General features: G+C 46.9%; 2 protein-coding genes and 1 pseudogene across 4 annotated transcripts; 2 read left to right on the top strand and 1 right to left on the bottom strand.

Annotated features, from left to right (window-relative positions):
• Positions 1-10,477: 10,477 nt before the first annotated feature.
• On the top strand, positions 10,478-28,032 carry ZNF275 (zinc finger protein 275). Of its 3 annotated transcripts, none has more exons than XM_065915779.1 (5): positions 10,478-10,595; positions 20,855-20,962; positions 21,661-21,748; positions 22,044-23,196; positions 24,932-28,032. In XM_065915779.1, exons 4-5 carry the CDS (start codon positions 22,070-22,072, stop codon positions 24,936-24,938), a joined length of 1,134 nt encoding a protein of 377 aa, XP_065771851.1. In that variant the 5' UTR covers positions 10,478-10,595; positions 20,855-20,962; positions 21,661-21,748; positions 22,044-22,069; the 3' UTR covers positions 24,939-28,032. The 3 variants fall into 3 exon arrangements, with proteins under 3 accessions (XP_065771851.1, XP_065771850.1, XP_065771853.1); XM_065915778.1 differs by having other exon boundaries at positions 21,664-21,748; XM_065915781.1 differs by having other exon boundaries at positions 21,664-21,748; positions 22,044-28,032.
• A 32,820-nt stretch (positions 28,033-60,852) lies between these two features.
• PNMA6E (PNMA family member 6E) lies at positions 60,853-63,573 on the bottom strand. Its single transcript, XM_065916914.1, has 3 exons — positions 63,424-63,573; positions 63,120-63,125; positions 60,853-61,920 (listed from the first exon to the last, which is right to left on the bottom strand). Exons 1-3 carry the CDS (start codon positions 63,571-63,573, stop codon positions 60,853-60,855), a joined length of 1,224 nt encoding a protein of 407 aa, XP_065772986.1.
• A 6,895-nt stretch (positions 63,574-70,468) lies between these two features.
• LOC136153978 (large ribosomal subunit protein eL34-like) lies at positions 70,469-70,807 on the top strand (annotated as a pseudogene).
• The last annotated feature ends 689 nt before the right edge of the window (positions 70,808-71,496 follow it).

Consider the following 71,496-nt stretch of genomic DNA (forward strand, 5'->3'; position numbering starts at 1 on the left):
TGCCTTGTGGGAGTGCCAAGGAAGGCACTGTGATGAGCAGCACACAGAACCACAGTGTGGTGGGCATACAGCAAGGGGATCACCCTGTTACAAGGCCCAGGTGGGCGTGCACTAGGACACCTGGATCTGGCCTCAGGGACAGGGTCAGGATCCAGTCCTCAGCATCACAATGTGTACTGGGACAGAGCCCCAGGTCACATGGTTCTCAGTGGTAATCTGGGCCGGCTGGCAGCTCTGATGGAGAGAAATTGGCCCCCATCATACATATTCTGGCATAGGGAAGCAATCTGCTTAGGGGCTAGTCTTCCATCTTTGTGATGGAGACCAGGTGCTAGGGCATAGAGAGATATGGCTTTCTATTGTGCGAATGGGAGCCATGAGTTTGAGCCCAGGTGGGTAGCTGGGGAAGAAACAGGGCACCTGAGGTACTATCGGGCCAAGTGCTCATGGTAAAGATTCCCAACCAAGCCCAGGGACAGTAGGCTCAGAATCTGGAGACAGCCCCACTCCAGCTCAAGGAGGAGGATGGACTCTGGAGCAGGATGGTGGCCTTGAGGAGGGCTCCACCTCCAAATGGGGGAAATCTGATAGCAGAGTCAGCTTCCTGTGCAGGGCCAGGCCCTGGCCAGGGAGGAATGTCAGGTACACAACTCTGGGGGCCCCCGGCAGCCAGGAGATGTGGGTCCCTCTGCCAGGCCTGGGGAAGTGTCTCCAGATCGTCTGCTTTTGAACCTTTCCTACTGGCCCTAGGCAAATGAGCCAGTGGGTACTGGGATCGGGGGGAGGGTGTGGGGGAGGGTGGGCCCTGGAGTGGGAAGGGGTGGTCCCCCTGAACAGGCAAAGGAAAAAGGAGAGCCAGTGTGGGGAAAGTGCACGTTCCTCTTTTCAAATTCTCCCCCAACCAGGGAAAGACTGGGAGGGAGTGGCCCCCATGGAGCTGCCAGGGATCCTAGAGCCTTGTGTCCTACCTGCTGACCCTGCCCTCCCCCCACATCTAACCCACTTATTCCTGGGAGCTCCCCAAGGTTCCTGGGGACCCAACCAGCCACAGTCCCTGCCCTCAAGTCTCTGTCACTCAGCTCTCATCAGTCCCCTCCTTCCCACTGGTTCCTGGGAGTGAATTGAGGTGTCTCTGCACCACGGTGGGGGGCTCAGAGAAGAACACACGCACATCTCCAGAAGACCAAGCAGAACTTGGCCTAAATCTGCACTGGGGAAGCACATGCTGAGCTGAGGACCCAGGACCACAGTGGGGGACTCAGACCTGCTGAGCCTATTGACCCGAGGAGAACCCTGGGGGGATCATCTCCACAGCCCAATCCTCATTTCCAGGCTCCTCTGAGATGGGCTCGAGCCCCTCCTTGGAGGGTTCCTCAGCCTCCTGGTCTCCTGCCTCAGGGAGACCCTCTGGCTCCCAGCCAGGACTTCCTGGGACCACCAGGGAAGCCCTATGTGTCCAGGCAATGGTGGGACCCAAGGAACTCTGTACCTCCTGCCTAACTTGCAGTCCCTTTCTCTGCAGCTTCTAATTCATGTTCACCTTATTCCTCACCTAGGGCTCCTATCGCACCTGACCCCTCAGCCACTGCTCCTCCTTGGGGCTGTGTAGAGAAATTGGGCCTATCCTGTGACTCAGCATCAGGGACCTGGTGCAGGCAGACAACATCCCATGCCCCCCCCTTACCTTCTGCCTCACCTGGGGCTCCTGTGACTTCACTTCACCTTCAGTCCCCACTGCCCATTGAGGAAGAGATCCAGCCCCTGTCCAGGGTGCCCGTGGTAATTCTGGGGTTGGGTCGCCTGCCCACTTTTTCAAATTCTGGGGGTGCTGCCTGTGGGATGTGAAGCACACTCCAGAGGCTACCTTGGAGCCCTGGTCGGAGCCTCAGGGATGCACAGTCCAGGGATGTCCCAGGCCCTCTGTGCTTAGGCCACCCACCGTGTGCTTCCCAGTGCCCCAGGAGAGCCCAGGTGAATGAGGGACAAAGGCCTTTGGGTCTCTGTGCAGGGCCAATGGCTGGATCAGGAGAGCATTTGATGTGTCAGTCAGTGTTGCTGCCAAGGAACCTGCTTAGGGAGGGTTTGAGGTGGCAGGACTTGGAGCCTCCAAAAGCAACAGGCACACCCATTGGCCCTCCAGCAGCAAAGTGGCCTCCATCAGTAACTGTCCCAAATGTGAGGGATGGGGTGCTAGAAAGAGAACCCTAATAACAGGCCCCACCCTGCACTCATATTCTGCCCTCAAGAAGCCTGGAGTTTCTTAAACAGACACAAATTGGCTGTTTCTAAGCCAGAAGCACCATTTCACCTTACACTTGAAAGCCTGCCCTCAGTCACCCAAGGCGGTCGCTGCATTAGAAATGTGTGGGCTTCGGGTTCAGTTCAGTTCAGTTCAGTCACTCAGTCATGTCCAACTCTTTGCAGCCCCATGGACTGCAGCTTGCCAAGCCTACTTGTCCATCACCAACTCCCAGAGTTTACTCAAACTCATGTCCATTGAGTTGGTGATGCCATCCAACCATCTCATCCTCTATCGTCCCCTACTCTTCTCACCTTCAATCTTTCCTAGCATCAGGGTTTTTTCAGCTCTTCACATCAGGTGGTCAAAGTATTGGAGTTTCAGCTTCAACGTCAGTCCTTCTGATGAACACCTAGGACTGCTTTCCTTTAGGATGGACTGCTTGGATCTCCTTGCAGTTCAAGGGACTCTCAAGAGTCTTCTCCAACACCACAGTTCAAAAGCATCAATTCCCTCCAACTAATAAAAAAAATAAAAAATAAAATAAAATAAAAATTTAAAAAAGCATCAATTCTTCTGCACTCAGCTTTCTTTATAGTCCAACTCTCACATCCATACATGACCACTGCAAAAATCATAGCCTTGACTAGATGGACCTTTGTTGGCAAAGTAATATCTCTGCTTTTTAATATGCTATCTAAGTTGGTCAAAACTTTCCTTCCAAGGAGTAAACGTCTTTTAATTTCATGTCTGCAGTCACCATCTGCAGTGATTTTGGAGCCCAGAAAAATAAAGTCTGACACTGTTTCCACTGTTTCCCCATCCATTTGCCATGAAGTGATGGGACCGGATGCCATGATCTTAGTTTTCTGAATGTTGAGCTTTAAGCCAACTTTTCCACTCTCCTCTTTCACTTTCATCAAGAGGCTCTTTAGTTCTTCTTCACTGTCTCCCATGAGGGTGGTGTCATCTGTGTATCTGAGGTTATTGATATTTCTCCCGGCAATCTTGATTCCAGCTTGTGCTTCTTTCAGCCCAGCATTTCTCATGATGTACTCTGCATATAAGTTAAATAAGCAGGGTGACAATATACAGGCTTGACGTACTCCTTTTCCTATTTGGAACCAGTCTGTTGTTGCATGTCCGGTTCTAACTGTTGCTTCCTGACTTGCATACAGGTTTCTCAAGAGGCAGGTCAGGTGGTCTGGTATACCCACCTCTTGAAGAATTTTCCACAGTTTATTGTGATCCACACAGTTAAAGGCTTTGGCATAGTCAGTAAAGCAGAAATAGATGTTTTCCTGGAACTCTCTTGCTTTTGCAATGATCCAGCAGATGTTGGCAATTTGATCTCTGGTTCCTCTGCCTTTTCTAAAACCAGCTTGAACATCTCGAAATTCATAGTTCACATATTACTGAAGCCTGGCTCGGAGAATTTTAAGCATCACTTTATTAGCATGTGAGATGAGTGCAATTGTGCGGTAGTTTGAGCATTTTGGGGGATTGGAATGAAAACTGAACTTTTTCAGTCCTGTGGCCACTGTTGAGTTTTCCAAATGTGCTGGCATATTGAATGCAGCACTTTCACAGCATCATCTTTTAGGATTTGAAATAGCTCAACTGGAATTCCATCACCACCACTAGCTTTGTTTGTAGTGATGCTTCCTAAGGCCCACTTGACTTCACATTCCAGGATGTCTGGCTCTAGGTGAGTGATCACACATTCGTGATTATCTGGGCTGTGAAGATCTTTTTTGTACAGTTCTTCTGTGTATTCTTACCACCTCTTCTTAATATCTTCTGCTTCTGTTATGTCCCTACCATTTCTCTCCTTTATTGAGCCCATCTTTGCATGAAATATTCCCTTGGTATCTCTAATTTTCTTGAAGAGATCTCTAGTCTTTCCCATTCTATTGTTTTCCTCTATTTCTCCGCATTGATTGCTGAGGATGGCTTTCTTATCTCTCCTTGCTATTCTTTGGAACTCTGCATTCAAATGGGTGTATCTTTCCTTTTCTCTTTTGCTTTTCACTTCCCTTCTTTTCACAGCTATTTGTAGGGCCTCCTCAGACAGCCATTTTGCTTTTTTGCATTTCTTTTTCTTGGGGATGGTCTTGATTCCTGTCTCCTGTGCAATATCACGAACCTCCATCCACAGTTCATCAGGCACTCTGTCTATCAGATCTAGTCCCTTAAATCTATTTCTCACTTCCATTGTATAGTCATAAGGGATTTGGTTTAGGTCATACCTGCATGGTCTAGTGTTTTCTCCACTTTCTTCAATTTCAGTCTGAATTTGGCAATAAGGAGTTCATGATCTGAGCCACAGTCAGCTCCCGGTCTTATTTTTGCTGACTGTATAGAACTTCTCCATCTTTGGCTGCAAAGAATATAATCAATCTGATTTTGGTATTGACCATCTGGTGATGTCCATGTGTAGAGTCTTCTCTTGTGTTGTTGGAAGAGGGTGTTTGCTATGACCAGTGCATTCTCTTGACAGAACTCTTTTAGCCTTTGCCCTGCTTCATTCCATACTCCAAGGCCAAATTTGCCTGTTACTCCAGCTGTTTCCTGGCTTCCTATTTTTGCATTCCAGTCCCCTATAATGAAAAGGACATCTTTTTTGGGTGTTAGTTCTAGAAGGTCTTGTAGGTTTTCATAGAACTGTTCAACCTCAGTTTCTTCATTGTTACTGGTAGGGGCATATACTTGGATTACCGTGATATTGAGTGGTTTGCTTTGGAAACGAACAGAGATCATTCTGTCATTTTTGAGACTTCATCCAAGTACTGCATTTTGGACTCTTTCATTGACTATGATGGCTACTCCATTTCTTCTAAGGGATTCCTGAGCACAGTAGTAGATATAATGGTTATCTGAGTTAAATTCACCCATTCCAGTCCATCTTAGTTCGCTGATTCCTAGAATGTCGATGTTCACTCTTGTCATCTCCTGTTTGACCACTTCCAATTTGCCTTGATTCATGGACCTAACATTCCAGGTTCCTATGCAATATTGCTCTTTACCACATCGAACCTTGCTTCTATCACCAGTCTCATCCACAACTGGGTGTTGTTTTTGCTTTGGCTACATCCCTTCATTCTTTCTGGTGTTATTTCTCCACTGATCTCCAGTAGCATATTGTGCACCTACTGACCTGGGGAGTTCATCTTTCAGTGTCCTATCTTTTTGCCTTTTCATACTGTTCATGGGGTTCTCAAGGCAAGAATACTGAAGTGGTTTGTCATTTCCTTCTCCAGTGGATCACATTCTGTCAGACCTCTCCACCATGACCCGTCCATCTTGGGTGGCCTCACATGGCATGGTTTAGTTTCATTGAATTAGACAAGACTGTGGTCCGTGTAATCAGATTGGCTAGTTGTCTGATTGTGGTTTCAGTCTGTCTGCCCTCTGATACCCTCTCTCAGTGCCTACTGTCTTACTTGGGTTTCTCTTACCTTGGATGTGGGGTATCTCTTCACTGCTGCTCCAGCAAAGCGCAGCCACTGCTCCTTACCTTGGACATGGGTACCATTTATTATACAGTTCCATTTACATAAAACTCTAGAAAATGCAAACTACCTTACAGTGACAGAAAGCAGATCAGTGGTTGCTTAGGACAAGAGGAGCAAGAGAAAAGCAAAGAGGACTACAAAGGGACATGAGGAATCTTTAAGTGTAATAGATAACTTTATTACCTTGATTGTAGTGATGGTTTCATGAGTGTATATGTGTGTGTGTGTGTGTGTGTGTGTGTGTGTGTGTCAAACCTTATCAGATAGTGCAGTTTGAACATTTCCAGGTTATTGTTTGCCAAATATACCTCAAAGGGGCTGTTTAAAAAAAAAACCTACAAGTAAGTAATAAAGAGACAAACTACCCATAAATGTGAGCAAGTTATTGAACAGACTCTTTACAAAGGAAGATACAGAAGTGGCCAGTAAGCACATAAAAACATCACACACAACATGATTAGTCATCAAGGAGATGATAATTAGAATCACAATGAATTACCACTTCACACCCACCTAAATGGCTAAAAATAAAGGCTGACAACCCCAAATGCAGAGGAGGATTGAAAAGGAATTCTCATACATATCTGGTGGGAACATAAATTGTTCAACCACTTCAGAGAATATTCTGGCAGTTTCTTATAAAACAATTCTCCTTTGTGGCACTTCCCTTTCTAGGTAGTTATCCAACTAAATGAAAGCATATGTTTACACAAGGTCGTACACAAGTGTTCACGGTAGCTTTATTTATACCACTCCAAAATGGAAACAGCTCAGATCATAAAGTGGTGAATGAATAAAAATCAACTCAAATATATTCAAACAATGGGATACTGTTGTTGTTCAGTCACTAAGTCATGTCTGACACTTAGTGACCCCATGGATTGCGGCACGCCAGGCTCCCCTGAATTTCACTATCTCCTGGAATTTGCTCAGATTCATGTTCACTGAGTTGGTGATGCCATCCAACCATCTCATCCTTCCCCTTCTCCTCTGCTCTCAGTCTTTCCCAGGACCAAGGTCTTTTCCAATGAATTGGCTCTTCGCATCAGGTGGCCAAAGCATTGGAGCTTCACCATCAGTCCTTCCAATGAATATTCAGGGTTGATTTCATTTAAGATTGACTGGCTTGTATTCCTTGCTGCCAAGGGACTCTGAAGAGTCTTCTCCGGCACCACAATTCAAAGACATCAATTCATTGGTGCTCAGCCTTCTTTATGGTCCGACTCTCACATCTGTACATGACTACTGGAAAAACCATAGCTTTGACTATGTGGACCTTTGTCTGCAAAGTGACACCTCTGCTTTTTAATAGGCTGTCTAGGTTTGTAATAGCTTTCCTTCCAAGGAGAAAGCATCTTTTTATTTCATGGCTGCAGTCAACATCCACAGTGATTTTGGAGCCTAAGAAAATAAAACATGCCCCTGCTGCCGCTTTTCCCCCTTTTATTTGCCATGAAGTGATGGGACTAGATGCCATGATCTTAGTTTTTTGAATGTTGAGTTTCAAGTCAGCTTTTTCACTCTGCTCTTTCACCATCATCAAGAGGCTCTTTAGTTCCTCTCCACTCTCTACCATTTGAGTGGTATCATCTGCATACCTGAGGTTGTTGATATTTCTCAATTTTGATTCCAGCTTGTGATTCATCCAGCCTGGCATTTCACAAGATGGAATACTACTCAGTAATTAAAGGAAAGAAGAAGCACTTTAAACAGCATAAATAAATCATCATACTGAATGAAGGAAACCAGACACTGTTGGCTCAGATGGTAAAGAATCTGCCTGCAATGCAAGAGACCTGAGTTCAATTCCTGGGTTGGGAAGATCCCCTGGAGAAGGGAATGGCTACCCACTCCAGTATTCTTGCCTGGAGAATTCCATGAACAGAAGAGCCTGGTGGGCTACAGTCCATGGAGTCACAAAGAGGCAAACACGACAAACACAAAATATTACATACCATGTGATTCCATTTATATGAAGTTCTCAAATTGGTGAAAGTATTCTAGATGGAAAAAATTTAGAACAGCAGTTGCCCCTATGTTGAATTGTGGTGGAAACTGATGGTGAATGAAGTGCTTCCCAGGTGGCTCAGTGGTAAAGAATTGGCCTGCCAATGCAGAAGACACAGGAGACGTGGATTTGGTCCGTGGGTCGGCAAGATCCCCTGGAGGAAGAAATGGCAACCCACTCCAGTATTCTTGCCTGGAAAATCCCATGGGCAGAGCAACCTGATGGGTATACTGTCCGTGGGGTCCCACAGAGTCAGACATGACTTAGCAACTGATCACACACACACACTGACTGGGAATGGGCACAAAGGAAATTTCTGGGATGTTGATAATGTTCAGTATCCTGACAAGAGTTTGGAGTATGTTTGTCAAAACTCAATGCATGTGGTACTTAACATTTGGGTATTTCACTGTATGTAAACTTTACCTCCAAAAAACAGAAAATAGCAGTAAACAGGTATGCTAGGTAATGCTAGGTAGAGACTCTTGAGGAAAGTGGAAGAGGAGAGTGAAAAAGTTGGCTTAAAGCTCAACATTCAGAAAACTAAGATCATGGCATCCGGTCCCATCACTTCATGGCAAATAGATGGGGAAACAGTGGAAACAGTGGCTGACTTTATTTTTCTGGGCTCCAAAATCACTGCAGATGGTGATTGAAGCCATGAAATTAAAAAATGTGTACTCCTTGGAAGGAAAGTTATGACCAACTTAGCATGTTAAAAAGCAGAGATATCACTTTGCCAACAAAGGTCCATCTAGTCAAGGCTATGTTTTTTGCAGTGGTCATTATGTATGGATGTGAGAGTTGGACTATAAAGAAAGCTGAGTGCAGAAGAATTGATGCTTTTGAACTGTGGTATTGGAGAAGATTCTTGAGAGTCCCTTGGACTGCAAGGAGATCCAACCAGTCCATCCTAAAGGAGATCAGTCCTGGGTGTTCGTTGGAAGGACTGATGTTGGAGCTGAAACTCCAATACTTTGGCCACCTGATGCGAAGAGCTGACTCATTTGAAAAGACCCTGATGCTGGGAAAGTTTGAGGGCAGGAGGAAAAGGGGACGACAGAGGATGAGATGGTTGGATGGCATCACCGACTCATTGGACATGGGTTTGGGTAGACTCTGGCAGTTGGTGATGGACAGGGAGGTCTGGCATGCTGCAGTTCATGGGGTCGCAAAGAGTCAGACATGACTGAGCGATTGAACTGAGGTGATGCTATGCAGTAAACAGGTATGCTAGGTAATGCTATGTAGCTCTAGGTACTGCTATGCAGACTGGAGTGTTAAGGGGTGAAGTGTGCTTGTATGTCTGCAACTTTCTTTGAAATGGATTGGTAATATAAGGATGACCATGCAATCAAGCAAGTTTGGCATAATGCTAATTGTACAATATTGGTGGTTGGTACGTGGGTACACATCTTTCAATTGATCTGTATGTTGCAAAGCTTTCATAATAAAATGTGGATGGTAAATAAGAAAGGCAGCATGTAGTAAATAAAATTGTTAGAAGAATATTTAAGAAGTTGGTTATAATCATTATCATTAATAAAATAAATGTATATTAATAAAAAATGAAAAGTTAGACTGTGTCCTTCAAAGTCAGTTTCAGTGACCAGCTTCATCCTTTCAGTGTGGCTCTTTTTCCCTTGGCTTACTCCAGCATTTTTCTTTTGATACTAGAATATGCCTAATTGGTTCCTATCACAGGGAATTTGCACTTGCTGTTCCTTTTGATGCTCTTCCTATCAACAACCTTCACACTGAGTTCTTCTTGTAATTCAAGTCTCATATCAACCATAGCCTCACTGAAGTTTCCCTCCCACCACTCCCAAACACCACCCTAAATGATGTTCTTCACAGTTCTTACTCTTATGAATTGTTTGTTGACCCTTGTTTATTATTGTTATATGACCTTTATGAAACAGGAATCTTCAAAAAAAGCAGGGATGGGCTTAGAACACTGCAGAGCACTGCAGCTTCTCAGATCTTTGTTGACTGGCAGATATTCATCTGGAAGCAGCTGTCAGTACTTGCAGCAACCCCGATCCAAGAATCCTGTTCTTTTCATAATATGACCTGCTATTTTGAAATTTACTCAAATGTGTTTCCCTTCCATCTTTACTCGAGCACATGTGCACGCACGTACACACACACACACACACACACACACACACACACATTCACAGGAGCCCTTGGGAGCCGAATGCACGCCCCCTGAGAGCAAGGATGTAGCCTGGTTTTGCTCACAGCCGTATTCTCAGTATCTGGCACTGCTAGGGCTCACAAAACCTTGCATGAATGATTGAGGCACTTAAATCCCTCCAGTGGAGGCTGGCTTTGCTCTGCCTCGCCCTCCCTTCTCATCCCCCCCACCCACCCATATTCCCGTTCTAAAGGCGCCCAAGAGGGAGGGGTCCTGTCCATTTCTTCGTTCCCTCCTTCGTAGGCTTGTCAGTTCATTCGCTAGTTTACTCATTCATTCATTCATTAGTACTCTCATTCCACGCCTCCTGCCTCCACCGAAGCTTCTGGCCTGCACTCGCGGCTCCCCCAGGGTCGGGCCTGACCCTCCCCAAACCCGGGCTTAGCCACACCCCCTTCCCGTCCCGCCCCCTCTCCGGGCCAATCGAGACTGGCGGGCCGGGCGGGGCCGGAGTCGGGGCGGGGCCTTGCTCTCTCACTACCCACGGCGGCGCCCGCGGCTCCGGAAACGCGCCGCTGGGCTGCTGGGCTCAGCAGTGCGCTAGCTGCTCCGTGGCGCTTCCTGCCACGCGGGGCCTGGGCCTCGCCTGCGCTGTTCCGCCAAGAGCTGCGCGTCGCCCGCCGCCGGGCTAGGGTGAGCGTGCGGGCCATAAGAGGATGTGCGCGGGGCCCGGGAGGGTGCGCGAGGCCAGGATGAGCGTGCGGGCCGCTAGAGGATGTGCTGGGGACCGCGGATGAATGTGCGGGGCCCGCGGATGAATGTGCGGGGCTCGGGTGATCATTTGGGCCGCGGGAGGATGTGCAGGGGGCGGCCCAGGAGAGTGTGCAGAACTGGGGTGAGTGTTCCAGAAAGTGTGCGGGAGGAGGGGGGCAGAAGGCGGCCAAACCTTGTTGAAGAGGAGCGTTTGTGTTCCCGCTGGAAGCTGCTCTGCCCTGGGGCCAGCTGGAGAGGGGGACAGGTCCGAGATGGCGGGCAAGAGGAGGCCGAAGGCCTTACCGCGGCGGGCAGGGGGCGATGGTCAGGGGTGGGAATCGCTGGACGTGCCGAGGCCTACGCTGCTTTGGGAGTGACACTAGGGAATGGGAACTGGCCACTATGGAAAGAGGGGTATCTCCCGCCCCAAGCGCAGAAAAGGCCGACTGGAAGAGGGCGTTGTGTGGGGGAGTGTGTGTTAAAGGGCTTTTCCCCCGTCTGGGGGAGGGGCTGAACAGCAGCCAGAGACGCTGTACTGGGGACGGTTCCTGCTGTACTGGGGACGGTTCCTGCAGGCGGAGTCCCTCTTTTCCTTTTAGGAAGGGATCGAGCCTCGGCTTGGCAGGGAGGGTGAGGGGGTAGCCTAGAGCCCAAGGGCTGTGAGGAAGGGGGAGGGGCAGCCCTTGCTGGTGAATACGAGCCCAAGGCCCTGGATCTGAACAGAGCTTTTTCTGTCGCCCTTCTCGGGCTACATCTCCCTCTCAAGTGCCCACCACCAAACTCCTTTGCTGCCTCCTCTAGTCTATATTTGGTTGATTAATTACATGTCTTTTTCCATCCTCCCCCCCAACACAGGCCTGCAGCAAAAAAGCCCATGGTCCCTTTCACCCCCCCACACACACTGGCCCTCTTCCCAGAAGTCCCACCCTGTTCCAGTTGACACCCTCCAGCCAGCGTTGGCCCAGCCAGGGGCCATCAGCCCCCTCTAGTCTCCTTGGTCAGTGAAATATTTCCTCTTCAACCTCAGACCTGACATTTTTCTTTTACCAAAGGATTTCAGATGGGCTTGCTAGAACAGCACCCCCTCTAGGTACTAATGCTGCCTCACCCAATCCCCCATCCTCCCTCCCCCACTGGGCCTTTAAGTCAAAGCAGCTTGCACAGTACCTGGCGCAGTCCAATCCATTCTCTCAAAAATGTCTTAGGATCTGCATTTAGAATTCTATTGAACACTGATTTTCAGCCTTCTTTGGGTGAGAAACCCCTTAGAAAATCACTAGAAAGTGTGAATTCCCTGCGCAGAGATCTGACAGTCATCAGAGAGTGGCATCCCATTCAAGAGGCTCATGGGCCAGAAACCTGTCTGCTGAGCACTGGAGGTGAGGAAGCCTCCAGATTCTAGATGGGCCCAGTGTTAACAAGGCACAACTCTGCATCCCAGTATCCTGAGTGCTGGTTGAAAATGCAGATTTCTCATCCCCACCTACACCTGCTACTCTGCTCCTTGAGTTGTTAGCACACCCCAAGCCAGGGGTCTAACACACCCGTCTACTCTGGCCCTAATTTGCCTGGACTCCACAACTGGCCCAGAGCCCCTTGGTATTTGCACAACATCCCTCATCCCCATTTAGAATCATTCATATCCAGGACAGTGTAACTTAAATGAAGCTATACTTCAAATTTATTTTCATTTTCAGTAAGATAGCATGCATCTTCTTGGGGAAATGGGAACATAAACCTTCCCTCAATTAAGTACAACAAACACTACAAAATCCCCTTCTGGTCTACCTTCTGGCTTTTTATAGAAGGCAAAGAAAATGGAAACCTAAACAGAGAGAGGCAGGTGCCCAAGCAGAGTGAGAGAGGAAAACTGGAGAAGACAGAGACAGATGCCTCCCACCCACGCACACAGAAAAAAGCACACACAGACGCAAACATCCCGAGAAACAGACTTTCCCGGTGAGACACCCTCTCTACTGGCCCTTTAGAATTCAATTCTAGTAGCAGTGCATGTGCACAGTACAGGGTGAGCCCAAATGGGCATTGTAGCCACATCCTGGCTGGATGAGTTGAGAGCTCAGGCCCTGGCATCCCAGAATTGCCTGACTCAGGTGGATTGGTATCTCAACAGTGTATTCAGTCTCACAGCCTGTCCTTTGAACACTTGTGACCCAAAAAGACATGTTCCCAGAAGTTGTCCCCAAGTTCTGTCCTCCCAAATTATTTTAGTCCAACAGGTAGGACTTTACCTGCCTGAGTAATCACTCAGAATTGTTCTGAGACACGATGCCATCTCTGTATGTCTCTTTTGGGTAAGGCTGGATGTTTATAGACCAGATCTGCTAGCCTTAAAGCTGGCCATGCTGTTAGAAGACCTCATGGGGATGCAAGGTGGTGATAAGTATTGTTTTGGTTCTGGAAGCTCTTATATTTTTATATATGCCAGTGCTGTTGGACCATCTTTGTCCAGATATAGTTCTCTTGATCTGAGCAACACAACTTAAGGGACAACAGATATCCAGTAAGGAGAATTGGGAATCCAGGTGATTAATAGGATGATTTAGGATTAGGGTTAGATATGGGAGAGGGAGCTGAAGCCTCCTATCTGAATTAGATGATAGAAAGTGCAGTCTCTTGTTTGATCTATAAAGATTCCCTCCAGGGCATTTTTGCTCTGGCCCAGAACGGAAATGAACACCGTGAGCCACCTGTTATCTTCTAGGGTCTGGGGACATTCTTCTTCGGTCCTTATCTAGATGTTTCAGGGAGACCAGGTGCTTCTGGCACCCCTTCAAAGTTTCTGGAAGCTGCCAGTTCTAGTTTGCGTGGCTTTGCCCCCTCTCCCCTGCTCCCATCGCCCAGGGAAGACTGGCGCCTGCTGAGGAGGTAACCTGGCTACTTGTGCCATGAAATCAGTCTACTGCTGATCTCTTAGGCTCAGAAGTGACCTTTCCTAGTAACCAGACACCCTTAGTAGGGGTCCCAAGCTCCAAGGTGACCAGAAGACATTGAAGTATTCCCTGCTTTTGTGACAAATGTTGGCTTTTGGCTACATTAAATTCAGCTGTTAATTTCTGTTCTTTCAAATCAGGGTGAAATGATTGTTTTGGTTTTCAGTGTTTCTGATTGGATACCGAAAATTGGATTTAAATAAGTTGGTTAAAATTTACATTGCCATCTAAAGCACATATCAGGAACCTTTATTCACTCACATGAACTCTCAGGTTTTAGGAAGCATGATGTTTCAGAAATGTGTCTGTGAAGCAGCTGCAGAGTCTGTGGCACTTGGCTAGCTCCAGAATGGAATCCACAGTCAACCTAATAAAGTCTTTATTCTCTGGGAGCATAGAGTTGTTAGACTACACTAAAGATCCTGCTTAAAGAAGAAAGATAATATTGTTTATATTAAGAGGCCAAGATTTGTTTTCCCACAGTCTTTCTACCGACTTCTCTTTGCTGGTTGGGCAAAGGAGTGCACTTAAAAGATTTGGGTATGCTTGTCCATGGTGAGTGAAAGTGCCTCACGTTCAAGGTCAGGATCTCCCTGTGTATCCATCGAGTACACGACAATGGTTTTCATATTGTGCCTGGAATCGATTTGACCTTGATCTCCCAAGGTCCACCTTTGGAAGGCAGTAGACACCTGTGTGTGTCACTTTTGTCATGGAGCCCAGCTTCTTTTCCAGATTAGTTCCACCATTTTAAAGTGGAGTGATTGGGTGACATGGCTTCTGAATTATCAGATTGTTTTCAGGATTGATGATGATTTTATTTTTAACTGCAGTGGATCATTTTTAAGTGATCTTCCTTTGTGTCTCGTAAAGGTTTTCCCCAATATACCTGATTCATTATGCAGAGTTTATCTTCCTTTTGTGAAAGTAGGGCTCACTTTTCCCCTCCCATTTTTATGGACACCTTTGAATTTGCCTCTGTCTGTCACGGTCTCCATGTGTCCATAGTCTTTTGTCACTGTGGGTGGTGATCTGAAGTGCAGTTGGGTTAAATCCCCTGGGAAAGCCTGGTACAGGAAGGGCCAGTCCTGTTGCTACACTGGAGAAGATAATTAGCAATTCACTTGGGGGCTGTGTCTCCAGGACTTCATGCCAATTAAGTGAAAACACTTTGGTAGGATCCGCTCAATTAAATGGGAACTTTTCAGGAGGACCTGCTCAATTAAGCATGGGTGGCTTGGAAAAACCGTGAGTGAGAGAATGACGTATCTGTTGTGCATGGGACTGAAAGCAAGTCCCCTAAACCCATAAATACCATTAGGCTTCAATGACACAGTAGCCTGGCCTTTGGATAAGGCCCAGTGTTAGGTATTACTTTGTGGCATATTACTTCCCTCTCTTCTCTGGTGTGGCTCAAGATGCCTCAAATCTTAGGCAATTTAGTTCACCCCTCAGATCTGTTTCTTCCTTCTCGGTAAAATGGAAGCAGTCGCTCAGTCGCTCCAACTCTTTGCACATTTAAAGGAAAAGTATCTACATGCTCAGTCACTTCAGTCATGTCCGATTCTTTGTGACCCCATGGACTGTAGCCCGCCAGGCTCCTCTGTCCATGGGATTCTCCAGGCAAGAATACTGGAGTGGGTTGCCCTTTCCTCCTCCAGGGAAATCTTCCCAACCCAGGGATTGAACCTGCGTCTCATGCATTGACAGGCACATTCTTTATCAGTGCACCACCAGGGAAGCCTGTGAAGGGAGAAGCACAGTGCCAAATGCATAGTACGTGCTCTGTTAATGAAAGTTATGTAACTCACCCCTCCCCCACAGGATGTCACATGTCCACTGAGCACTAAGAACTGCTGCCCCCTGAATGCTGGGGATTCAGGGGTGGCCAAGAAAGAGAAGGGCCCTATCCTGTGAGAGGTGACATTTTCCCCAGGGAGAATCAGGTAAAAACAAGCAATTTCAGAGGGTAAGTTTTAGGTAGTGAAACGTATTATAAGTAAACCAGGATGGAGCTAGAGAGTGAAGACATTTGGAGGAGGTGGCAATTGAGTGAGGCCCGAATTCTTCGAAGGAGCCACCTGAGGCAGGTTCACAGGCTCTCAGGATTATTGCCTTGGTGTATTTAGGACGGGATGAAAGCTGAGCGTCTGGAAGGACTGACTGAGACATATGGGTCTGGTGGGCTCAGCCAGGGCCTTGGAGTGGGTTAAGGCCTTAGGTCTCTGGCCTGAGGGCAGTGAGGTGAGGCTCATAACAGACCATCTTGCTCAGAAGGTGAAGGTGAGATGTTCTCCTCTTCATTCCATTTGGCAACAAAACCTCAATGTCAATCAGAAGTCAGTTTTTTAGAATGAACTGTGTAAATAATCGATGACCAGTTCATTTTGTATTGGAAGCCAAAGTCAAACCAGGTATCAGATGTATACCAGGAAGAAGGAAGCCCTGCCCAGGGGACAGCGGGTTACAGAAGGCTTGGCTGCTGGGCACCTAGGGCTTCCCTCACACACTAGGGAGTCACTTAAAGATGGAAGTAGAGTTTCTGTGGACTTTGGGGTCAAAGGAGGCTTTCCCTTACACCTGTCATATTGCTTATAGCTTGGGGGAATGATTCCAGGAATTCACAATCCCATGGACCTGCCTCTAAGCTTTCTGGGACTGCCCATGCATTTCTGCCAGCCCTCCTCTGTTGTGGCTTGCCTGTGTGGGCACCTCAGGACATTACCCAGCTTCAAGGACTATTCCCTCTTGTCTTCCTGGCCTCGGCCCTGTCTTCTAGCATGCTGAGCATCTTTCTTACCCAAAGTCTACTGAAATATTTTAAAATTGTTGTTCCTTTCTGGTTACTTTAAAGAAATGCAGCTTGGTTACTAAACATTCATTACAGAAACAGAAAGCTAAAGACCTTTCTAGACCTGGACTCTACCCCAGGGTGGTGCACATTGCAGTCTAGATGTGCTCATTAGCTGTGAGTCACTCTCAGTTTATTCCTTTTTTTCATTAAAATGCAAATATATACTGTTCTTTCCCCTTCCTCTACAATCTGTGATTTTTTAATAAACAGTTACTGTCTGCCTATAATCTTATTTGAAGGAGGATTCAAATTTTTGTAATCTGCTGTGTATCATGCTGTATTGGCCACCTGTTGGTTTTTTTTTCCTTTTCATATACTTATTTATCTTTTGTCCTATGTCTTTTTTTTTCTTGTCCCTTACAACCTATTGATTTTATGCTTGAGCTCACCAGTTTTCTTCCTACTCTGAGTTCTAGGATTCTTCAGGAAGGTCTCTCTCTTGTTTTTATGACATTGGGATTACTGACACTCTTCCTGTTGGTTATACTGTATTGTTTTCCATCCTTTTACTTTTAACCTATCTCTCTCTTTACATTTAAAGTCTTTAACTTTAAAATTTCTTGTAGACAGCACATAATTGAGTTTTAAAAAAATATACAATCTGATAATCTCTGCAAATTAACTGGTGTGTTTAGTCCATTTATATTTAACTTAACTATCCATATGGTTGTGTTTACATTTGCCTCTTGCTGTTTGTTTCTGCTTGCCCTAACTCTTCATTTTCATTTGTTTTTTTAACCTACTTTTGGATTATTTGTTTAGAATTGTATTCTGTCTCCACTGTTGCCATGCATCAGAGGCTTGGAGGGTTTCCTAAAGCACACAGTCTTATATTTTATTTCTATATATGTTATAAACCCCAATTGTTGGTTTTGTTTAGTTGCTAAGTTGTGTCCAACTCTTTTGCAACCCCATAGATTTAGCCCACCAGGCTCCTCTGTCCATGGGATTTCCCAGGCAAGAATACTGGGGTGAATTGCCATTTCCTTCTCCAGGGGAATCCTCCCAATCCAAGGATCGAACCTGCGTCTCCTGCTTTAGCAGGTGGATTGTTTACCCCTGAGCCACCAGGGAAGCCCTATAAACCCCATACTGCCTTACTATTTTTTTCTCTAAATGTTCAGCTTTCTCTTAAAGATGTAAAAGTGTTCTATATTTCAGCACATATTTACATTCCTGGTGTTCTTCATTCCTTTGTGATCCAAGTTTCCATCTGGCACCATTTCCCTTCACCTGAAGAACTTTCTTAAATATGTCTTATTGTGTGGATCTGCTGGTGACAGATTCTTTCAGCTTTTCTTTGTCTAAAAAAGTTTCTTTTTTGCCTTCATTTTTTAAGGATACTTTCCCTAAATATCAAATTCTTGGTTGACATGTTTTTTCCCCTTTAGCACTTTAAAAATGCCATGCAGTTGTTTTCTGGCTTGCACATTTTCTGATAAGAAGTCAGCAGTTATTATTATCTTTGCTCCTTTGTATACTACATCTTTTATTCTCTGGCTGCTTTAAGATTTTTTTCTTTATCACTAGTTTTCAGCAATATGATTATGATGTGTCTTAGTGTACATGTGTGGGGTTTTTTCTGGTTTTGTTTTTGTGTGTTTGTTTAGTCTTGCTAGGGGGTGATTGGGCTTCTTGGACCTAGGTTTTATCCAATTTAGAAAATAATAAATTTTAACCATTATTTCTTCAATTATACTTTTATCCCACCCCCCATTTTTCCTCATCTTCTCAGATTCCAATTATATGTGTGTTAGACCACTTTCTGTTATCCCCAAGTCACTGAAATTCTGTTAAATATCTTTTTTCTTTCTGATCTTCATTTGGGATAATTTTTATTGCTAAGTCTTCAGATTTTCTAATATTTTGGGGAGAGAAGGCTGTATCTAATCTGCTGTTAAGCACATCCAGTGAAATTTTCATTTTAAATGTTACAATTTTCACCTCAATAAGTCCCATTCAGTTTTTGTTTTTATCATCCATTTCTTTCATTATGTTCCTGTTTTTCTTTAAATAGTTATACATTGTTAAACTAGCTGTTATCCTTGTCTGTCAGTGATCATTTCTGAGTGTTTCTGTTATTATTTTCCTTTCCATGAGTCACATTTTTTCCCTGCTTCTTGGCATTTACTTAATTATTTATTGGATGTTGAACATAGAGATTATGTTGTTAAATGTCTGAATTTTGTTGTTTCACTGTGAAAAGAGTTAGACTTTGTTTTTGAAAGTAGTTGCTTGTGGAATGTTTTCATCCCTTCAAGGCCTATTTTTATGTTTTTCTAGAGCAGATCAGGGTCACTCTGGCTCCAGGGATAAATCAGTCCTACTACTAAAGCATGGCCTCTCTGATTCTCTACTGAATACCTCAGATGATCTCTGAGAACTCTATACTCTGGTTGGTTGGACCCTGAATATCTCCCTACCTTTGTGTGTCTTAGGAATTATTCAACTTACAACTTCCTGGTTGTTGTTTTCCTAGTCTTTGTGAGTTTTATTGTATGCATGCATGGCTTAGTGGTCAAAAAAGACTCAAGGGGAATCTTGTGAAGATTTATTTGAGCTCTTTTTTCTGCATAGCTCCCTCATTTCTGAAACTCTGCTTTGCCTCAGCCCCTGAATGCTGGTCTGTGTTGATAATAAAGCCACCAAGCTCTGTTTGGTCCCCCTTTCCCGATAATCTAAGTCTGGAAATTGCCTCCGGAAAATATCTGGGACACTGATAAAGCTTACATTATTCGTTTCTCTTCTCACAAAGATCATCATCCAGTGCTGCCTGCTGTCCAATACTTAAAACTGTTGATTCACATCTATTTTGTCCAGTTTTGTATTTATTTATGACAAGACATTAAATCTGTTCCTTGTTATTCCATCATGGCCAAAAGTGGAAGTCTCTGTCCATCCCTTTTAATATAACATCTAATTTTATGAAAAAGTATTTCTGAAGTATCTGGGTTCTGTACTCCTTGAGCTAGTGTAAAAATGCTTTCTTTTCATTTAACTATGAACCGAATTGACTTGATAGCAGAACAGAAACTGGGTTCTTGTTTCTGTGAACTCACTGAAGTGGGTGGTCTGTGATGCAGACACACCTGTGGTGGGATCTGAAAGAAAACGGCAACTTGCACATGTGGTTCAGATCCTTTATTTAGCAACTTAGTATTTGAAGATTTTTTTTTTTTTTGAGGTGTCTTTTTCCAGCTATTGTTCAACTTTTCATTTTGTCAAATATATCACAGAAATGTTCTTGTCTGCAAGCTGTCACCTGATGAATTGTTTCAGTGGGGTGGAGTATGGACTTTTGAGGGCATTACTGCTAGTCAGGAAGCCCTGGCTCCTGTTCCCTTCCCTTTAGTAGCCTCTGTTTTTTTGTTGCCCCTACAAAGTTGAAAAGGATCTCTCACTTCCCAGTTATTTCTTCTGATGTTCTTTTGAGGAACACTGCCTTCCTGTGCAGTGTGAGCATGAAACTCTCCAAGGCCTATTGCTAGGAGGCCTATGGCCAACCTGTCTCTGAGAGCCAGTATTCCTGCCACTGGCTTTCAGTCTGAGTTTGTCTTCTCTCTGTGCCTGAGCTAACATTCATTTGTCTTGTCTGGATTCTGTCTAGGCTGCCTGTATCAGTTCTCTGCCAGCCCAGTTTCCCCACTGTTTGGGATGTGTTTTCTTAGGTATGTCCACATTCTAGCTTGTCTGTCAGCCTCTGTGCAAGGAAAGACTCAAGAAGATTTAAAACAAGTGAAAAGGAAATCACCAGTCTCATCCCATGGGACTCAGAGGCAGAGCTGCTGTCGCTCACGGCTCTTTCCACTTTCATTAGCTCCCCCTGATCCCCAGGGTCTGGCCCTTACCCAAGAAGTCAAGTCCTATCCAACTCCTTACCATTTCTGGGAAACCAAGTCCTGGCAGTGCCCCCTTGGAGAGCTTGAGGCTCAGATGAGCTGTGCCTCCCTCAGCCTAGCTTGGGAACCTGTCACTGCTTCCTGATTCTAGTGTTGGTCTCTGCCTCTTGCCCCAGCATAACACACAACAGGGCCTGAACCCCAGCTGCTATCTTTCTTCCCTCTTTCTGCTTCTCTCCCCGGAGTCTGCCAAGGAATGGATACCTGCTGGGTTTGTGATTTCCATCATCCCGATGGGGGAGCTGAGTTTCAGTACAGGAAAGTGATTGAGCTAACATCCCTTGGGAAGACAATGGGAGCCAGGGCCATAGCCCAGGTCTCCTGGCACGTGGCCAGGTTCTCTTTCTAGGACTTCTTGAGGCTTATACTTAGATTTCCATGTTCGCATGTATACTCACTCTAGACTCTCACCTCTCATCCCTGGGGTTACTGGCACTGCCCTTGCCTCATTCTAGAATGGATGGAAAGACAGATTGTTCCTGGGAATTCTTTCAGGATTCGGTGACATTTGGTAACGTGGCACAATACCTCATCAAAGGGAGTGATTGAGGCTGGACCCTGAGCAGAGGACCTCAGCATATTGAAGAAACGTGATATCTGTGGGTAAGGATGACCCCAGCCCTTTCACAAGATTTGCCACCAGCTTCATGGTCCTACAGAGCTGGGAGTGGGATAAGGGGGCACCTGACATAGCCCCACACAAGCCCAACTTCCAGCTTATGCTCCCTGGGAATGGGCTGTAAGGAAATACAGAGGGTCTGCTACACACGACCTGTCAAAGTAACGGGTGTCCCTCCAAACTCATAACGGCTTAGAAAGAAGTTAGAACAAACTGGCCACCATAATGAAATACTTTTTTAACCCACAAATTATGTAAATTTTATGGGAACTTTATTGTAGTTTACTGTTGAGAGAGGCTGACATGGCAAGTTCCTTTGCACCACGAGGGGCTGCATATGTGAGGTGGGGAAGCTTCTTAGGAGGAGAGACTGCCAGGGGTCAGCTTTGATAGTTATGGAAGGACCCCAAGTTCAGTGTGCAGACCTTGAGGAGAGTGGACAGGGGAAAGGGAGGATCCACCCCTCAGGAAGATGACCTGGTGCTCTATGTGGATAGACCCAGAGCTTGCTTCATCCAGCCCCTGGAAGAAGCTGACCATTGGGAAAGGCATTTGATATGAATGAATGACTTGCCTAAGGGAACAGCCACTCCAGCCCTTGAGGATTGAAAGGTTCCCCTTCAAAGGCCCTAACCTGATATCACCTCTGGCTGCTGCTACTGCCTGTTTCTTTTTCCACGAGAAGGAGTTCCTGTTTTGACCCTCACCTTGGTCTCTCACCTGGAACAAGTCAGAACCATCCCCTAACGTGGACTGAGCTAAACATTCAGGTGAGTAAAAAATTTAAAGAAATGTCAGGGCATCATGGGGGAGGCCCAGCTGAACCTTTGGGGAGGAAGCCACATGTTTGGGGTGTGGCTTGATCCTCAGTCACCTTGAGAGGGAGCTTCCAGCAACCAGGCTCTTATGTCCTTTCCATCTACTGTTCTTATTTCTGGTTGGTGACCTCCTGTCAAGTGGTCAGCAGCTGTCTCAGGAGCAAAGTGATTGTTGACACTCACTCGTTTTGCTGTGATTGTTTCTTCCTCCTCTTGAGACTGCAGTGTCTTGTGGTTTTCATTTCAGAAAGCATCTGGGCAACCCAATAGCCAATGATGGATGAAGATGCACAGTCACAGGAGATGGCCTCCACAAGCTCCCCTAGGGCCAGTGAGCCCAGCCCTGAGGTCAAACAGAATGGGGACTCGGGAGGGAAGGGAGGAAGCCCCCAGAATTTGCCTGTAGAGCATCACTTTGCATGTAAAGAGTGTGGGGATGCCTTTCGGCTTAAGGTCCTTCTGGTACAGCACCAGCGAATTCACAGTGAGAAGAAGGGCTGGGAGTGCGGTGATTGCGGGCAGGTCTTTTACGGGGTGGCTGAGTTAAATGAGCACAGGAAGAGCCACGTGGCTGCAGAGCCCCAGCCGGGGCCCAGCTGGGTCCTCGACGGGGCCGTGGAGAAGAGGGAGCAAATGGAGAAGGAGGCGAAACCCTTCGAGTGTGAAGAATGTGGGAAAAGGTTCAAGAAGAACGCAGGCCTCAGTCAGCATCTGCGCGTCCACAGCCGAGAGAAGCCCTTTGACTGTGAGGAATGCGGCCGCTCCTTCAAGGTCAATACCCACCTCTTCCGCCATCAGAAGCTGCACACTTCAGAGAAGCCCTTTGCCTGTAAGACGTGTAGCAGGGATTTCCTGGATCGCCAGGAACTTCTCAAGCACCAGCGGATACACACCGGCCACCTGCCCTTCGACTGTGATGACTGCGGCAAGTCCTTCCGAGGAGTCAATGGCCTGGCCGAGCACCAGCGCATCCACAGTGGAGCCAAGCCCTACGGCTGTCCCCACTGTGGCAAGCTCTTCCGGAGGAGCTCGGAGCTCACCAAGCATCGGCGGATCCACACTGGCGAGAAGCCATACGAGTGTGGCCAGTGCGGCAAGGCCTTCCGGCAGAGCTCCAGCCTCCTGGAGCACCAGCGCATCCATACCGGGGAGCGGCCCTACGCCTGCGGCGACTGCGGCAAGGCCTTCCGGGGGCCTTCCGACCTGATCAAACACCGGCGCATCCACAGCGGACTGAAACCCTATGAATGTGACAAATGCGGGAAGGCCTTCCGCCGGAGCTCCGGCCTGAGTCGCCATCGGAGGACCCACAGTGGAGCAAGACGCTGTGAGTGCAGCGAGTGTGGCCGCGTGTTCAAGAGGCGGTCAGCGCTGCAGAAGCATCAGCCAACCCACCACGAGTAAGCAAGGCTTGCAGTCCCACGGCTGGCAGCGGATTCCCGCTGGGGCCAGGTCCCTAGAGGGGGAGGGCAGAGTCAAAGGAGATGAACAGTTTTGTAGTGCTTATATATTTTCTCTTCAAGAAAGGTTGAAATCAATTTATACTACCACCAGCAATTTATGAGTGTCTGTGTTTCCCATTTTGCCTATCGAGAGTAGCTTTTACCATTTTGATTGATTTTGGCTGGTTCAATTGGCCTCGAGTACCTTCAAGGTATTTAAACCCACAGGCCTTGAATCAGAGAATGAGAGAAGAGAAATCTGGATGTGGGAGGTGGAACTGAATGGAGATGCTTGTTCTCCTCCACGCTCCCCCTTCAGGGAAACGGAGACCCAGAGTTATTCAACGATGGTGTCCGTAGATTGTGAATCCTGACTTTCCCTAACAGAGCGATCACCCCAAAGTTTTTGGCCTACTTGAATTTATAAATTTTTAGGGTTGTAAATAGAATAATCAAATGTCTTATAATATTTAACTTATTATTTTAGTTATGCATACATATTATAAATCACGTTATATATGATAATATATTAATTTAGAAAATATTCCTTTCTTGCCTGACTCTGCTCCATGAGATCATTTTATCCTAATTCCTCCTATGCATTTCTAACCGCACCGTCTTCACCAACCTCAGAACCCCTTTGTAGTCATCATTTTTAAAGCCCATCCAGTGGCTTCCATCTATCTGAGCTGTGTGCCACGTAGCACTGTGACAATCCCTGCACAAGGCTCTCACTAGAAATCACCTCCCACAAGCCATAAGTACCTGTTCATGTAACATTAGAATGATGGTTGTCCTTTTTTAATTTGTCCTGTAGTTCTACAATGCACCCACATAAGGTGTTCCTTTTTTCAAATGACCTTTAAAAGGCTTTTTTAAAGCATTAAAAACTTGTCATTGTGAGCACATACTCTTAAGAAGTACTGAATCTGAGTTACATTTCTTTTGTGTCCTTTTTTCTTAAACCAATTCAACCTGGTGACTCCCATGCCTATCCAAAACTAGCATCAACTGGAGTTTATTTCAGGCTAATGGGTCTCATCCCCAAGCAGGACTATTCAAAGTCAAGTATTTGAGAGACGATCACCATGGTAACAATAACATCCCAAGGACTTAAGCATAAGCTGATGCCTCCTTCGGGGGAACAATAGCCTCTCCTGATATGGGGCCTAGATGGTACTTCTCCAATCCTCCATTTCCACCTCTGTAAAATGAGGATGATCACAGGACTACCTCCTAAGGTTATCGCAAGGACCATGATGCCTCACCTGGCACAGAGGTACACACTCAGTGAAGTCATCTGCCATCACCTCCATGGTTATTGCTGTTGTTCTGTGACTCACTAGTATCTGAACTGGGGATGAACCCAGGGCCCCTGACTCCTAGTCTCAACTTCTTTCTCTCACATGATGGCTTAAAATACTGTTTCTGTTTCCTCGCATGCAGATCGTATGTTCATCTCCTTTGACCAGTTATCAAGTTACCTTTGAATATATTGACTTTATACAGCAGTTCTTTCTATATCAATTGTGATTATCTCTTTGCCAGTTTTATTGATTTGCCCTTTGTAGCAGTTTTATTACATTTTTGTTGTGCAAGCTTTTGATTTTTACATATCCAAGCGTTCATTGTTGTCAGTTAAATCGTAACTTCCATTGCTTCAGTAGTTAGAGATGATGACATTTTCTTCTAGATATTGAATTACAAATGAAAAGTTGAAAGTCCTGCCCCACCAGAAGGTGGATGCTCTAGGTGGGCAGGCTGGATGGAAATGGGCCGGAGATGCAGGCTCACTCCTCATCCAAGATGAAGACTCTGCATGTCTGTGGGCAGTACTTGACTTTCCAACCTGGCCACCCAGGCACTCAAGAGGAATTTCCATCTTGGATTAGCCAGAACACTCTTGACTGTTCCTCAGCATAGCCCTGGCCTTCAGCAGTGGGACAGGACCTCACTTATGGGTCAGGATCAATGGGGCGGTCCAAACTTGGTCTTGGCAGCAGCTGGCCAACCTTCCAGCTCCTGGGATCCTTGGCCATGGCTCGGTGTGGATTCAGTGCCTGAGCAGCAGATCCACCCAACAGACATCTCAAACACGAAGACTCAACCGACTGATGGCTGTCACGTGGATGGTATCCTCTTGCTAGAGAGTGATTCTGGAACTAGAAAGAGGTCAGCAGTTTGGTGGCTTCCACTTTTGGTGACTAGGAGGAAATTCACCAGTGTGTTCTGATGTCACCTCCTGTGTCCACATCTGTGAGGGGGTGACAGAACAAAGGCTTGAAGACAACCCTGCCCTTCTGATGGCCACACCAGGCCTGGGCTGTGACTTGCCACAGCCTTGCCCAAGAGGGGCAGTTAAAGCAAGGGTTTGGAGGGCAATGATGCCCTTCTGATGACAGCCCGTGTGGCACAGAAATAGAAATTGGTCATCCTGGGACTGGGCTCTCACTTTCAGCAGCCTCCCCCAGGAGGAACAGCAGCAAGGGCTAGCCAAGAACCTGGCCCCTGTAGCGTGACTTCTCAGCAGGTGTGCCCGGGGTAGAGGGGGAACTTGAGAGCCTGCCAAGGAAGGGCACCCTTCTGACAGGCCCACTGGGGCTGGGAAACAGGGTCCCACAGTGACCCTTGTGACCTTAGCCGGAGGTACTCGGGATTGCCCCCCCCCCCAGGTCACACCAGTGGCTCTCTGCGACATCTCCATCCTGACCCCCAGGCTGGAGAGAAGCTGACAGATCTTGTTACATAGCAATTCTTTCTGCTCGGGGGCCTCAGTTCTTGCAATAGTTGTAAATCTATGTCTGAAATCACTACTTCCTGTCTCATCAGTTTTCTCTTTTCAAGCTGTTAATGATACTTTTGCTGCAACTGTCATTTGGTAATGAATGTTGGCGTCCATGGGGCCAAGTCTGGCATCACAACCTGAAAGTAGCCTGCCATATCTTGCCTGAGTTTTAGCAAGGATCCAGATGCAATATTAACTCAGAACTTAGCATCGTCGACACCGCTCCACTTGTCCCCAGCCAGGACCCAGCACCTTGGCACCTCGGCACCTTGTCATGCCCTCCTTTCCTTTGTTCCATTCTCAGTTCTATGATTTTCTCTTGAACAGACCGCCCACCAGAGTGAACACATCTTTTCTGTCACTGTGTTTGTGGGTGAAGTCCATGCTTTCTCTGTGGCTTTAACGTGTGTCCTGTAGTTGCACCGAGTTCAGTGTTTGCCTCGGGTCCCTGGGGGAGGGGGTGAATTTCCTTGGACTCTCTAGGTCTCCTGCTACATCAGATGCAAAATGTGATCAGACTTGCTGTCATGTGTGCTTGTCTATGCATTTATGTATCTACCTCATTTCATTTTTCTTTCTAATCACACGTATTCCTTTTGCAAGGCAAATGGAGAGCAGGTTGGTTATGTAGAATGCCAGCTGTCCTTCAAAATGGGTCCTTATATTCTGAAAAAAACCTCCCATCACTTTTATTAAAGTTTTGAATACTTGCTGAAATTTTCAGAAGAAAGTAACCGTTTACCACTTCTGCTGCTTAATAAGATGAACTGTGTGGATTAGTTGTGTCTTACCCACTCTCCAGCTTCCAAAATGAGCCCCACCCTGTCCTGGTGGGCATCTCTCTCGCGTGGAGTTGCATTCCACATGCCCAGGGCTGTGCCCTGTTGTCTGCTATGTGAACCCCACCCCATCAAGGTCATGTTCATTCAACCAGAACTGAACACTTGACTCACAGGCAGTAACTGATCGACAGAGCTGGAGACATGGACCAGATCTTTAGGGTTCTCTGTGAAGTGTAAATAAGAAAACAAAGAAGTTTCTAGTTGGTGCTGGAAGGAAGAGGGAGCCACCTGGGATTTAGGGGAGTTGGCCTGATAGACAGCACCAGCTTGAAGATCTATGGACTCCTGCTGGGCACCCTTAGAGAGCCTTGACCCCCACACCACAAGGGAGCCTGGCAGTTCCCTTCTGGGATCTCTGGCAACTGCCCTGGTCCACTTGTGTCCCTGCCGTAGACCCCCTTGACCTGAGCCAGCTTGAGTGGGCCTCTGCTTTTTACAGTCTGTCAAGAGCAATTGCATTTCCCCATTTGTCCACTTCCTGAGAAGAATCACATGGTTGACTTTCCTCATGTCCTACCCAGCCCTTGTCCCCAGACCAAGCCCCACCTGACTGTTCTAAACACCTCTTTTCAATGTGGCATTCTGTTTGCTAACATGGATACAAATCTATGCCTCCCAGTCTCGCTGAGTTTGACCAATGATTTTTCTGTCTGGGCATTGTTCCTTTCCTGACCCCATGTTTGCCCCGGGAAATGAGTTAAGTCACTGCTCACCCTATTCTTGATTTTGAAAGTGTCTAGCTACTTCCAGCTACTTCCCAACTGTCAGATTGGGAAACTGATAACTTCTGGATAGCTAGTATACTTACAATGTATAGTTCTCATTGCATCTGTTCAGGTGGTTGTTTTCAAAAGTAGAAATGGTCTCTTTAAACAAGCATGGCCTTCAGTGTTACTTGCAGAACTGAGAACAGTTATTCCTTGCCCCAGTTCATGTTTTGGTTGTTGGCTTTCTTTTCTCTTTCCTCCCCAGTCTCCTTAATTTGTCTGTTTTACAGCAGTTACTATAATCAGCCTTGCACTAGCGCTTTGCTCTCCCCACCTTCCCCAACCCGTTAGATTGTGAGCTCTTAGAAGACAGGGGTGGCCCTTCTTATCTGATTCCCCTTCCAGATCTAGCACAGTGCCTTGCATCAAGTAGATTTCAATAAATATATGTTAAATGGCATTGGTTGTCCTTGACTTATTTTGTCAAAGCTTGATTTATCAGTTCTTCCCTTTTTCTCCACATTCTAGACTCCAGCCCTTGTCTTGCCTCCCCCCATGCTCTGCCAACTGCCTGCTGGATGCCTAGAGGAGAAGGAGGGATCCCTGGAGACAGAAAGTTGGTCTTCCTGGAAGTTCGAGCCGTCCCTTGGTAGAAGGGCCCTGTCATTCAGCCAGGTGCCTCCATCCACCACAGCTGAGGCTCTCCCTTTGGTCTAAATTCCAGGTGTAAGTGGAAGACCAGCTTTTCCCTTAGCTTCTCCCCCTAGGAATCAGAAATGGGGTGACAGAAGGGGCTTCTGAGACTTAAGAATTGTCCAGCCTCTGTGGGCTGTGTAGGAGCGGGAGGGAGGAGGTCAGTCTTCTTGGTGGTCCGTGGCTGGCCCCCTCTGTAGCGTCTGTTGCCTGAGAAAAGGCAGGCGACGAGGACAGGCTGCTGGTTCCCTGACCCTCCGAAACGCAAACAGAGCTCTGCCTTGGAGTCAGCTGCCCCATTCTGGAAGGCCAAGTGAAAAATGGGCTCCAGGAAGTGTGTGGGTTGGCCCCTTCCAGGCCACGATGTGCCCCAATAGGAGAGAGCCGCATTTTGGAAAGGAGCATGACTCCACCTACCAACCTGGTCTCCCTGGAGGTGCCCAGGCAAGGCCTATGTCTTCTTTCCCTCAGGTCCTGTCAATTACTCTACCCAAATGCAACTTCCAGGCAGGTGGTGTGATACTGCCTCACCCAACCTAGAGCCCAGCCATCTTTGCTTGAACCACTCATTTGCTTTGCTGGTATCATGATGTGCTTGCCACCAAGAATTTCACCTCTTTTTCCTTCAAACATGTGCAAGCTCTGTTTGGGCAAGTTGCCTTGTGCAAAAGTCAAGGCCACAGGTCCACTTTCTAAGAATGGGCCTGGGGAGAAGGGACAGGCTGGGACTTTTCTCTTGGTGTCCTGTGGGCCTCTAATAGGGGGTGAAGAATGTTCATCTCTGCTCCTCTCTTAGTGCCCCTGCCTTCCGGAGCCCTGGAGCTTCTCTCAACACCACCCTCCACTCAGTCCTCCCAGAAGTCTTACCTGAGAGTTCACTGACCCCAGACCCCCACCTCATGGGCCATCGTCCAAGCATTCCTCATTGCTAAGGAGTCACCCACCCATGGCCCTCTGTCCCAGCCCTCTTCTGCCCAGCTCACATACCACCTGAGAGAGGCCACTGGCATTGTCTTAGTCCATTCAGGCTGCTGTTGTAAAAATACCATGAACTAGTTGGCCTCTCAACAACTGACTTGATTGCTCACAGTTCCAGAGCATGGGAAGTTCAAATCATGGCTGGCAGAGCTAGTATCCAGTGAGGACCTGCTTTCTCATGCATATGTGGCTGTGTCCTCCCATGTTGGAAACAGTGGGGGAGCTTTCTCAGGTCTCTTTTATAAGGTCACTAATTCCATTCATGAAGTCTCCACCTTCCTGGCCTAGAAGCCCTTTAAAGACCCCGCCTATTGATCTCATCTCATTGAGGGTTAGGATTTCAGTGTATGAATTTGGAGGAGACACAGACCTTCAGTCAATAGCAATTGTGTAAGTAGAAAGGGAGTGCTTGGAAGACACAGACCTTCAGTCCATAGCAAGTGTGTAAGTAGATAGGAAGTGCTTCTGCTAAAATGCAGACTAGTTCCAAGAGTCTCCTAGCCCACTAGCCTGATGCTTCCAGAGCTGTTTCAAGATCCACCCTCACCAGTTCTTCCAAGAGAGGCGAAGCATCTGCTGGGTGCCAGCCCTGATGGCCCAGGTCGTGATCAGAGCTCTGTGCTAAAAACACATTTCATTCAAAAGAAATGGCTGGGCTGCCACTAGCCTCACATTGAAGGGCATCATTGATATGAGTCTGAAGTGACCTAGCAGGACTGGGCAGAAGCCTTCACATTGGTGATGGGAGAAAGGAGAGATGCATGTGGGCAAGAGTGCCCTGCCCACCATTAATGGATGTGAGGGGGACTTGGGCTTCGCTTGGGTTTGTGCATTTGTGAGTTTGATTTACCCATTGGTGAGCTGTTTGACCTTGTAACCACTGAGCACATATTATTGCTTTAATTCAGATATTTTAAAATATATAATAAAAAAATGGCCCCCAAAGTTTTCAGACAGGACAGTGGAGAAAACCCTGTACTCCCTCACCCCTCACCCCTTTTCTGAACTTCATTCAACAAGCACTTATTGAGCACCTTCTGTTTGCCAAGCTCCAAAAGAGATGATGCAATTCCTGTCCCCGGGGGCAGAGCACCAGAGCAAGCCAGACGTATAACCAAAATGTCACCACAAGTGTGACCTGTGTTCGCCAAGTTGGGCTCCTGGGATTTGGGCATTTTAATAGAATCTGGTTACACTTTACTTTAAAACAACAAAACAAAACAAAAAAAACTACAGAGCCAAACACAGTATAAGATTAGCAAACGAATCCCCCTCCCTCCATCCTCTGGTCCTGTTGATTTTACATCCCAAAGACCACCCTGGCTCAGCCTAGCCTGGGAGTCCATGGCAGTGACCATGACTCTGCTCACCTGGTGGACGAGAAGTTGGCGGGCATCTCCGTGGAGCTGAGGCACTGGTGTGCTCAGAGGATTCTGCAGCACGTGCAGGTGGGGGCAGGAGGCTGACACTGGCTGTCAGACCGGTCCTGTGGAGTTGGGGCATAGGGAGACCCTCATTCCCCATCCCCGGGCCTGCACCCACCTCCAAGCTGGGGGCTGATTTTATAGACTTGGAGACACAGGGAGGTGCAGCCCAGAACTCTCCAAAAGTTGGGGGAGGGCTGGAAGGGCCCCAGGGAGCTGGGTAGGGGTGAGGGCAGGAGGGTGGGGTCCAGACCCCAGCCATGTCATGGGCCATGAAACCTGCTCAGGTTCGGCTTCATCCCAGGCCTTTGAATGTTCCAGAACAGCCACTTCAAAGTCCAGTGGGAAATAGCGGGTGAGTGGCAGGGCTTGGGGGATGGGAACACAGGCAGCCTTGACCTTGACTCAGAAGCCTCCACCCCCCCGACCCAGACCAGGAGCCACTTACACTCTGGAAAGCTGAATGGGATATGTTAAATTCTGTGGGATAGGGACTCTTGACCTTGAACCTCAAAAAATCTCACAACACCAAGCCTGACAGAAGGGCACAGAAGATGGCCAAGGCCAAATCCCATGTCTCACTGTCAGGGAATGAACTTCTGAGATTCAGTCATTCTGAAATTTTCTCCAAGTGTAACTATTATTATAATTTTGTGATCCACTTTCATCCTACGACTTTTAGGAACCATGCTTCTCAGTTGCCTGTGACTGATTCATTGGGTCCCTGTGCTGCACATTTGCCTGCTTTATGCTGGCCTCAGCATGACCTCTAATGTTTTGCAAGAATTTGAGAACATGTAGCATGTTCTCTAGAAGGAAATTTGTATTTAAGATTAACAGTTCGGTCAAATCTCAAAAACCCATTGTCTTTAGTCACCAAGAACCTTCGGCCTCTATAGCACTTCGTGTGACAAGATTTCTTTTAAATTTTCTTTAGCAGTTTAAGCATTTTTTAAAAGTCTAGTTTGTCTTGAGAGCCTTGTTTTTCTCTAAAACTCAATTCTTTATTTCATACATTCAAATTCTTTATTATTTCAGAATCAGACATGATTTATCAAACCCGGTTATATATAACTTTGGAGATTTGGAAAATCTTACAAAATGAAAATTACCCATAGGACTTTTTCTGAAAACATTTATGACCTAAATGGAATCAAACAACTGAATACTAAATTTCATTCTTAAAGTTCTTTTACTCAATGCAATGAATGCTGTCCTGGTATACCAACCCACTAGATGACATTATTATTCTGTTTACCATTATTTTTAAATGTATAAACATTCTGCTTAATATCCTGTTACATTTATTTTTAATGACACAATCAAAAAATGGATATAATTTCATTTAAAAATATTAAGTAGGGATAAAGCAGACATACTTTTAGCCCCTCTCTAGGCCCCAAAGTATTCTTCCTGACATTTTCTGCACATCTGCATGCATAAAGGTACATATATATGTTTGGGAGAGTTTCTCATATTATATGAGTATTCTGTAACTTGCTCTCTTCATATAACTAAGTGTCTCTGGGAAAGGTTTTAACTACAGCTGAGCATTGCACAGCATGGATATAGCACAATTAAATGGTAAAGAATCTCCCTGCAATGCGGGAGACCTGGGTTCAATCCATGGGTCTGGAAGATCCCCTGCAGAAGGAAATGGCAACCCACTCTAGTATTCTTGCCTGGAGAATTCCATGGACAGAGGAGCCTGGTGGGCTACAGTCCATGGGATCTCAAAGAGTCAGACATGACTGAGCAACTACCACTTTTTTCCCTGGTCCTTAGTCACATTCAGGTGCCTTGCAGGGATTTGGAAACTAATGCTGCGTGGGCAGCCTTGCCCCATCACCCAGGATGGATGCTGATGTAGGGCAGCTCTAGGCATCTTCAACAAAGAGGCCAGCAATAATGTGGTGGTTTACGGAAGAGCGAAGATTTTTCTTTGTTCACTTAAGTCTGAACTGAGGGGTCCAAGTTGATGGGGCAGCTCTGCCCCACACAGTCTCTCAGGGACCTTAGGTCCTTGAATCTTGTTTATTCTCTTTCTTCCAGACCAGGTTACATCCCCACTGCAATCCATAACCCTGACAATATTCATTTATCTTTGCATTTCTTTGGGAAGACCCTATTTGGGCATGATGAAGGATATGGTTTATTATCTTCCTGTTTGTATTCATAAGACATATTGGTCTCTTTCTCCCAATCTGGAACACATATTTGATGGCCAGAGCTTCAGCTGCAATCTTGGCACAGTAAGGAAAATGACAAGAAAGTAATAAAAACCTCTCTTTGGTATCCTTCAGCAGCTAACCAAAGCTAGCAACTGCCCACGTCCAAACATCTCAATACATGAGAAAAATAAACTCGGTGTGTTTAACCACCTGTTTTTGTGTATCTGTTACTCCATCAAACACAGTTCCTATGTTCCAGTGCCTATGGAGGCTACCAGTGTTATTAGTTTCTTATGTATCCTTCTAGAGATATTCATTTTATTCCATTATTCTAGGTATTTTTTTTACTTTTATTATAGAAATTTTCAGGCATACACAAAACAGCAAATATTATGGCATGTACCCATCGTCCAGCTTCAACAGCTATCCATCAATATTCTATGAATGTACATGTGCACACATACACACATATTCTTGTTTTACACCAATGCCAGCACACTAGCCACACTCTCCTTTGCCTTACTTTTTAAAGTTAACCATGTATGCTGGAGATGGTTCCATATGAGTACCTAGTGTCTTCATTTTCTTCATGTCTCTTTAATGTCTAGTATTCCTTTCTCATTTCACACATATGCAAATGTATGTGTAGAATGAATGCCTAGATGTGGAATTGCTTGGGAAAAGGTATATGAATTTGCAGTTTTGAGACATGTCACCACAGTACCTGCATAGAAATTGTGCCAGCTCCAACTCCCATCAGCCATGCAAGAGAAAGCCAATGAGGTGTGCTGACAATTTTCTACTGCTGCCAAACTGGTAAGTGGAGAAAGGTAGCTCACTGTCATTTTAATTTTTCTCATCTGGAAGTCATTTGTATTTCTTTCATATAAGCTGTATTCATAGCTTTTGCCCATTTTTCTATTGAGTTATTGCCATTTTTCTACCTATTTTGTATGCTTTGTTTAATGCAAAAGCTAGTCTCTTATCTCTTATCTTCTTTTCTTTTCTGGCTTCTCAGGTCTAAGTCATACCTTAACAGTTCTTTCCTCCTCTAACATTATGTTTTAAATCTACCATGATTTCTTCTAGTAGTTTCATGATTTTGATTTTTTAATCTTTAAATCTGATCCATCTGAAATTTAGTTTGCTGTATATTGTATATGCCTGTATGCAGAACAAGAAGCAACAGAACAAGACATGGAACAACAGATTGGTTCAAACTTGGGAAAGGAGTACATCAAGGCTGTGTATTGCCACCCTGATTATTTAACTTATATGCAGAGTACATCATGAGAAACACTGGACTGGATGAAGCACAAGCTGGAATCAAGATTGCTGGGAGAAATATCAATAACTTCAGTTATGCAGATAACACCACCCTTATGGCAGAAAGTGAAGAGGAACTAAAGAGCCTCTTGAAGAGAGTGAAAAAGCTGGCTTAAAACTCGACATTCAAAAAATGAAGATCATGGCATACGGTCCCATCATCTCAGGGCAAATAGAAGGGGAGAAAGTGGAAGCAGTGATAGATTTTCTTATCTTGGGTTCCAAAATTACTGTGGACAGTGACTGCAGTCATGAAATTAAAATGCTCCTTGGAAGGAAAGCTATGACAAACCTAGACAGCATATTAAAAAACAGAGATGTTGCTTTACCTAGAAAGGTCCTTATAGTCAAAGTTATGGTTTTTCCAGTATTCATGTACAGATGTGAGAGTTGGACTATAAAGAAGGCTGAGTGCCAAAGAATTGATGCTTTCAAACTGTGGCGCTGGAGAAGACTCTTGAGAGTCCCTTGGGTGGGAAGGAGATTAAACCAGTCAATCCTAAAAGAAACCAACCCTGAATATTCATTGGAAAGACTGATGCTGAAGCTGAAGCTCCAATACTTTGGCCACCTGATGCAAAGAGCTGACATATTGGAAAAGACCGTGATGCTAGGAAATATTGAAGGCAGGAAGAGAGGGGGACGACAGAGGATGAGATGGTTGGATGGCATCACTGACTCAATGGAGATGAGTTTGAGCAAACTCCCGGAGATAGTGAAGAACAAAGGCACCTGACTTCCTGCAGTCCATGGCGTCACAAAGAGTTGCACATGACTTAGCAACTGAACAACAAAAATAAATATTATGAAGTAGGGATTCAACCTTATATGTTTTCCCAGATGGCCACCTAGGTGTCCCAACACCATTTATTGAGTAACTCATTTTCCCCTGAACTATTTTTAGCATATACTAAATTCTTATTTCTATTTTGGTATATTTTAGACTTTCCTTTTTTCTACTCTGTCATACACCAGTACTATAATTTTTAAAATTATTGTATGTTTATTATGTTTTAAAATCTGATGGAACCATTACCCCTCCCATTTGTGTTTGATCAGATGCTCAGTTGTGTCCACTCTTTGAGACCTCATGAACTGTAGCTCGCCAGGCACCTCTGTCCATGGGATTCTGGACAAGAATAGTGGAGTGGGTTGCCATGCCATCCTCCAGGGGATCTTCCCAACCCAGAACTCAAACTCATATCTCTTACATCTCCTGCATTGGCAGATGGATTCTTTACCACTAGTACCACCTGGGAAGCCCTCCTCTCATTCAGTTCAGTTCAGTTGCTCACTCGTGACCGACTCTTTGCAACCCCATGAATTGCAGCACGCCAGGCCTCCCTGTCCATCACCAACTCCCGGAGTTTACTCAAACTCATGCCCACCAAGTCGGTGATGCCATCCAGCCATCTCATCCTCTGTCATCCCCTTCTCCTCCTGCCCCCAATCCCCCCCAGCATCAGGGTCTTTTCCAATGAGTCAGTTCTTCAAATCAGGTGGCCAAAATACTGGAGTTTCAGCTTCAGCATCAGTCCTTCCAATAAACACCCAGGAATAATCTCCTTCAGGATGGACTGGTTGGATCTCCTTGCAGTCCAAGGGACTCTCAAGAGTCTTCTCCAACACCACAGTTCAAAAGCATCAATTTTTTGGCGCTCAGCCTTCTTCACAGTCCAACTCTCACATCCAGACATGACCACTGGAAAAACCGTAGCCTTGACCAGATGGACCTTTGTTGGTCAAGTAATGTCTCTGCTTTTTAATATGCTATCTAGGTTGGTCATAATTTTCCTTCCAAGGAGTTAGTGTCTTTTAATTTCATGGCTACAGTCACCATCTGCAGTGATTTTGGAGCCCAGAAAATAAAGTTTGACACTGTTTCCACTGTCTCCCCATCTAGTTTCCATGAGGTGATGGGACCAGATGCCATGATCTTAGTTTTCTGAATGTTAAGCTTTAAGCCAACTTTTTCACTCTCCTCTTTCACTTTCATCAAGAGGCTTTTTAGTTCCTCTTCACTTTCTGCCATAAGGGTGGTATCATCTTCATATCTGATGTTATTGATACCTCTCCCAGCTATCTTGACTCTAGCTTGTGCTTTCTCCAGCCCAGAGTTTCTCATTATGTACTCTGCATGGAAGTTAAATAAGCAGGGTGACAATATACAGCCTTGACGTACTCCTTTTCCTATTTGGAACCAGTCTGTTGTTCCATATCCAGTTCCAACTGCTGCTTCCTGACCTGCATACAGGTTTCTCAAGAGGCAGGTCAGGTGGTCTGGTATTCCCATATCTTTCAGAATTTTCCACAGTCTTCCTTTAAGAATATTTATGGCTATTTTCACTTCTTTAGTTTTCCATATTAATATATGAGAATCACCTTGTCAAGTTCCTACAAATTCTATCATTGCTATCATTGTATTTTAGATGATATTTAATTTACAGATTGATGTAGGGACATTTTGTATCTTTATGAAGTTAAATGTTCCTATCTGAGAACATGGTAGACCTTTATATTCAGATTTTTTTATGTCCCAAAGCAACATTTTAAAGTTTCTTTGCATAGTTTCTTTGCAAAGTTTCTTTGCATATTTCTTGCCTAGTTTATTTCTAGATATTTTATCTTTTCTGTTGAATGGAATTGTTTCTTTCATTACGTCTTCTAGTTTGTCACTTGTCTAAGTAATTTTGTACCCAGCCAACTTGCTGCATTCTCTTTAACTCTCTGTAACATTTTTAAAGTAGATTCTCTTGGATTTTCCATATATCGAGGCATATCCTCTGCAAATGGGCTTCCCAGGTGGCACTAGTGGTAAAAAAAAAAAAAAAAAAAAAAACCCGTCTGCCAATGCAGGAGACATGAGAGACATGGGTTCAATCCCTGAGTTGGGAAGATCCCCTGGAGAAGGAAATGGCAACCCACTCCAGTATTCTTGCCTGGAGAATCCCACGGATAGAGGAGCCTAGCCTGCTATGCTCCACTGGGTCTCAAAGAGTCAGACATGACTGAGCAACTTAGCATGCACGCACGCACGTGCAATCCTCTGCAAATAGTCATCACTTCAATTCTGCTTCGCAATGTCTTAACCTTTCAAATTGTGATGTACAACATCAATGGCAGAGAAGGGTATAAATCATGTGTTTTACATGCCTTTCCTACCCTTTAAATGAAGTGGACATACTTTCAGGGACTTCCCTGTGGTCCAGTGGTTAAGACTCCATGCTTCCACTGCAAGGGGCATGGGTTTGACACCTGGTTGCAGAACTAAGATCCTGCATGCCGTGTGGCATATTAAAAGAAAAAAAAAAAAGTGAACATACTTTTTATTTAAAGCAAAAAGAAAGAAAGTGAAGTCTCTCAGTCTTGTCCAACTCTTTGCGACACCATGGACTGTAACCTACCAGGCTCCTATGTCCATGGGATTTTCCATGCAAGGGTACTGGAGTGGGTTGCCATTTCCTTCTCCAGGGGATCTTTCCAACCCAGGGATCGAACCCGGGTCTCCCGCATGGCAGGCAGATACTTTACCATCTGAGCCACCAAACTCTTTATTTAACTCTCTGCAAATTACTTAGCTTGCATGTGCCATCTGTTTCCTGTTGGGCCACTGACTTGATTCAAATGTGTAGTATTTTTTAACCATTCAATGAAACATTATGTAATGTCCATCATGTTGTTGTCATGGAACCCTGGGTTTTTAAATGTGTATTTCTTCATTTCTAAACACGTGGGAGTTTTCCTAGTGATCTTTTTTGTTATGAGTGTCAACACACACAGGAACACATCTGTAGGTGAGCAAGATGAGCCAATTACTCTTGGCAGTGAGGGAAGTGCATGCCATGGGGAACTGTGGGGGTTCTGAAAATGAGAGTGTTAGAAAGAAGCTAGGACTTCCCTCATGGTCCAGTGGTTAAGAATTCGCCTGCCAATACAGATGACCTGGGTTTGATCCCTGGCCCAGGAAGATTCCACGTGCCACGGGCAGCTAAGCCCATAAACCACAACTTCTGAATCTGGTGTGCTGAGAACCTGTGCTCCACAAGAGTAGCCACTGCAATGACAAGCCTGTGCACTGCAACTAGGGAGTAGCCCCCACTCACCACAACCAGAGGAAGCCTACCTGTGGTAATGAAGACCCAGCACAAACAAAAATAAATAAATAAAATTTAAAAGAAAGAAAGAACCTATTGTAACATTTGGGCTTTAGTGGAGTGATTTTGGGGAGAGTCCAAGGAATCGAAGGTTTGCTTTAGACGCAATCAGAAAGCAAGGGCAATTCTATAACTGAAGATGTTAATAAATCTTCTCTATAGGGAGATCAATATAGCAAGGTGAAAGTTTTGATTGGGAAAGTCAAGTAAGAGGGGATGTTTGGTATCTGCTGGTTGCATATTGACCTCGATTTTATCTGGGCTTAGGAAAAAATCATGAAACGGCTTTGCTTCATCTTATTTTATCATGGTCCCAGATTAACCTTGTCTGAGATTAGTATTCTGTGAGAGAGTTTACATCCAGTAAAATGAGAGCCAGGCCAGCTTGCAAATGTCAGGAGCTCCTGTTCTGTTCCTTTTTGCTCATGGGCTTCTGGCTTAGTTTTCATAGATCATGCTATGAATAATTTTGATCCTCTGAAACAAGTTAAGACTTGCTTTAGTTCCAGTATGTGGTCAGTTTTTGTAAAGTTCCCTTGTGTGTGCAAAAGAATGTGCAGTGTGATGTTGGATGCAGTGTTCTATACATGTTCACTAGACAAAGTTGCCATGGTTTCAAATCCATATCCTTACTGATAATTTTGTCTGTTTGATCTGTCCATTACTGGGAGAGGGCTGTTAAAGTCTCCCAGCTCCACGTATGAATTGCTCTTGCTAAAAAAAATTTAAACCCAAGTTTGGTCAGCCCTCTAGATTCAATTCATAATTTACAGGAAGTAATAAGTTCAGAGGAACTTGTTAAACTACCCCACAGGGATGCAATCATCAACATAAAGACTGTAGGAACTCTACAGTACAAACAACACAATTTTCTCAGCAAATAAATTGCAAGATTAAAAAAAGATAAAGGAAGAACCTATAGATTTAAAGACACTTGAAAATATATCATTCCACTTTGGACCTCAATTGGTTCCTAATTTAAACAAACTACCTATAAAGAAAAAAATGTGAAAATGGAGAATTTTAACACAGACCTGGATATTTGGCAGTAGTAAACAATTGCTTTGATTTGTAGTGCGATAATGGTATTGTAGTTATGTTATTAAAGAGTCCATATTTTAAAACAAAATAAGATATGAAAGAGGAGAGAAAATAACCTATACCACAGAAATACAAACAACCCTAAGATAATACTATGAACAATTACAAATCAGTAAGTTGGACAACCTAGGAGAAATGGGACAGATTTGTAGATAATTACAGCCCACCAAACCTGAATCACATAAGAAATACATAATTTGAACAGACTGATCAATAGAAGTGAAATAGAATCTGTAATAATACTACTAATAAAAAAATCCTTGAAAAAAAATAAAGAGTCCATATTTTAAAAGTACATACTTAAAATTGCATGTGACAATCCATCACCTTTGCTACATCAAAATATTTTATAATCTTGATGCTATTATAAATTAAATGTTTTCTATTTTTATTTGGAAATCATTTCAAACTTACTGAAAAATATCCAGATTAGAATAAAAACAACACATACACATTTTAACCAGATTCACCTACTCTTAATATTTAGCCCCATTTACTTTATCATTGTCATCCTCTCTGTCTTTTCTACTAAAATCAAGAGCTGTATCTTCTCCCCCATTTGTTTATTCATCTATTTATCTCTGTATTATGGGTTTGAACTCACAGGTTTCCATCTTGCAGTGGCTTATGATTTGTTACCCTCCTTATTTATTTGAGCACTTCTTTACTTCCTACCCCAATTCTGATATCAACTATTTCTTCAAGGAGCCCTAATTTCTTTTAGTGAGGAATGGTATTAGGGACCAAGATCTGAGTGTTGAGTGTGTTAGTTGCTACTGGACTTTTTCACTGAAAGGAGCTAAGTAATATATGTATGTACCTATTAGTATACACACATATTTAATACACATATACATTTACAAGTGAAAAAGCTGGCCTAAAACTCAACATTCAAAAAACAGATCATGGCAACCAGTCCCATCACTTCATGTCAAATAGAAGGGGAGAAAGTGGTTCCAGTGACAGATTTTATTTTCTTGGGCTCCAAAATCACTGCAGTGACTGCAGCCACAAAATTAAAAGACGCTGGCTTTTTGGAAGAAAAGCTATGACACACCTAGAAAGCATATTTAAAAACAGAGATATCACTTTGCCAACAAAAGTCTGTATAGTCAAAGCTATGATTTTTCCAGTAGTCATATATGGATGGGAGAGTTGTTGGACTATAAAGAAGGCTGAGTGCCAAAGAATTGATGCATTTGAATTGTGCTGGAGAAGACTCTTTTTATTTTTATTTTTTTATTTTTTATTTTTTGTTTTCTTTTTTTCTTTTTTAATTTTTTTTATTAGTTGGAGGCATTTATTTTTGGTTGAAGGATAATTGCTTTACAATATCAGGTTGGTTTCTGCCAAACATCAACATGAATCAGCCACAGGCATACATATGCCCCCTCCCTCTTGAATCTCCCTCCCACCTCCCTGCCCATCCCACCCCTGTAGGTTGTTACAGAACCCCAGTTTGCGTTCCCAGAGTCATACAGAAAATTCCCACTGGCTACCTATTTTACATATGATAATGCAAGTTTCCATGTTACTCCCTCCATACATCCCACACTCTCCTTCCTCCCCCGCCCACACCCCTATGTCCATAAGTCTGTTCTCTATGTTTGTGTCTCCATTGCTGCCTGCAAATAATTTCATCAGTACCATCTTTCTAGATTCCATGTATATGCATTAGTATATGATATTTGTTTTTCTCTTTCTTTCTTACTTCACTCTGTATAATAGGCTCTAGGTTCAACTTCCTCATTATAACTGACTCAGACTCATTCCTTTTCATGGCCGAATAATATTCCGTTGTATATATGTACCACATCTTCTTTATCCATTCATCTGTCGATGGACACCTAGGTTGCTTTCATGTTCTAGGTATTGTAACTAGTAATGCAATGAACAATGGGGTACATGTGTCTTTTGCAATTTTGGTTTCCTTAGGATAAATGCTTGGGAGTGGGATTGGTGGGTCATATGATGGTTTTATTCCTAGTTTTTTAAAGGAATCTCCATGCCGTCTTCCATAGTGGCTGTATCAATTTACATTCCCACCAACAGTGCAAGAGGGTTGTTTTTTCTCCACACCATCTTCAGCATTTATTGTTTGTAGACTTATTGATGATGGCCATTCTGACTGGAGTGAAGTGATATCTCATTGTAGTTTTGATTTGCATTTCTCTAATAATGAGCTATGTTGAGCATCTTCTCATGTGTTTATTAGTCATCTGTATGTCTTCTTTGGAGAAATGTCTGTTTTTGTCTTTTGCCCACTTTTTGGCTGGGTTGTTTGTTTTTCTGGTATTAATTTGTATGAGCTGCTTGTATATTTTGAAAATTAAGCCTTTGTCAGTTGTTTCATTTGCTATTATTCGCTCCCATTCTGAGGGTTGTTTTTTCACCTTATTTATAATTTCTTTTGCTGTGTAAAAGCTTTTAAGTTTAATTAGGTCCCACTTGTTTACTTTTGTTTTTGTTTCCATTACTCTAAGAGGTAGGTGGAGAAGACTTTTGAGAGTCCCTTGGGCAGCAAGGAGATCAAACCAGTCAATCCTAAAGGAAATCAGTCCTGAATATCCATTGGAAGGACTGATGCCAAAGCCGAAGCTCCAATACTTCGGCCACCTGATGCAAAGTGCTGACTCATTGGAAAAGACCGTGATGCTGGGAAAGACTGAGGGCAAGAGGAGAAGGGGAAAACAGAGGATGAGATGGTTGACTGGCATCATCAACTCAGTAGACATGAGTTTGAGCAAAACTCCGGGAGACAGTGAAGGACAGGGAAGGTTGGCTTCCTGCAGTCCATGAGGTCACAAAGAGTTGAACACAACTGAGCTACTGAACAGTAACAACATACAGATACATGTGCACATGTGCATGCACATACATCTATACCTTCATTCCACATTCATCCTCCTCCCCTGGCTTCTTATTTTTCTTCCTCTATTCCTTATCTGTACCTCTCTTCTTCCACAATGAGAACCATGACTCCCAACAACGACACATTCAGTCATTTGCCCCAGCCTATAATATAGCTTACTTCTTTCATACTTCCCAGCACCATAAACAAACCTGTAGGAACTTGGGCCTCTAGGCAAGCCCCCTTGGTTCTCCAACCTTTCCCACGAGTGAAGGTAAATAGTCAAATAAACTTAAAATAATTTTTTAAAATTGTGTTTATGAGTTACTTAGTGTTTTATTTCCTCCTCATTGTGGTTATGGTATTCAACTGACATCCAATCAGGTTCATTTGTTTTCAGTTCTAGGGTTTTCCCCCCTTCTTATCCTTATTGATTTTGTTTTCTGAATATGAAGAACATTAGCATGATCATAAAAGTGAAAAGTAATCAAAAAGGCATACTCAGAGAAATATATCTACACCTTCCTCACACACATCTTCTGCTCCATTTCCCCACTCCTTATAGATAACCAACTTCTTTGTTTTCTGTATTATCCTTTCCTTGTTTCTTTTTGTAATGATTAGCAGATGTGTGTGTGTGTGTGTGTGTGTGTGTGTGTGTGTGTATTTCCCTTTCTTTATAATACAAAAGTCACCATACTCTATATTCTCTTTGCACTTTCCTTTTTCCACTTAAGCATAACTCTTGTCTTTTCTCTTGAGTGAATTTTAGGATTTTATCTTTACCTTTGATGGTCTACACTTTCACCACAGTGTAAAGTGGTTGAGAATGTGTTTTCTTTTTCCTTAAACCTTGTTTGACTGTTGGTAAGCTGTTGAAATTTGAGGACTTGTATCTTGATTCAAATCTGGAAAATTTTTAACCATTGATTCCTAGAATATTTGATCTCTCATATTCACTGGTCTTTCTAATTGGATATCCTATTTAATTCTGGAAGGCCTTGACTTATTATATCCAAGCCTCATTGTCTCCCTGTGCTATGCTTTAGGGGCAAGAAGTTTCTTATTATATTAATATTTCTCTGTTATGGACTGAAGTGGCCCCTGCCTCAAAATTCCTATGTTGAAGTCCTAGTGCTCAATAACTCAGAAGTTAACCGTATTTGGATACAAGGTCTTTATAGAGGTAATACAGTTAAAATAAGGTCCTTGGGATAGCCCTAATATAATATGACTGGCACATTTACAAAAGGGGACACTTGGAGATGCAAACACATACGGAGGAAAGACAACATGAAGACACGTGGTGCAGACGGCCTCTCCAATCCCAGAAGAGAGGCCTGTAACAAACCCTCCCTCACGGCCATCAAGGAGGAACTGACCCTGCCCACGCCTGGATCATGGACTTCCGGCCTTCACGACTGGAAGACAATATGTTTCTGTGGCTTAACACTACCCAGTTTGTGATACTCTGTTCCAGCAGCCCCCGCAAACTTATACACTCCCGAAACAACAGTTCTCTTCAACTCTGTCTGCTCCACTACTTGACTCAACAAACGAGATTTTCTTCCAGTGGCCATTTTAAATTTCTAAACTCTTACCTTAGTCTTTCTCCTATGTCTCCCTTCCTTTGTTTTATGACATCCTGATCTTCCTGTTTCTTCATTTATCTCTTTGACATGATGGAGGACTCTCTGGCAGGGCTTTGAGCTTCTTGGTACGGTTTATGGTTTCAGTCTGGGAGTTCATCCTTAAAGGGAATCATCTCCACAGGAGTTCTGAGCATGACTGATGCTTGCCTGGTCTGGCAGTTGCTTTGTTAGTCTCTTGACTCAGGAGGGTACCTCCCCGTTTGCAGGTGATGCTTATCCTGGCTGTCCGTCACAGATGATGCTGGCTGGGCATTCAGTACTCCCTTTCTGAACTATTCTCTTTTGGCTTCCATCCTCAACTCTTGTCCAGGTCATCAATGGCCTCCAAGGTATTAAATCCAATAGACACATTTATGTCCTCATTTCGGTCAGTCTCTCAGCAGAATTCAACACAGGTGGAAACTTTCCCTCCTGGAAGCACCATTCCCTTGGCTACTGTGACACCACACACTCCCAGTTGAACTTTCAGCTTTATCTTCCTACCATTCTCCCCCATGTTCACTCCATTCTGGCCTTACCAGCCTCTTTTCTATTCTTGCCACATGGCCTTTGCACTGTTTCCTCTGCCTGGAACACTCTTCTCCCACACAGCCGCATAGCTCATATCTTAGACTGGATTTCCCAGAGCAGACCCTAAAGTGAGAATTTAAGAGAAAGTGGTTTATTTGGGAAGTCATCCCAGGAAGGCCTCTGGGAGAATGGGGAAGTGAGGCAAGGAAGGAAGGATGTCAGCACTGTGGGCAAGGAGATTGCAAGCCTGAGATGAAAGACAGTTGAGGTATTTATCCTCCAGCTCCTATCTGTCATCGCCTGAGGGCTGCTTTCAGGAGTATTGACCCTCACACCTCCAGCCAGCCCCTTGATCACAGCCTGGCAGGATCCTGAGCAGAGGACCAGCCAAGCCCAAATACCTAACCCAGGGACTGAATGAAAGTCACTCAGTCATGTCCTACTCTTTGCAACGCCATAGACTGCAGCATGCCAGGCTCCTCTTTCCACAGGATTTTCCAGGCAAGAATACTGGATTAAGTTGCCATTCCCTCCTCCAAGGGATCTTCCTGACCCAGGGATTGAACCCAGGTCTCCCGTGTTACAGGCAGACTCTTTACCATCTGAGCCACCAGGAAAACCCAGTGACTGGGAGATAACAAATGTGTGCTGTTTTAAGCTGCGAAGTTTTTAGTCATCTGTTATGGGGCAATGGAAAACAGATACCTGGGGACTTCCCTGGCGGTCCAGTTGTTAAGACTTCATGTTTCCCATGCAGCGGGTATGGATTAGATCCCTGGTTGAGGAACTAACATCCCACATGACCTGGGGCCAAAAAAGAATAAAAGAGAAACAAGGTGATAACCAATTTAATAAAGACTTTTAAAAAAAGAAAAGAGGACTTCTTTGGTGGCTCAGTGGTAAAGAATCCGCCAACCAATGTAGGTGACAGGGGTTCCATCCTTGATCCGGGAAGATCACACATACTGCAGAGCAGCTAAGCCCATGTGCCACAATAATAAACCATGCTGAGTCTGAGCTCTAGAGTCCAGGAGCCACTGCTGAGGCCACATGATACAATGACTGAAGCCCCTGTGCCCCAGAGCCTGTGCTCTGCAACAAGAGAAGCCATTGCAATGAGAAGCCTGCATCAGTGCAACTAGACAGTAGCCCATAGTCTTCACAGCAACAAAGACCCAGCACAGCCAAAAATAAATGTAAATAAATAAATTTTTTTAGAACAAAAACACGCACCTGTTGTAGAGTTGATTGGTGGCCCTCCCCCCCCCAAAAAGACATATGCACATGGAACCTGGGAACATGAGCTTATTTGGATGAAAGAGCCTTTACAAGGGTGATGAAACGAATGATCTCAGTATGTGATCACTCCAGATGAAGGTGGACCCTAAATCCAATGACTGAGTTCACAGAAGAGAAGACAGACACAGACGAGAAGCCACATGGAGGGATTGAAGTGACACGGCCACAAGCTGGGAGACTGGTCTGAGACGGATTCTCCCTCAAGGCCTCTGGAGGGTACCAAGCCTGCCCACACCTGATCTCAGACTTCTCCCTCCAGAACAGGGAGAGAATACATTTCCATTTCTGTAAGACCATCCCCCCTGGTTCGTGGTCCTTTGTTATGGCAGCCCCATGAAAGCCATACCCCTGTCAGTGTGCCAAGAAGCAGTGCCCAGGGAAGAAAGTGATGGAGTTCCAGAGTCTAGTGGGGGTGGGAGTGGAATCAGTCTTGATCCTAAGGAAAAGGAAGGCTTTGAACACAGAGGAGATGTGTGAGAGAACACAGAGGGTGGGCTGTGTCCATCTGAGAGGCAGTGTTGGCTCTGGTGACTTTTGTGTGCAGAAGGCTGAGGGGACATTGAAGAGCTGAGACTGATTCTGCTGCTGGTGTAGGCCTCTCTACTGAGGGCTTCAAGGAGGCCACCCAGTGGCTTTAAGCAGTTGAGGGCAAGATGCGAGTGGCATGTGCTGGGTGGAGGAGGGTTTGGAGGAGACCAACCTGGAGGCCGGGAGAGCCAGAGGGGACAGTCCCCATTGTCCAGAGGACAGAGCAAAAAGGAAGGAGGTGGGAAAGAGGACCCTCGAGGATGGAGCCAGTGAGACCGAGAGAAGGTAAGGCTGGCAGGAGAGACAAAATCGGAGTAAACACAGAGCCTCTTTGAGACCAAAGAAGAGTCTCGGTTTCATAGTGAGGTAGACTTTGTTCCATGCTCAATAACCCAAAGGAAGTGGGAAGCGCAACCACAGCAGAAAACCAGGCAGGTATGGGAGTTCCCCTGGTCCCCCAACTGTTTGAGTCATCAGGTGGTCTTCAATGGACCAATCAATCCATCAACTTGTCGCTCTTAGGTGACTTCAGTGGCCCTTCCCTCTGTAGGCTGATTCTGAGCTCATTAGACTCCCAGCTGGGCCAGGACCTTTCCAGTCCTTCCCAGTTTCTGAGTAAGCATATTGGAATTCTAGGTATGAGGAACTCAGCTGTTACAGGAGTTGAGTCTTCTAGGCCAGCTTCCGATGTTTTACATTCCTTTTGGATTGTGCTGAAAATCCCCGGCAGACTGTAGAATTTTCCAAAGAGGGCAGGCTCTGCCCCGGTGTGCTCCCAAGGCTTCTGCACCTCTTGTAACTGCTCAGGCCCCTGTAGCCAAGGCCAGTGAACATGTGGTGGCCCCCGGGAGATGTCCACATTCTAACCCCTGAAGCCTGTGGATGGAGCACTTTGCAGACAGGCTTGAGCTCAGGACCTTGAGATGGGGAGAAGACTCTGGGTGATCTGGGTGCACCTTAACTGCAATCTTCTGTATCCTTATAAAAAGGATCTGAATGACAGAAGTGAGAAGGCAATGTGATGGCAGCAGAGAGAGAGTTGAAACTGCTCTCCTACTGGCGTTGATAATGGAAGAAGGAGCTACAAGTGCAGGTGTTTCTCTAGAGGCTGGAAAATATCATGCAGTGGATTCTCCCTAGAGTGTCCAGAGGGAGCACAGCCTTGCTGACACCTTTATTTTGACCCAATGAAACTGAGTTTGTTTTTCTGATGCCCACCCCCACCCCACAGCAGACTATATAAACTCCTTGGGCACAGGCTTCTCCTCAAGTCCTAAGAGGGGTGCTAGCAATATTGTAGTTGTAATGTTATGTTCTTTCCCTTGTGGCTCAGCTGGTAAAGAATCCGCCTGCAATGCAGGAGACTTGGATTCGATCCCTGGGTTGGGAAGATCCCCTAGACAAGGGAAAGGCTACCCACTCCAGTATTCTGGCCTGGAGAATTCCATGAACTGTATAGTCCATGGGGTCACAAAGAGTCAGACACAACTGAGCGACTTTCATGTTTCACGTTTATTAAAGACGATGGCCCTCCAAATTGCATGAGCTTTAAGCTCTGCAACCCTTGGATCCACTTGTGGCCAAGCACCCACCGGCACTTGGAATGAGACCCCCATAAATGGCCCGCTGTGGTTGGCAGAATTCCTCCTCTGAGCCCCGCTCTGCATGAGGCCTCAATCTTGGCTGAGAAAGACTTGAACAAAACACTGACATAGTTTTGAATAGTTTGAGCCTCCCTGGGATGACTCTAGCCTCCTTAAAGTGCCTGCCTGAGAAAACTCAAGGCTGGCCAAAGAACTTGCAGTTGGCTCCAGCCTGAGCCTGAAGATGGATCTTTATTTCCCAGCCTGTGTGGGAAGGCAGAAGCCTCACTTTGAGAAGCACCAGTTAGAGAACCCATGCAGGTTTCATGTGGACCAACCTCTCCTTAAAACGCCCAGTCCACTCTGTATGGTTTGGAGTTGCATTGAGTTCATGCTGGGCTCTTTTCACCCCTGCAGTAGTAGATGACTAATTAACATCTGTTCTTTTGCCGCTTCAACTAGGGTTAGGCTTTGATTTTCTCTGACCAACCCCAAGTCCCAGTCCCTGGGGTATCTTCCCTGTGTGAAGCTCCAGCCTGCAAAGCTGATGGGCCACCATGCCCATGACTGGGTTATGTTCTAGGTCACACGTGACTTCAAGAAAGAGAAATTATCCCCAGTGGACCTGACCTAATCTTATGAACCCCTTAAATCTGGGCCCAGCAGCCAGAGACCAGGAAGTTAAAGATTCAAAGCACAAAAGGGATTCAATAAGAAGGAAATTCTCCTGTTGGCTTTGGAGATGGAGGAGGCCTTGGCAAGCTGAGAGCAGTTCCCAGCTGATAGCCAGTGAGGGAATATGGACCTCATTCCTATAGCCACAAGGAGCTGAACATGCCAATGGCTTTGATGAGACTGCAGAGTAGAAGGCAGCCTGGTAGTTGTAATTTTATGTTCTTTATGCACCTCCAGTGCAACCTGAGAACCCAGCCACATCATTCCCAGAACTTCTGACCGATAGGGCTGTGAGCTGATAAGTAGGTGGTATTGTTGAAGACCACTGAGTTTGTGGTAATTTGTTACACAGCCATAGCTAACTAATACACTTGTCACTCATGATGCCTACGGCAGGCTAACATTCAAGAGAAGGGACGTTGCTCCTTCTCTTCCTCTAGATTGTAGTGCAAAAGTCACTTTCTCCAGAGAAGTTTTCTGCCCTTCTCCTCCTAGACTATATTTGGATGCTGTTCTGTACTCTGGGAGCCTGGCACTTTCCTACAGAGCTCTTTGTCTCCATTTGTAAGTGGCCATTTAACTGTGAGGTGACTTTCCTATGTCTGGGCTGTGACATCCATGAGGGCAGGGAGCTGTGTCTCAGCAGCTAGCAGGCCCACAGTTGGTGCTCAATAAATGGGAAGGATCAGCATCCACATGGGAGGCAGGAGTGTCGAGGAGGTGGTCGGGGCAGCCCCTGTATTCCAGGCAGTGAAGAAAAGGAGCCCGGAAGGGGCTGGGCTTGTGTTCTCTCCCATCAATGTCACAAGAGGGGGTGGTGGGGAGGACAAAATGAGGGCCCAGTGAGGGCACTTGGCTGCTGGGGGGAGGGGTGGACAGACCCAGGGTGTGCCCACAAGAGCAGGGAACCAAAGGGGCGAGGGGTGCAGACAACAGGGATAGTTGAGACGCGTCTGACTGGAAGGGTCAGACTGTATACACAAGCAGAGGCATGCAGGTACATGGAGTGACTCTGAAGGACAAAAAAGGTGGGGGGACAGGAGGAGTGTAAGATGGCAGCCCCTGGAGGCATACCTCGGCTGAAGCAGGAGGTGGAGGAGAGGAGAGTGAGGGCCAGAGGAGGCCATGGCAGAAGGGCTGGGGAGGAGCCCGAAGGAGAGTGTGGAGGGCAGTGCACGGTAGGGACGTGAGGCCCAGGGAGCTGGCATTGTAGCGCCAACCAGCAAGAGTGGCAGGTGAGGCTGGTGGGTTCAGCTGTAGCCAAGATTTCCAAATGGACCTCGGGGATCCAGGTGGGGATGGCAAGGCCCAAAGGGAGTTCTCACTCTCCCCCACCAAACTCTGGGTTCCCAGGCAGACCAGAGTGGGTGCTCCATGGACATAGGTGACCTAAAACAGCACCTGCTGTGTGTAGGCCAAGGGCTAGGAGCTGGGGTGTTTGGTGGTGGCAACGTATTCCCTGGTCTCATGGAGCTCATTGTCATGAAAGGGCAATGAGCATCTCTCCCGGAAGGAAGTGGAGTCATGACATAACGGTTCTGGTGAAGGGAGCCTCAGTTTGGGTCACAAGTACCACACAAGGCCTTGGCACACGAGTCCCACTTCCACGGAACCCCCCTTCCTGCCCCTTGCTGCCAGTCCTTCAGGTGACAGATTCAAGGTCACCTGCTCAGAGCGCATTCCTTGAATTCCCCTGCCCCTGCCCTGTTCATCTCTATCCTGTCTGTTCACTTTGGAGCACTCTGCCCTGTCCATTCTTTTCCAGCATGTGAATGGGACTTTCCATGAGCATCCAGGTTCCTGAGCCCGTCCTCTGGGCTCTCAGGTACCCCACAACCCAGGCTGGTGCGGGCCAAGCCTCAGTGAGCGCTGGCAAGCTAAGTGAAGGGAGGGATTGTAAAGATGAAATGAGGTGAGGGATGGAAAAATGCCCAGCACCGCATCTGCTAGAAAGTGCTATTGGCATTTCCTTGAACCGTGAGATCCGAGCGGAATGTCAGTTTCGGAAAGTTGGTAACCACAGCAGTGAAGTTGAGAGTGTTTCCCATCAGGCAGTCTTTGATCACTTGACCACGTGGCTCCAGAGGTTGCCTCCAGCCCTTCCTGGGCACCCCTGGTCTGAGTCACGGGACTCCCTAAGTTAGAACACATGTTTCCATCAGCAGGGCTGCTGATGGAGGACAGATCTTGTTGCCCCTTCCCAGAGTCTGCCCCTGGAGCTCTGCTTACTGACTGAGCACCATTTCAAGGCCTCAGGCAGGACCCTTGGCCCCAGAAACATGGAGGAGACACCTCTCACAGTCTCTCTTTCCTGGAGCTACAGCTTAGGACCCGCCACCCTCTACATTTCACATCATCTTCACCAGCACATGCTGCATTAGGTACCAGAGAAATGGCCACCTGCCCCCACTCATGCAACCTAACTTGAATCAGGGTTGGGGAGGCCCCGTGACATTTGAGAGCTATCGGGAACATGTATTTTTTTAGGACTCACTGACCTAGCGTGGTTACCTGTGCGTTCTCACTGATCATGATGGATGGGAAGCCACACAGGACCTGATGTTACACTTTGTGTTTCCTTTTGTCCTGGTGGCCTTTTTAAAAAATGTCACTTCTCACTGTTTACAATAGCTAAGACATGGAAGCAACCAAGGTGTCCATCGGTAGATGAATGGATAAGAAAACTGTAGTACATATACACAATGGAATAATACCCAGCTATTAAAAAGAATGCATTTGAATCAGTTCTAATGAGGTGGATGAAACTGGAGCCTATTATACAGAGTGAAGTTAAGTCAGAAAAAAGCACCGATACAGTATATTAGCACATATATATGGTATTTGGAAAGATGGTAATGATGACCCTATATGCGAGACAGCAAAAGAGATACAGATGTAAATAACAGACTTTTGGACTCTGTGGGAGAAGGCAAGGGTGGGATGATTTGAGAGAATAGCATTGAAACATGTATATTACCATATGTGAAATAGATTTCCAGTCCAGGCTCAATTCATGAGACAGGGGGCTCAGGGCCGGTGCATGAGGATGACCCTGAGGGATGGGATGGGGAGGGAGGTGGGAGGGGGATTCAGGATGGGGGATACAGGTACACCCATGGCTGATTCATGTGAATGTATGGCAAAAACCACTAAAATATTGTAAAGTAATTAGCCTCCAATTAAAATAAATTAATTTTAAAAAATGTCGCTGCTGTGTCCCATTACCAAAGTTCAAACACATGGCACTGCCTTGGGATAGACACCAGGAGGGATGTGAAGTTGCCATCCCAAGGTCTGACATCAAGAGCAACAGTAAGAGGGTGTGAAGTCCACCCCCTCCCCCCTACCAGCCCTCCCAATGTAGACCACACATGCACACACCCACCCCAGTCCCCAAGTCCTCCCTGACTGTGACCAGGTAGTCTTCTGGCCCTCCTTGCTGCTCGTATTCTCTTTCCACCCTTTTCTCCCAGAGGCCAACAACCAGTCCCCTCCATGGGGCCAGGGGTGGAGCAGGGGGCATACCCAGATAGTGCAAGGTGACGTTCGCCTTCTTGAAGACCACTGCCCTTGGGCTTGTGGGGCCCTGTGGCTCTGGAGCTGAGCTAAGACCCACTGACTGCGTGGAAGTCCCAGGCCCATGCTTACCAAATCTGAGAGGGCTGTGCTACCCCACTCAGATTTCAGGGAGCCAGAGATGATGCCCACGAGGTAGGAGGCAACTGACATTTGGCCTTGGGCCTAGAAATTAGAAACATGATCAAATCTCAAGCTATAAGGTTTTGTTCCACAATCTCCTTTCATCAGAGCTGTTCTATCTGAGACCCACCCGTGGCAGGTGGCCACCTGGCTCCCACAGTGAGCCTGACTTAGAGCGCGCAGAGCTTGTTTACAAAGGGCAGGGTGGCTTGTGTGCATCTGCAGACTGAACTAAGCTCCCGCAGGAAGGTCAGGTAGGATGGTCCTCTTGTGACACATGGCTTTACCAGTGGCACCATGTGCTTAGGGGCTTGCCTGGTGGCTCAGTCAGTAAAGAATCCATCTGCAATGCAGCAGACCCAGGTTCGATGCCTGGGTTGGGAAGATCCCTCAGAGAAGAAAATAGCAACCCACTCCATTTTCTGGCCTGAAAAATCTCACAGACAGAGGAGCCTGGAGGGCTCCAGTCCATGGAGGTGCAAGAGACCCCACTTAGCAGCTAAATCACCACCACCCTGTGCCTGGCTGACTCTGTGTGGCAAATTACTTATGTCAAATTTACGATGGACTCTGTGCCTCTTAAGGACATGGGTTCCAGACTCCACTGGGATTAAAGCCTATTTCATGATGCAGAATCACCATGCCCTGGTGAAAAGGAAGCTTAGTTCAGCAGGCAGAGCCCTAGCAGGCTGCATGTGGTTTTCCTTGTAAATCCCATCTCCCGTGTCAGATGAGTAGTCTGCTGTTGCTGTGGTGAATTGGTATTATACTGTGACCTTGATTCTGAGCAAAAATGTACGTTGCCTTGACCGTGATTACACAAAACTGGTTGTCTAGGAAACAGCACAGTTCCGAGAACAGGAAGGGCTAGATCATTTGGGAGTTAGACTGGAAGCCACACAGGGTTACCATGTACCCAGGGGGGTCTCAGCTTTACTTCGGGGGCCTCTCGTCTTCGTGTTTCTGTATGTGACACACAGAGAGAGAGGGGGCGGAGAGCAACACAGAGCCAGACAGAAAGGCCGAGAGCTAGCCTGCCTCTGCCCCCTAGGAAGTTTCAAGCCACTAGAAGCCTCTCCAGCTGTGGTGACAAGTGAAGGGGCTTGCAGTGCCCTCTCCCATCTCTGACTGGGATGCTGCTGGGGAGGGGAGTGAAGTTCCTCAATGCTTTTGGCCTCCTGCCCGTTCGCTATCACTTGACAGAGCTCCAGAGCTGGGGAGGTCACCCCAGGCTCTGGGATAATACTGCTTCCCATCAAGGGTGTCTGGTTCCACCTGTGAGAAGTTCACACACACACGCACACACACACACACACACACAGAGCACACCCAGCACACCCAGGGCAGATGGATGTAGCTGAACTGCACATGGTCTCAGAGATGGCTTCCCAGGGCAGCTGTGAAAGCTGCCTTGACCTAGAAAGATGCCTTGGAGGAGGGCTGCTACCCGCCTGTGGGCACAGACCCCAGTGTGGCAGGGTAGGCAGTTTCCAGCAGGGCACACTGAGTGAGAACCCAGTAGAGGCTGCCCGTGGGGGGCATGGCCTCCTCCACCCCAGCACCCTCCCCTGTCCCAACCCAACCAAGGAGCAGCCCAGGTTAGGAGCACATCCCCCGCCTCTAGTTGCACACACGTGCTGATCACGAACCCCCATCTGTTGCCCAGGCTGAAAACCTCTCCGTCATCCTTGACTCCTCTTCTTCCTCAACCAGGAGCCCATGCCCCTCTCCAGGCAGTCAGGAATTCCTGTTCTCTCAGACCCTGATGCTGGGAGGGATTGGGGGCAGGAGGACAAGGGGATGACAGAGGATGAGATGGCTGGATGGCATCACCAACTCGATGGACATGAGTTTGAGTAAACTCCGGGAGTTGGTGATGGACAGGGAGGCCTGGCGTGCTGCGATTCATGGGGTCGCAAAGAGTCGGACACGACTGAGTGACTGAACTGACTGACTGACAGCCCTTCCTTGGATCCCCCGGTCCAGCCATCCCTCCCTCTCCATTCCCCTTACAATGACTCCCGGCCCAGGTCCCATCCTCCATCACCTGACAACTGCACACAGGACGGGTACCATCAATATTTCTCAAATACATAACTGAGGAGGCCTCGCTTTACTGAGATATCCACTTTATTGCTGTAGTCCAGAACCAAACCTAAGACATCTCTGAGGTGTGCCTGTATTGCACTCATTTGACTGGGGGCAAAGAAAAAGAAATGGCAAGACCCTTGAACTTGTACTAAATGCTTCTTTCCAAGGAGTATTAGTTCCTAAAAGATCTCACAGAAGTTAAAGAGTGAAATTCTGAAGAATGCTAAGTTTTCTGATATATTTGAAAGATTATGTTTAATGATATCTTCCGACACAGTATCCAATGACTCTCGGCTCTAACAGATGAAGAAATCATTTCACCATCTTCCTCCTGCCCTCTCGGTTCTCCACTTCTGGTTTTGGTTAGATTATTACTTTTACATTGTTAAGGTTTCAAAAATTTGCATTCTGTCCTATAGTAAGGCAATGATTAATGCATAATTCCACGATTATGGAATATTAGTTCTGCATATAAATGGATTCAGTGATCGGGATAGTTCCTTCCATCTCCAAGGTCTTGATTTCAGTTTATCTTTTTGTTGGCTAGCCTTTATTGTTCAGTGGTAATTTCAACTTTCTGCTTTTAGACTTGAAGGACAAGTTGGACAAATGGAACGTTCTCAGAGCAAATTGCCTTTTCCTCAAAACTTTAGAAAACTTTCTCCACTGGCATCCAGCATTGAGAACTGATTATGAGAAGTCTAAGGCCAGCGTGACTTCTCCCAGGAAGATATTCTTCTCTTTTTTTTTTTTTTTTTTTTTTTAAATATTATTTTATTAGTTGGAGGCCAATCACTTTACAACATTTCAGTGGGTTTTGTCATACATTGACATGAATGAGCCATAGAGTTACACGTATTCCCCATCCCGATCCCCCCTCCCACCTCCCTCCCCACCCGACTCCTCAGGGTCCTCCCAGTGCACCAGGCCCGAGCACCTGACTCATGTATCCCACCTGGGCTGGTGGTCCGTTTCACCATAGATTTCTTGATTGTTCTCTTTTCTAGAAAATCCATTATATATGTGCTTCATCTCCTTTGCTGCTTCCCAGACTGTCATCTGCTCTCCAATCTTGTCCTCTCTCCCATTTTATATTGTGTGACTTTTTCAAGCCTTTACACTATGTCCTCACATCATCACTATGTATGTGTTCACCTTGGTCACACTGACCTGAATTGCTCTCACTGTGGCTTTCATCTCAGCAATATTTTTATTTTTTCTTTCCATTCTTTTCTGAGCTCTGCTACCTTTCTTTCATTTCCTTCTGCTTTCTAATCATCCCTTCTTTGAGCTCTACATTTCTTCTTCAAATTTTATTTTGAGAAATCATGTTTAGTGAAATTTTTTTGAGGTTTTTTAGGGGGTTGTTTTTTGTTTTTGTCTAGAGTCTCCCTGTATTAATACCCTGTAGGTATTAACAATTCCCTTTATGATGTGCTTTTCTTCTGTTTGCTCCCATTCCTTTCCTTCTCTTATTATTTTTGTAATTGGTGCTGTTTCTGTGTTACGAATAGGACTCATGTTGGGCTGTGAATGCCCTGGCTTTTGCCAACATGTCCACATCATCTCCCTGGGTCTCCACAGTGACATTCCACGACTCCAGTGCTCTGTGTCCTTAATTTTCCTTGATCTAACAAGATCTTCCAGACTGACCCTGGATTTTGGGGCAGTCTGATTCATCCTCCACTTCTGAGAAGGCATTGCTGGCCCCGTTTGCTCCCTACCCCTGTGCAGACATGGCAGTGTTTGACTAGAGAGCTTCCTAATTTGTGGCCTGGGGATGTAGCTGCTTTTCTTTTTGAAGCCAGGCTAGCCTATCATTTTTCTGTGAATCTAGGTGAGAAGTGGGGGAACCCAATGTTTGGAAGAATTTCCTTTCTCAGGTCAGTATCTACCACAGGCAGCTAAGACTCAGGCAGGAGCACAAAGCACCTGGCTCCACCAGCTCCCTGACTCTGGACTGGGGAGGAGGAGCCCGGGCTGGAAAGGCCTAGCCTATCCAAGCTGAGAGCTGCTCTGTGCGGAAGAATATGGGTGGAGACGACTGTCCGCCTGCCCTGCCCTCTGCCAGGCATCATACTTGTGAGATCACATGCAATGTGTCTGTTAACGTCACACTGGGTCACTGAGAGATGTGTCATGGCCAGGAGGCAGCCCTCAGCTGGCTGCCTCACAGGGGCCCCAGGAGGGAACTGAAGACAAGCACAGAAGGAAATGTCAGCTCTCTCAACACGGCTGGATGTGGAGAATGGGCTCTAGCTCTTTGATGAGCAAGTTGAGACTCTTGGGAAGTTCCAAGTCTGAGCAGTTCCTTAAACTGGGACCCAGGGCATTAGGTGGCAGACTTTCTCAGCCACCCAGAAAGAAGTTAAAGAAAAAGTGGCCCGAAGTAACTGCTGAAAGGCAAAGACAGACTGCAAGTTGCCCAGGAAAACAGAGTGGAGCAAGACGAAACAAAGAGCCAGCAAGCCAGTGGTCAACCCAAACCTGGGACCCTAAAGAGCAGGGAATTCTGGGAAAACTAGTTGCAGTTCAGCCCAGGGGACACAGTACACTTGACAAGTGCTGTCTCCCCACTGTAGATGCCTCAATGTTTCCTCCACCCCTCCCCATTGCCCCTCTATACACACCTGCAAACATCGGCCTTCTGCCTCAGAAGCATACGTGTGCATGTATGCTAACCTAAACCCAAGGCCCCCCTCCCCAGCCCTGAGGGCACCTGTCTCCATGGGCACCAGAGGGCAGGACTGAGTGAGGGGATCACTGCAGGGGAATTGCTGGGGTCTGGCCTCTTGGGGACCCAGAGGAGAAGCATCGCCCTGCAGCCGTGGCAAGATACTCAGGCGGCCCAAGATGGCGGAATGCACCAGATGTTAAGATTGGCAGCTTACGTGAAGATGATGGACACGGTCTCCAGCCTGAAGCCTTCAGAAAGCCAGGGCTTTGGGCCCTGCCAGACAGCCACTGGGACACAGGCTCACAAGCTCCCTCCACGTCACCCTGAGCCCAAATTCCTGCTCACCCGGAAGTCGCTGGTTCCCTGCGGGACCTGGCTGCTGGCAGGGCCCCTGGAGCCCTGCTCTGGTGAACTTGTCCTCCAAAGCCCAGCGTGGCTACTGGGATGTGTCCACAGAGCAAGACTCAGGCCCCCACACCAAGGCCCCTGTGGAGAAACTGCTCAAGGCCAGTTCCTCAGTGCCCCCGAAGGGTCAGGTACTAAGTTGCCTCCCCCCAAGCATCCACTCATAGCTGAGTCTCAGGGGCTATTGGCTGAATACAGTCTCCCCCTCTGCACACAGGGACTGGGCTGGGACCGAGATGGGCCAGTGGACTGCAGGGGGCACCAGCAGGATCTCCCCAGGGGCTTAGGGAGGGTATCCACATGGTGAGCTGCCACCCCTTGGCAGCAGAGCCGTGGACATGGCCCTGCCCACTAGAAAGGGTGTGTCAGGGAGTGGAGGGCATGCCACCCCACAGGCCTTCACCAGCTGCCCCAGATCCTGGCAGGGCCAGAAGGGGCTATGCCAACGTGGGTTTGGACTGCAGGACAGATGGATGGCGGAGGGAGACAGAGAGGGAAATGTGAAAGGTGATGTCAAAGTCTGTAGAGATGTCTCCAGCCACCCCATTTGAGACTTGAGTAAAGTACCCGAAGCTTTGGGGAATGGGGACAGGGTGGCACACTGGGGACAGGGGCTTCCCCTGCAGCCGGTCTGCTTGGCACCCTCAGTTGGCTGGAGTCAGCTGACATCTTCTTTCTCCAGCTCATGGGGAAGATGGAAGCCAGTGGAAGTCTCAGGGTCCACTCAGCAAAGGTGATATGGCCTGAGAGATAAACCCTTCCATGCCCACACTCACTCACACATATATGTAGCCTCACACACACTCACACACGCTCAAACATGTTCACATCAACCCTACACACTCACATTACACAATCACGAACACTCACACTACACAATCATGCACACTCACAAGAACTCCACACACATACACTCCACAGTCACATACAAGCACATATGCACCACACAAATGCACACACATACTGAAGCTTTGCCTGGAGATTCCCAATCCCAGGGCTTCCCCACGGGCTCACAGGCTCCTCGCCACTGGCAATCAGCTCTCCCAGCCAGCAGGAGGCACCAGCTGAACGTGCACACGTGTGCCCTGCCACTGACCACAGACTGGGCTCTGCTCTTGCCATCAGCCTGGCTCCCTCTCAGACTTCAGTTCCAAGAGACAAGAGGTGAAGACTTACCCTCTGTACCTCTGCCTGGTTTGCCCTAGACTTGCCCTTGGGGCATGACCCCCAGCTTTCCAACTCCCAGCCACTCGGCAGGCGCCTACTGAGGCCTGGGGTCCTTTCGGCGAGTGTCACTGGGTGGCCCTCGTACCACTGAGAGACTTTAGCCATCACATCTTATTGTGGCCAGTGGGAGCACAAAGGGAATCAGCTGAAGGATGCCCGGGGTCCCATCGGCATTCGGGGAGAGCTGGAGAGCCAGGCCCTGAGGCTTTGCAGAAAGGAACAAGGCTCTAAATCATGCCACAGTGCTAGACAGGCGAAGACACCCCTCTGGCCCCCTCCTTCCCACCACTTCCAAGGTGGTGCTAGTGGTAAAGAATCTGCCTGCCAATGCAGGAGGCATGAGAGATGCAGGTTTGGTCCCTGGGTCCAACAGCTTCCCAGTGCCCTTAGCATCAGGCCAGTTTCCCCCATCCCTGAACATTACCCCTTCAGAGAGCACCCCTGGCCCTCCCCCTCACATGACTGGGCCTCCACCCTTGCAGGTCTCAGTAGGCTGGTCCTGTCTTCCCTTTGAAAGCAAATTTGTGTGCAGGCTGAGGTGATGTGGGTATGTTTGTGCCTGCTCTCCCAGAAACCCTACGAGTGTTCAGGCCTGATTTTCCACTGCTAAGTGCTGTCACTGTTGTTCCACAGTGAGGTTGTCACATTTTACAATCCCTCAGCTTAAAATACATTTGGTTTTTTTTCAAAATTCTATCAGACTAATACTAGCTTTCTCACCAAGGAGGCTAGAGACCTCTGGACATGCCAGTTCCTTGTTTTGGAGCCCCTCTCTGGATCCCACGTCTTGAGCAGCCCTGGGTCCCAGGCACTTGGATGCCAGGGGCACCTGCCCCCAGTGAAGAAGAAAATCAGGATCACTGCCATCCATTTTCAAAAGACAGAGGACTATTCTGTCTCTATCAACTATAGCTGTGTTCAAAAGACACAACTATCCCAAAATGAGAACAAATATAACCTCAAAATGTTACGGTCACCTATCAAATGGAAGAAAACCCCTCACCATGTCTGGGTCTTCAAAGTACCTACTCTACCCTCTCATTGCCATGGGTGCTGAGCAGGAACCTATTTTGTCCCCCTGCCCCCCCACCCTGCTGGGACCACACCGTAGTGCTGACTCGGGATACCAGGCCACTGTTGTTCCCCCGACCCCCGGCCCCACCCCCAGCAGCCCCTCCCCTCCACTGTCCAGAGCAGAGACAAGACTCAACTGAAACATTCAGCAAATTTTATTGAAGCACAACACAGACTGAAACCATTGAAAACAGGGAATGACAACACAGGGAACTTCTGATGGCCACTGGAGATCACAGTCCTGACCCCCCTCCTCCCAGGGTCCCTAATGAGGTGCCCTCCCTCCCCCAATGCAGTGGCCCTTCCTCTCCCCACCCTCTCCCTTCCTGAGGGCCTCACGGTCGGTGTCTTGCCAGGACGGTGGGCGCTGGCAATGCCCGATCCCCCCAGGGCAGCCCCTCCCGCTCGGGCCCACATGCTCTATAGCAGGCACAGGACAGTCACACAGCAGGGCACGCTGCACCAAGCCGAGAACGCAGAGTCCCAAGGAAGCACGGCATGGCCCAGCAGAGCACAGGTCCTGGGGGGCCTCCCGAAGACCCGCTGGGAAGCCCCGATGCAGATCTTCCTTCCTGAGGTCCCAGGGTGGTTGCCAGCCAAGCCTTCGTCTGTCCCCTCCTTCTCACCAGTTCCTGGGAGTGGGCTGGGGTGTCTCTGCGCGGTGGGGGGAACTGCTCAGAGAAGAACACATGCACATCTCCAGAAGACCAAGCAGAACTTGGTCTGAATCCACACTGGGGAAGCACACACTGAGCTGAGGACCGGGCCTTGGCTGGTGCTGAAGCTCAGGGAACGTGGCAGGACCCAGGGCTGGCTGACCAGGTAGGTGGGGATACCCGGCCTGGGTTCACAGGCACCTCGGGGCTCTGCAGGGGGTGGGAGGGGAGTTGATGACAGCTCAGGGATGTGTGTTGATGGGGAGGGGAGAGGGGCTGGACCAGAGAGCCGTTCCTTGAGATCTGGGTCACTAGGGGGCCTACAGGGACACATTTGGACTTCCCAGGACAGGGAGCAACCTGTCCCAGGGTATGCTGAATAGGGGTCCCCTCTTGGGGAGGTGGGGAGGCCCAGGCACCATGACATGGCCCCTAACGTGGGGCCAGGAGGCTGCCTGATCTGGCCTCTCCCTGCTTCCAGGCCAGGGGCCTGGGACCTGCTGAGCCTATTGACCAGAGGAGAACCCCGGGGGGCTTATCTCCACAGCCCCTTCCTCATCTCCGGGCTCCTCTGGGATGGGCTTGAGCCCCTTCTTGGGGGGCTCCTCGGCCTCCTGGTCTCCTGCCTGGGGGAGACCCTCTGGCTCCCAGCCAGAACTTCCTGGGACCACCGGGGAAGCCCCACCCATCCAGGCAGTGGCAGGGCCCCAAAGGGCCTCTGAGGGTGCCGCCTGACCTAGGCCCGGGAGGCCGGGAGCCCTTCCATCTTCCTGAGTGGTCTCCCCAGGGCCAGAGGCTGCCCTGGTGGCACCACGGGCTTCAGGAGCAGCCTGGGCAACCTCGGTGCTGCTGCCAACTGCCTTACTGGCCTCTTCACGCACTGGGAGGGCCTCGACGCCACCTTTCTTGGAAAGGGCAACCTGGGCAGAGGTGCCTCCACTGACTGGGGAGGGCTCACTTCCACCTGCAGCTGCACCCTCGGTGATGATCATATGGGCCAGGGCAGCGGCCAGGTCTCCGAGGACCCCATGGGCCTCCTCCTCCACCGGGAACTGCTCACCCATTGCTGGGTCGGTCTCCCAGGCCTCGGTCTCCCGGATGAGCTGCAGCATCGCCACGAAGCTGGGGGGTCTTCTCTCCATCCGCATCCTCTTCAGCTTGTTCTGCATCAGGCTGTTGGGCCGGGCCCGCATAAGCACCTGCCGGGCACGCAGCTGATCTGCGATGGCTGGGTGCATGGCCCCCTTGCCCAGGGCCAACTGCAGCAGGCCTTCCAGGCGCATCACAAAGGCAAAGAGACTCTCCTGGGGCCGCTGGGCGCACGTCATGAACTTCAGCCGAGCGTTCACCCGGGGATCCTTGCTCCCGAACGCCTCCACCAGTGCCATCAGGCAATCCTGGGCCGCCAGGTTGGGATCATCTGCCAGGAGGCTGCACAGGAGATCCAGCGCCGGACCCCCCAAGCTCTCCACCAGCCTCCTCCTCCGCTCCATCTCGGTCACGTGGCGCCACAGGTACAGCATGTCGTTGGCATGATCCAGCCAGCTCTCAAAGGACTCTTCCCCTTCACCCGGCTCTTCCATCCCGGAGAAGGTTCTCAGCTCCTGGTAGCCCATATTCTCTAGCACAGGCTCCAAGGCCAGCTGCCACTGTGGGGACCGGGCCCGTGGCTCATCCATGGCTCCAGCGATGTCTGAAGCTGCAGCCTCCATGGGAACTCCTGCCTCCCCAGCCGCTCCTGCCATGCTCAGAGATCCGGCCACACCTGCAACTCCCGTATCACCTGCCGCTCCCTCCTCATCGGATGTTCCTGCTTCATCTTCAGCTCTGGCCTCACCCTCAGCTCCTGCCTCACTGGCCGCCCCGGCTTCATCTGCAGTGCCTGCCTCACCTGTAGCTCCTGCTTCACTTGCAAGTCCTGCCTCAACGCCAGCTCCTGCCTCACCTGGAGCTCCTGCCTCATCTACAGCCCCTTCCTCATCTGCAGTGTCTGCTTCACCTATACCACCTGCCTCATCTGCAGCCCCTTCCTCATCTGCAATGTCTGCTTCACCTATACCACCTGCCTCATCTATAGTCTCCTCCTCATCTGCAGTGTCTGCTTCACCTATACCACCTGCCTCATCTGCAGCCCCTTCCTCATCTTCAGTGCCTGCCTCACTGGTAGCTTCTGCCTCACAGGCAGCTCGTCCCTCAAAGCCAGCTCCTCCCTCCCCTGTTGCTCCTGCCTCCCCTGCGGCTCCCCCCTCACAGGTGGGTCCATTCTCACCTGCGGCTCCCTCCATACCTGCAGCTCCCTCCTCACCTGAAGCTCCCATCTCACCTGTGGCTCCCTCCATACCTGCAGCTCCCTCCTCACCTGTGTCTTCTATGTCACCTGCAGCTCCCTCCATACCTGCAGCTCCCTCCTCACCTGTGGGTCCATTCTCACTTGAGGTTCCCTCCTCGCTTGAGGTTCCCTCCTCACTTGAGGTGCCCTCCTCACTTGAGGTGCCCTCCTCACCTGCTGCTCCTACCTTACCTGTTCCTCCAACATCACCTGTGGCTCCCTCCTCATCTGCTGCTCTCACCTCACCTGTTCCTCCAACATCACCTGCAGCTCCCTCCTTACCTGAGACTCCCACCTCACCAGTTCCTCCAATATCACCTGTAGCTCCCTCCTCACCTGCTGCTCTCACCTCACCTGTTCCTCCAACATCACCTGTGGCTCCCTCCTCACCTGTTCCTCCAATGTCTCCTGCGGCTCCCTCCTCACCTGCTGCTCCTACCTCACCTGTTCCTCCAACATCACCTGTGGCTTCCTCCTCACCTGAGACTCCCATCTCACCTATTCCTCCAACATCACCTGTGGCTCTTGCCTCACCTACCCTACCAAACACTGCTCGTCTCTGGGACTGTGCAGGGAAATTGGGTCTAACTTGTGACTCAGCATCAGGGGCCTGGGGCAGGCAGACAACATCCCAGGGACCCCCTTTGCCTGGTATTTGTCGAGGGATCAAGCTTCGGCTTAAATACTCAGCAAACTCAACCAAAGCAATCTTCGACCCCAGTTCCTTTCTGAAGACCTTGCCCAGCACTCGGTATCTGCCCAGGGGGCCCAGGGCAGCCTGCACGGCATCCTTGAATTCTTGGTCTTCGCAGTCATCTGGGATGCCCAGGAGGAGCAGAGAGCGCTCCTCATTCACGCCCATCCACCTGCACCAGTCTCGCAGCAGCGCCAGTGGCATCACCATTTTTGAGGACCTGAGGGTGGGGAAAGTGATCAAAGGGGTGTGCACAGACCGTTGAAGTGTGGGAATAGGCTTGTGGGTACAAAGGGGAGAGAATAATGTTTGGGCCACACAGCCCACCCCACTACCCCTCACAGCAGCAGCTTGGAGCACTGCCCCAACCTGTTTTGTTTGGTTGGTTTTAGGAAACTTTTCTGATAAATTAAATGTATTTACAAAACAAACCACAAAATTCTGTAAAACAATTATCCTTCAATTGAAAAAAATTTAATTAAAAAATTTTTATTAAAAAAAATTTAAATATATATTTACGAAACAAAACATTTTCTACATTTCTGGCATCAGTTTTAGGAAGTTGCCTTTTTCCCAAGGAATTTTTCAAGTTTTTTAGCATAATTTTTTCTATCATAGCCCTATATTCTCTTTTTAATGTATATCTGACCTGTAGTGTTAGCCCTCTTTCATTCCTAATATTGGTGTTTAGCAATCTTTGTATTTTTCCTTGATTTGTCTTTCTAGAGCTTTCTCAGTTTTGTTGCCCTTTTTTAAAAAAACAAACATACGGCTTGGTTTATCGTGTCCATAATTTGCTTTCTATCACCAACCTCCTCTCTTAGCCCAATTATTACTTCAGTCAACTCATTTTATGCTTCTTTTGCCCTTCTTCTAGCATCTCTATAGGGGCTGTTAGGTCACTGATTTTATGTCCTTACTCTTTTCTAACAAGCATTTAGAACAATATATTTTCCTCCTATTGCTTCTTTAGCTGCCTCCCACTAACTTGGGTAAATTGTGTTTTTTCATTATTCAGTTTGAAATATTTTCTAAATTCCTTTGTGATTTTTTTTCAATTCATGGATTTCCCAGTATTTAAAGATATATTATCATTATTAACATCAAATAAAATTCCCCTGTGGTGACAGAGCTTATCATGTAAAATTGCAATACTTTTAAATTTAGGTGTGGTATATCCCGGTGAAATGTACAAAGCACCCTCGTGAAGAATCTGCATTTTTGTGTGGAGACCAGGGCCCCGGTCCCTCCCACCACTGCAATTCCTGTGCCACTCAGACAGAGGCGACCTGGAACCTCTCCGTTCCTAATACAGTGTGCCAGAGCCCCCCCACCCACCCACCTGGAACCCCCACAAATCCATTTGCAACAGCAAACAGCCTCCACCAGGTCACAGCAGCTCCAGCGCCACCAGTCTCAGCCTCACTCACCCCACGTGGCCAGGCGGCTCCTTCTCACCCCCTTCAACTCCACTCCCCCACCCCGCCACTTGGTGGTGCTCTCCTCTAGGCCCTGGAAGCAGGGCGCCCCCACATGTTTAGAGATTAGACTTCCCCTCTCACCTTCCCACACCGGGGAGTCCTCCCACAAGCACTATCTCACACTATCTCACTGATGTAAAGACTGTCCCTCTTGCCTCCCCCCCAGAAGGCAGCCAGAGCCCCCTTCCAGCCACCAACGTCCTCTCTCCCCCGCCCCGCCCCGCCCCGCCCCCGTCACGCCCTGCCCCACCACCCGTCCCGCCTCCACCCCACCCCCCGCAGAGCTGGTACCTCCCCTAACGGTTTCCAAACGGCATCCACGAGTCCACCCCATCCACCCCTCCCTTCAGCTCCTTCCACCAACAGGGGGCAGACATTAGCCCTCCCTTCATGTTCCCCTCATGTCTCGGCATGGGGGACCCCCTCTCACGTCCTCCCCACTCCCTCAGCCAGTAGTATTCTCTTCTGACCTCCAAAGCAGGCCTCACCCACTCAGCAGGAAGCCCTTCCTTCTGAGACCCCCACAAGTTTAACCATTAGCCACCCCCTCTGCACCCCCAAACCAGAATGCCCCCCCCCACCAGCCACCTTGGCAGCCAGCAGTCCTCCCCTCAGAACTCCTACACTGAGGAAACCCTTCCCTCAGCCCCTCTAAAGCCTGCCGCTGTCTGCGGCCTCACCCGGATTCCCAATCTAGTAGATGTTGGCCCTCCCCCCAACTCCACTCCTTGCTGGGTCACCTAAGGGACCCCCACCCGGGACTCCTGGTAACTGCGGAGTCCAGACCCCAGCAAAGTCCCCGCCTGTCTACTTACTTTCCCCGACTCTGTAAACGACTCTCGAATCCCACTCAGAAGGGTCTGAAGAACTCGGCTCAGCAGCGCAGCCAGGAACCGTGCTGCGCACTACCCTGAGCCCTGTGTGCGAATGCCACCTGGATTTCCTCCGTGCTCCCGGAAGCCCCAGGCAGATGAGGGAGAAAGTTCTAGGCAGCTGTTTACAAGGAAAATGATTGGATGAGAAACGCACGAGAGGAGACTCTTTGCTACTGTATCAACAAGCGGTGAGCACTAAGGACTTGATGTTCCAAGGCTTGGCGCCCGGGGAAGCAAAGATGGCTTCCCTGATGGCGCAGATGGTAAAAAAAAAATCTGCCCGCAATGTGGGAGACCTGGGTTCGATCCCTGGGCTGGGAAGATCCCCTGGAGAAGGACACGACTGAGGCAACTTGCACGTCACTTCATTTACTTTCCACCAATCAAAAGGTCTCCCTGCAAGGCAGCTGAGTTGCAAAAGTAAACTTGTAAATGGAAAACCCATCGCTGGCAAATTGGTCAATTTCTCTTTATGTGTGTGCTAAGTAGCTTCAGTCGTGTCCAGCTCTTTACAACCCTATGGACTATAGCCCGCCAGGCTCCTCTGTCCGTGGGGATTCTCCAGGCAAGAATACTGCAGTGGGCTCCCATGTCCTTCTCCAGGGAATCTTCCCAACCCAGGGATCAAACCTGCACCTCTTAGTCTCTTGCATTGGCAGGCGGGTTCTTTACCACTAGTGCTACCTGGGAAGCCTGTTACAGTTCATCTTATACTGTGACTGATAATTTCATAATGCTGTTCTGTATATTTACTGATTTTTTGTCTAGCTTTATCAACTAGCCATCTTCTTTCATGGCAGAAAGAGGATGAGGGAACTCTCTGGTGTCCCTTTTATAAAGTCACTAATCTCTTTCATTAGGGTTCCACCCTCGTGAGCTAATCATTTCCCAAAGACCCCACCTCCAAATCTCATTGCTTTGGGAGTTAGAATTTAACAGGTGAATTGGTGGAGCATTTACAAACATTCAATACATAGCACTGTCTGTCCATCTATTTTTGTCCCTATGCTCCCTTTTCCCTGCCTGAGGTAATAATTTCATAAAGGCTTTTAGCTTTCTCTCTTTTTATTTTAATTGGAGGATAATTACTTTGCAGCATTGTGGTGGTTTTTGCCATGCGTAAATATGAATTGGCCATAGGTATACATGTGTCCACTCCATTCTGAAATCTCCTCCCACCTCCCTCCCCACCCTATCTCTCCAGGCTGTCACCTTTCTCTTGAATCAGCATTAAGCTGAGTGGACTTGACACTGATGCTGATCTTGCATTCACACACCAAGACATTTCTCTTTCTCTAGCTCCTCCATCATTTTTTCACACTTCTGCCATATTATTGTTCATATCATCAGCACAGCCGACTTCACATGTTCCATGATTTTGTCATTGTTTAGAATCATGCTAGTGGTTGAATGAGTCATGTTATAAGAACAAGTGACGTCTACCATCTTTCACCTTGCTCCCTCTCTCAATTATTTTCACTTTTGTTTCCATCGTTATTGCTTGGCACTTCTTCTCAGTAAGGGCTACATCGTCACTGCTTTTGTGATTGAGTCTGGGCATCCTGGCCTTGAAATACAGATACTGTACTCCATACAGTACTGTACAGTAAAGTGCACTAAAGTACATCCACTTGTAGAGGGTGCTCACACATGACCATGTACACCAGACACGTGAGCTAACTTACATGATTGGACATGTGAATATACATTCACATCTTTGAAAGTTCCCCACTTGAATGCTCTTATGTAGGGGACTTACTGGATATCTTTAACTTTTCACTGCCTGATGTGGTTAACATTGTACCACTTCACTTAAATGTACAAACATTTCCACAATATAATTTACAATATTGTGATGTTTTCTGCCATGCATAAATATGAATCAGCCATAGGTGTTCCCACCATCCTGAGCCCTCATTCCAACTCTACCCCATCTTTTATGCTGTAGTTTCCATGTATATTATATCTACGTGGATTATAAACCTTACAATATACTTGCTCTTACAACTTTTAATAGTCATACGTATAATAAAGAAATTAAGAGCAAACAAGTATTTTTTAATGTTTAAATGTCTGTTGTTGCTTTTCAGTTGCTAAGTCGTTTCCAACTCTTGGTGACCCCATGACCTGCAGCATGCCAGGCTCCTCTGTCCTCCACTATCTGCTGGAGTTTGCTCAAATTCATGTCCATGTTTAAATGTTTACACCCATATTTATCATTTCTGGTGTTCCTCATCTCTACCCAAAGATCAAGATTTCCCTCTACTATCATATTTCTTCATGTGGAAAGATATTCTTTAGCATTCTTTTAGTACAGATCTATTGGTGAGTTTTCTTAGCTTTCATCTGTCTCAAAAGGCACTTATTTCACCTTCATTCTTTTTTTACACTTTATTTTAAAATTTTTTTATTGAAGTATAGCTGATTTACAATGTTGTGCCAATCTCTGCTGTCCAGCAACGTGACTTAGTTGTACACATATATACATTCTTTTTTATATTCTTTTCCACTATGATCTATCACAGGATATTGAGTATAGTTCTCTGTACTCCACAGTAGGACCTTGTTTTTTTAATTAATTTATGTATTTTAATTGGAGGCTAATTACTTTACAATATTGTGGTGGTTTTAGCCACGGGTGTACATGTGTTCCCCATCCTGAACCCCCCTCTCACCTCCCTCCCCATCCCATCCTTCTGGGTTGTCCAGTGCACCAGTTTTGAGTGCCTTGTTTTATGCATCAAATATGGACTGTTCATCTATTTCACATATGGTGTGTGCTCAGTTGCTAAGTCATGTCCAACTCTGCGACCCCATGGACTGTCACCCACCAGGCTCAGACTTTGTCCATGGGATTTCCTAGGCAAGAAAACTGGAGTGGGTTGTCATTTCCTTTATCACATATGGTAATATCACATAAATGCTATATTATGTTATAATATTACATAAATTATCACATATGGTAATATACATGTTTCAATGCTCTCAAATCATCCCACCCCTGTTTTCTCCCACAGAGTCCAAGAAGAATAGAGTCTATTCTGTATATCTGTGTCTCTTTTGCTGTCTCGCGTATAGGGTCATCGTTACTGTCTTTCTAAATTCCATCAGTTCAGTTCAGTCACTCAGTCATGTCTGACTCTGTGACCCCATGGACTGCATAAATTTCATATATACTGTATTAGTGTTTTTCTTTCTGACTTACTTCACTCTGTATAATAGGCTCCAGTTTCATCCACCTCATTAGAACTGATTCAAATGCACTCTTTTTAATATCTGAGTAACATTCCACTGTGTATATGTACCACAGCTTTCTTATCCGTTCGTCTCCTGATGGACATCAAGGTTGCTTCCATGCCCCAGCTATTTGTAAACAGTGCCATGATGAACATTGGGGTACACGTGTCCCTTTCAATTCTGGTTTCCTTGGAGTGTATGCCCAGCAGTGGGATTGCTGGGTTGTATGGCAGTTCTATTTCCAGTTTGTTTTTTTATTTTTGTAAATTAATTTATTTTAATTGGAGGCTAACTACTTTACAATATTGTGGTGGATTTTGCCATACATTCACATGAATCAGCCATGGGTGTACATGCGTCCCCCATTCTGAACTCCCCCTCCCACCTCCCTCCCCATCCCATCTCTCATGTCGTCCCAGCGCACCAGCCCTGAGCGCCCTGTCTCATGCATGAGCCTGGACTGGCAGTCTATTTCACATATGGTAATATACATGTTTCAATGCTATTCTCTCAAATCATCCCACCCTTTGCTTCTCACACAGAGTCCAAAAGTCTGTTCTTTATATCTGTGTCTCTTTTGCTGTCTCGTATATAGTGATCGTTACTGTCTTTCTAAATAACATATATATGCGTTAATATACTGTGTTGGTGTTTTTCTTTCTGACTTACTTCACTCTGTATAATAGGCTCCAGTTTCATCCACCTCATTAGAACTGATTCCAGTACACTCGTTTTAATAACTGAGTATCATTCCATTGTGTATATGTACCACAGCTTTCTTATCCATTCGTCTGCCGATGGACATTTAGTTTGCTTCCATGTCCTAGCTAGTGTAAACAGTACTGCAATGAACACTGGGATACATGTGTCTCTTTCAATTCTGGTTTCCTCGTTGTGTGTGTATCCAGCAGTGGGATTGCTGGGTCGTATGGCAGTTCTATTTCCAGTTTTTTAGGGAATCTCCACACTGTTCTCCATAGTGTCTATACTAGTTTGCATTCCCACCAACAATGTAAGAGGGTTTCCCTTTTCTCCTTGTTGTTTATGCATTCTAAATATAATGGCTTGCCATCAGGTTTGGGCTCTGTCTGTCACTCCCTTAGTGTCTGGAGTTGGGAGGACACCACTCAAGGCTCTACACACCCCCCAGGCCACCTCCCACCACTGGCTTGGGCGAGACTTGGCTCGCCCTGGACCACTTTACCAGGCCCCTTCCCCGCTGGGATCCCTGGGACTCACTGCAGAGTGACTGAATCAGGGTTTGCTGCCTTCAGGGCACTGTCTCTGCCTGCACCTGCCCCACCCTCACTCTTGCCACAATAAGGAGAGGCGGATGGGGGAGAGACAGAGCAGGATGGGCCTGGGTGGATTGCTGCTGGAGCTGCCGGGTGCATCCACAGATTTCTGTTACGTGACTTTTTCTAGGCTGGGCATGTGTTTGAAATTCTTCATTAAAAAAAAAAAACTGGGAAACTTTTCTGGAGATGGCATCTAGAGGCATTCATGATGGTGCAGCATCTTGCATACTGTCGTAGGCTGTCCTACAATACAGCCTCTAACAAAACCAAGCTGTCCTGAATCCCTGGTGATAGAATTGTTTATCTTTATACCAAGAAGGTTGGGAAAGCACCAAAATCCGCGTGTGGTGTGTGCCCAGGCAGACTTAGGGGCGTTCGTGCTGTGAGACCTAAAGTTCTCATGAGGTTGTCTAAAACGAAGAAACATGTCAACTGAGCCTATGGTGGGTCCATGTGTGACAGAATCAAGCGTGCTTTCCTTATTGAGGAGTAGAAGATTGTTGTGAAAGTGTTGAAAGCACAAGAACAGAGTCAGAAAGCTAAATAGTATATTAAGGAAGTCTCTTCTATTGTTGGATTGCTCCCCACTCTGAGAAGTTTTTTTAAAAAATTAATGGTTATTAAACTCTATCAAAATCTCTTTTTTTTTGCATTTGGCAAAATAATGATCACATGGTTTTTCTTTTATTAATATGGCTGGTTTTATTGATTGATTTCTTTCTTTTTCTAAACTTAAATGATCTCAAATGGTTTATGGATTCAATTTGCTAATATTTTATTTAGAATTTTTGCTTTTGTGTTTATAAGAGAGATTGGCTCATAATTTTCCTTCCTTGTAGTATCCTCTTTGAGGGGCTGAGTTTTCTTTGCAGAAAGATTTGTTTAATACAAAGACAATTACTGTAATATAAGATTTTATATTTTAAAAAAAAGAAACCTAAATTAAAAATGAAGCATTTTTGAGTAAGAAAAAAAATCAAAAATCTCAAAAAAACAAAAACTGGAAAACTTCTAGAGGGAAATGAATCTCCTGATACATGCTGAGGACACTCAGCCATTCCACAGTGTGGTGGATGTGGGGTGCACTTCCAAGAGGCCCCCACTCCACCTCAGGCTTTCACTCCCTCCTTCTGTGAAGGTTGGATGCCAAGGCTCTCTTTAGGAATTGCCCAAAACCACAAAAGCTGCCTTCCCCAAGGTTGCCCTTAGCCCATATCCCATTACTAGTTGTTAATG

The sequence above is a fragment of the Muntiacus reevesi genome, chromosome X, assembly GCF_963930625.1.
Source record: "Muntiacus reevesi chromosome X, mMunRee1.1, whole genome shotgun sequence".
In the NCBI taxonomy this organism is placed as follows: Eukaryota; Metazoa; Chordata; class Mammalia; order Artiodactyla; family Cervidae; genus Muntiacus; species Muntiacus reevesi.

Coding starts and splice junctions, on each gene's coding strand:
- ZNF275 (XM_065915779.1), top strand. CDS start 22,070: ATGATGGATGAAGATGCACAGTCACAGGAGATGGCCTCCACAAGCTCC.
- PNMA6E (XM_065916914.1), bottom strand. CDS start 63,573: ATGCCACTGGCGCTGCTGCGAGACTGGTGCAGGTGGATGGGCGTGAAT.